The sequence below is a fragment of the Haliotis rubra genome, unplaced genomic scaffold (genome assembly GCF_003918875.1).
Source record: "Haliotis rubra isolate DU_JTF1 unplaced genomic scaffold, ASM391887v1 Scf1514, whole genome shotgun sequence".
Classification (NCBI taxonomy): domain Eukaryota; kingdom Metazoa; phylum Mollusca; class Gastropoda; order Lepetellida; family Haliotidae; genus Haliotis; species Haliotis rubra.
In genome coordinates, this window is record NW_025765464.1 from 86,579 (window position 1) to 158,667 (window position 72,089).

The following is a 72,089-nucleotide window of genomic DNA, read 5'->3' on the forward strand; positions in this document are numbered from 1 at the left end:
CCCTAGTTCCCTGTTGTTACAAGCCACTAAGTAGTACCTCTAGCCCCTCGCCTGGCTGTTCCATTAGCTGTATATTTCTGAAAATATAAGAAGCAGAAAGTATACAAGTGCGTGTGAAACAACAGTGATACCACAGCAAGGGAAGCCAGTATTAATGACGCTGACTGATAAGCAATGAACAAATAGACTGATGATCAACCGTGACCAGGGAATATACCTGCTAAGTGCATGGGACTTAAATTATTTGTGTTGGCTTCTATGTTATAAGTGTTTGGCTTGTGTTTTATTGTCATTACCAATCACTTCCCTTGCTCTATTTGAAATTATACTTTCTCGGTAGAGTACAGATTCAAGTGCTTTTGTTAGGTTGAGTCCCTTTCGGAAATCGAACCCACTCTCACTGAGTCAAGCACCTGATCGCCAGCACACAAGCCATCAAGTCATCATATATATGTGCGTTCAGATCGCTGCAACCGATTTAAACGCACATAAGTCAGTCTAAATAAACTTAGGCTCAGTTTTATTCGTTACACTGATATACTGAATCTAACAAAACCAAGTAGAAGGTCGCGTCAGCTAACCTTTTGGACTGGCCAGTCAGAACCCTGCTTACCAAATAGCGAAAGTGAACATTCGCACATACCGTTTGAACCTTTACCTCAAAAACTCGATCGATTCCGAAGGCTATTTTCCGCACGATCGCTTCCGAGCCATACACGCAATGACTACACAGTCGCTGAAAATAGCGTTTTTGTCAATATTAAAGGATGTCATCTTGCGAAAATATAACCAAATAGTAACCATGTCATTAGAAACACATAAGCGTATCACGTCAAATATCTGTGTTTTATGCGGATTTTCGTTTATTGATAGATCAGTTTCAGAGACCAGGGAAGAGAAAATCCCAAAACCGTTTTGTAAATCCCGCGGAACTCCAACAAGTAGTCGTTGTCTGGTTGATTATATCCGTTCGGCCGTCTCGCGTTTGATTGGGCGGTCATAGGTCGCTCAAAGGTTAGCTGACGCGACCTTCAACAAGGTTTTGTTAGACTCAGTATAGCAGTGTAAAGAATAATACTGAGCCTAAGTTTACTTAGACTTCACATAAGTATGAAAGGTTTATTGTTCTCGAAAGCAGTTTGGCGCCAGTTGCTCTCCACTACGTCGAAAAAACTCTGTTGCTGAACAGACTGAAGCGGCTTTTATCCGTAAAGTGCACTCTCTCCCAGTCACGTCGCTACCACCGACGGCGGACAGTTCGTGGCCATTGCAGACGGCGTTGACGGCGTAGACGGATCAAGGCCATTCCACGGAATGGGCGGTAGGCTCGAATACAACCATACCACGTCGTCGAATGACTGTTCGTCTGCTGATAGCGTGTCCAAGTGCTATCGCCGCCGTTGACGTCGCCGTCGGTGTTTACGCCCCAATCAAGCACGTGCATTTGGACTAATGTCCTACAATTCCACTTTTTTGAAAAATATACGATTCTTATGATGTAATATTCGGGCAGTTGCGTTGTTGTCGGGGCCATGCTGCGTTTTAGCGAGAATGTTTTCTGCTTGGGTTCAAACCTGTACCATTGTTTTGTATTTTTATAGCATAACTTTGAAAGTGATACATTTTGCCCGGTATTTTAGAACATGTGTTACAAGGGAAGTTGGTGTTTAATGGCGCTGAATGATAATGGCGATGTAATAGAAGCCAGGATTTAATCTCGGCCAAACTAGTCCTGCATGTGACACGCACTTGTGAGACAGTGTTATTCTAAATATAACATATGTTACATTTGACAATTCTCTAAATGGCATTGTGTATTTACTGGCTTCCCTTGTTAATCCCCCATCTTTGTTACGGCGCCATTGATGCTGTTTCCCAGGTACTTGCATTGATATCAGCGACTTTGTATATACTCCAAAACGTCGTGTTCCACAACATACAGAAGTTGACATCTATACATTCTTGTGTTTGGCACATTTAGCTAATCAATGTCTGATAATGGTCCGCAAATAGGTTTAACAGTCCAGTGTGTACAATGACAGCCAGCAAAAACATAACTGTGGTTCAGAATGATTCGGTCCGTATATTTCATGCCTCAAAACATCGATCACGTTTACAAAAAAAAATCAAAGCGATTGATCTGTCGTTGTTCGAATATACATTTCATTTCAAAGGCTAAATACTGTATATCAAAGATATCAATAGCAATTATTTATATATCATTACTCACCATGCCTAATCCACATCAACACGGCATTGTATATACAGTGTCATCCATTCCTTGGCATTCAAACACCTTCCTTAATTAGAGTTGTTTATATTCTGACATAGATAGCCTTAATTGAATATTTCCTGGACTCTGTCAATAATCGCGCTCACAAGTCCCAACGTCAAGGGTCAACATCTTTTTATCTGTTCGTTGTTGTGCATTTCAATATGCGTGTTTACAATGATGACGTTGTTAGACAGACCGGTATTCCGACTGCTTGTGCATGCCTCATGTTTGTTCCGGAAAGTGAAAGCGATGCTGTCCTTGTTTTCAAAGAGTTCGTTGTCAACAAATACTTGTTGACAACTATTTTAACTCGAAAGACGAACTTCTAGCTCCGTGTAAGTAATAATTTCAGGTTTTGTATAAACCCAAAGTTGTCTAGAAAATATTGTGTGGATTTCGCAATACATTCCACCGAATCGTGACGAAAAGACCTTCCGATTTGCCGGAACGGACCACGTGATACATCATGAACGCTAGTCATTCAGTTGATCTTTAAAACTATATCATGTCGATTTCATCTCAACGGAAGGACCCTTAAGTTGACTTAAAAGCTTACTGTGTTGTACGGTGTACTTTTCGCCATAATTAATATGTTTTAGCTCATGGTTTCATCTATTTCAAACCGCCACGTTGAAAAAACCCAGTTATGACTCTATCCAAAATTAACGCCCACACGCCAATAAACCTGTCAGTAAAATAGATGGAGATCAGGGAAATGTATGACACGCGCATTAATCACACAACCTGCTTCATGAGCTACGCCACCTGGGAATGTCAGAAGGATGTAGTTTACTCATCTTCGGCAAAATTCTAACCATCAATACATGGCATCCGGTATGGAGACGACCAGACATTACCAGGAATGGCAATTGTTCGGGAGGCACAGTCTGTGTACTTAATCGAATACACCATCAGTCATGGTGGCCAAAACAAATATATACAAAATGAATGAACACTCAAATCAGAATTTAATTCCAATTCTTTTCCAACACACTTTCGGTGTTCGGCGGAAAATGATATTTTTCGTAATCGTTATCGGTGATTGAAATGAGGGATTTGTATCGGTGAGTGAGCGAGTGTATATTTCGTTTAATGCTGTCAAAATTACAGACCCGTTATACATAATTGTTCGTAAAATGAAAGTGTTGTACCATAACCGTATTTAGTTTGAATTTATTGAATTACGAAAACATTTGTCTGCGCATTTTCTATATTTCCATAAATGTATTTATAAAATAATTCGTATATGTTTATGTTTAGGAGAAGCATTTATATAGGCCTTTTTCTTTTGTATTTATTACTCGTTACTATATATTATATACTCATGCCAATAATGGTTGTCACTATCCCTGATATTCCACGATTAAGATCTGCAATACCACACCCTGGCTAAACGGTTTTGCAGTGGGAGGTCCTCTACTTCATTTTGAATACAACTGACTGACTGACTGACTGAGTTTGGTTTTACGCCGCTTTTAACTGATTCGGTATCTCAAATGTGTTTTGCAGTAAACTCTCTAAATGCAAAGTTTGTAGGCATGTTCCTCTCAGTGGATATTTGCCGTCCCGACACACAATCTAGGGGTTTCGTTATATCCCCTACATGTACAGGTGCCGTCTCCCTACATCCACAACCCGTGATGGTCCGGGTTAGAATATTGGTCTTCAGTAACCCATGCTTGTCGTAAGAGGCGACTAACGGGATCGGGTGGTCAGGCTGGCTGACTTGGTTGACACATGTCATCGGTTCCCAATTGCGCAGATCGATGTTCATGCTATTGATCACTGGATTGTCTGGTCCAGACTCGATTATTTACAGACCACCGCCATATAGCTGGAATATTGCTGAGTGCGGCGTAAAACTAAACTCACTCATCCTACATCCACATATGAAGCTTACTGTGATGATCGCTGACCTGTTGACTGTAATTTACCCTATGACTGTTATCCCAATCATTCATCCAGGCTGAAACAGTAAAAGCTATATGAAACGAAATCAGGAATCAAAGAGTCGGTGGCTGGGGCTGATAATTCTCACCTTGACCGACATTTCAACGACATTACGTCATGCTAGTTTAATGTGAGAAGAATGACCTCGGTAGTTAGTTTACCAACCATGAGCAAATAATGATATGCTCGACCTGTCCGGTATAACAACTCATGGGTTCACACGCACACACGCACGTACGCACGGACACACTCTCTCTCTCACACACACAATCGGTCCCATTGTTAATATTTTACAAGTATTAAATCCTGGCAGGGTACGTAAGTCCCAAAACTTCAAGATGAATTAAGCTCTACCACACTTTTAATTGTAGAATATTTGTGTTTTTTAACGACAGATGAAGCTCAACACAATCGCCAGCGAGTGGATGGTGTAAATCCAGCTGGAGTCCTTGCAGGTAGCAAAAGTACTGTAAGTCCCCATGGACCCTAGTTTGGTGATCTATCTTCAGTTATGGTGATCTATACCCCGTTTTTATTTTGTATCGTCTATAGTGATTTAATTTTACGATGGCGTACTATTATTAAATTTATATCTGTGATGCTCTAGGAATTTTACTGCCCTTCGGTGACAGGTTTTTTCGTTCTAAATTTATTGATTTTAATATTGATGTAAATTAAATTATTCTCGTCACGATATGGCTACCATATTGTCGATGTGACGCTAAATATTAACTCACTCACTCAGTACAAGTATTAAAATGAAAGAAAGACGTACGTGAATTCGTTGTGCCCCCAAATTTCTCTAAGATGTTGTCAATGAGAAAGTCCAGCATTTCACATATTGTTTTCTCGGTAACATTTTATGAATTGTTAATGCTCATGCTACGATAGTCCTCATGACTAAGTTTCGCCACACCGATCCTTGGAAGAATATCCCGTGCTCGGTGAGCCTAATAAGAGAAGCATACGTTATACGTAATGTTAACAATAACGCCCTCTAGAATGCGTGCAAGGTTGATGTGTAATGAAAAAGGCACATTCTTTCTACACACGGAGTTATCGTTATTGACTGAGGTCCCTATGTTGTGAGGTACTAACGGTGGTATTTGTACTTGAAGGTATCATTAATTTCAAATCGAAGTCAAATGATAAAATACAATGTTATTGTGACTTCTATGGTTGACATGTAAATTGTTAAACCAATTTCTTCTTCAAACGAGGCTTTAAAGTCTGGTTCTATGTTTTCAAGTCTTCCTCTTTGCGTAGTAGTTAAAAATAATTAAATCTTTTGGCTCACTCACTCACTCACTCACTAAGCCAGTCACTTTTCAGTAAATTACAAATTCTCTTTTCTTATTGGCTGGATCTCAGCATGGCGCTTAACAATATATACCAGCATCTGTACTTTACTGAGACGGGCGATGGAGAAGCCAAGTGGGTGTCGGGTATTACCGAACAAGCGGCTATTACCGAACAAAATTCCATTTTCGCATTGTTTTCTCAAGTTGCCGATCGCGACAGCAACTTTTATATGCATGCTATGAAAGGGAAACTTCCTCTTCCGGAAGAACGATCGTCTGCTCCTTAAATATACTTCAAAAGACACAGAGAAGAAAATTGACGAAAATACAAGCAACAGAAATTACATTCTTAAACGTGGTGCGTATATCTCGGCGATGAGATGGCTAAGCCAACAAGTCTTGGTCAAAACAGGGATACCCCATTCTAAATATAGCACCATGTCTATTTCAGTATATTACGCAGTTCCAAACCATAAAGTACGGCTTTGTTAGCCATGTACGGACTGTACAGTCCGATCAACACCAACCCTTCACTGTGTAGCCCTGTCGTCCTTTACCGAACAAGCGTCATTGGCCTCAGCAATTTTCGCTATGCCTATGGCGTCGCTTATTTGCTGATAATAAAACAAACGGTAATAATTCATCCGTGTGGTTTATGAACCGTCAAAACAAACACAAAACACGATAATTATGCGTGTCTCCATTCACTATTCGTAGGTGTTAGAATTTAACTTGTCCTGTGTATATAAATAAACATTAACTTTGGAAACGTGCCCTGCTGAAAAACACGATGATTGTTTCATCAAGGAATGGGTTTTATTGGCCAATCTATCGCGTTCTCCCAAGCCAAATATTAATAAATGAGACAACTCCAAACATTAGTCCGGGGAACAACTTACTTTTACATCAGGAACGTGTTTGTTGAGTCATGTCGATAAACGTTTGAAATATTCGACCGTGACCTTATAGGAATGTCAAGGGCAGCTAATTTTCACGACTTAGGTAAGAGTGGTTTCCCTTACACTGTGCTCCAATACTGACTGACGGGCACCAAGCACGTCATTTGCTTTCATTTCTATCTGTTCCAGTCATTATGATCGACCGACACTTCAAGTGTCATCTAAATGGTGTGTAAGACTTTCAAGTCAAATGGCTTAAACGTCAGCATTGTTTAATTATTTTCACCCTTGTCCCTGTTGAAATACGTAATTCCATTATTTTTCGTGGCCAATTAATTTTGTCTTCCATGAAATACGTCCACATATCATCAAAAAACATACACATTAATCATGTATTTAGAGTAAGGCTTCCAGTATTTTTTCTGCATCCTCATCTTCCGTATGCCCCATATTTTGTATTCAGACGTGAAATAATAGAAAGTGTCACGGACACTGTGGGAATTAATGCCCTGATGTGATCAAGTCTCTTTGCACACAAACAGTTCAGTTTTCTCCATAATATACATTTACTGAAATAATGTTTCAATGAGAAAGCGACCAGACATATATCAAATCAATAAAATAAAGATTATTACATAAAGATAAGTGATCTATATTTGAAAAAACCTGATATATAGATACACACTGGGATACATTTGTAATGCGAATGTACAGACACTGTTCAGGAATACCTGTTTGATTCCTGGCAGTTATATGATTTACAAGTAAATATAAGAACTGCATTTTGAACAAAACATCAATCAAGTGATACTGTTAATAATTAATACAGCACTCTTTTTCATGGACTCTCCGTTTGAGTGTTTTTTCTAGTGAATATTTTAATAGTGAATGTTTACCTTCAAATTGCTATATTTTGAAAAAAAATGAAGGAATATTTCATCTGTGTTTAGGCCAACTGTCTATCAAATTACTGAATTGACATCGTTAAATTACACGTAAGTGGAATCACATGTGTTTTCATGGTTAACATGTTACCTGGCTAAACGGACCACTATTTCTTTAAGGAGACCCGGTGTGGTGTGATTTATAGTTTGTGGTTCTTTCATATTGCTCTTTCACATATGTTTCACGTTTCAGTAAAGTGTATTGATCAATGCCTATCAAGAATTCTTAATCAGGTTAAAATCAGTACTCAAAGGATTTTTGTATTTGTAAATAACTGGTGATAGTTTACCCCAAAGGTCGTGCATTATTGTCTACTGGTAATTCCCACCAACCTTTAACTTTCATAAAACTCTTGATCTTTCTTTAGATAGGCTGATATTGTCCACAATCACCAGTAGCTAAAGTGACGACTTAAATCCTACTGGGGTATGTGCAGGAAGCTGAGGTACCGTAAGTCCCCATGATCCCCAGTGAGGTGGCCTAGCTTGGGTTGCTGGTGGCTATAACCAGTGTCTTTGAAAGTTGTAGATGGAACTGTCACGTGGTGAATCGTTCATGACAACTTTGTACCACAGAGAATAAGAAAATCCCTCCGCCATACGCACATATGAAAGAGTTGTTACCTGGTATATAACTGCTCAGCACACCTGATAAATAACTTTTAACCACATGAAGTGTTTTTGACATCCTGATATGCGTAAATTGCAAAAGTATTACTTCATATGATGCATGCGTTCATGGCAGTATTTGAATGTGACTTGTTTTACCTGCATGGTTACCGGAGAAAGTTATCATGATTATCTGGATGTTGAGATACCATATCAAACAATAACATATCTGGCCTTGTTAGCAACGTCACGTATTCTCTAATATAATATATGAGTTATGGTTACACTATTACACAATACCGTTATAGGGCGTGGAACTGGTATATCAATATATTGAGTGAGGACACTTTTAAATATTAAGATAAGAACACACCACTATAAACAGTACGCCGTCTTGTTGTTTTTCATTCTTTGTAAAATTTCAGTATAGTGACGTTTATTCCTTATTCGGAACAAACACTTCCTGAAATTGTAATTAATCTACATGAATTCCTTTTATCCATAATGTCGAGTGAAAAAAAACCTCGCGCACGTTTCAAAAATTGGTTGGTTGGTTTGATGTTCAACGCTGCACTCAACAATATTCCAGCTATATTTTGGAACGGACTAAATTATACAAATTTCAGTAATAGGCTGGACATCAGAGTATATAATATGTACGAAATGACCGCACCATAAACACACGTCATAGAGGTCGTCAGCCGGCGCCGTTGTTCGGAATAGCCCGACACGAGTGTTCGGAAATGCCCGACGAGACTGTTCGGAATAGCCCGAATTCATTGTTCGGAATAGCCCGACGTGACTGTTCGGCAGAGCCGACAAGAGTGCAAAATCTGAAAATTAGATGGTGTCAAATATTTGCATGAAACAGGTTTACTGGACGGGATTAACTCGTCTTCAAACGTGAAAATGATACACATTGAGAGGTTCGTTGTGTGTATTAATTACTGTTACGTGTGATGAAACACAGTAGGAATTAGGCGGGATGTGGTGTTAGCTGTTCGGTAATACCCGACACCGCTCTCTTTGGGAACGTATATCTGAACAGCACATAACATCATCAGTTGGATTCCGCTCATATTACCTTCAGTGAGACGTAAATGGTTTTGCAAATATGGAGGCATTTTCGAGCATAATTAGTTATTGCGTGAAAATGATCATATTTCCCCATTGTAAAAACGTTAAGATATTTATAGCTATTGATCACCTGTCATGTCAGACTTCCTTTGTCAAGTTGTGTGATGATCGATATGTGTATCTTACATGGCTTTATTTACTTTTTGGCTCAGGTTGTCAGTAGCATAAGACCATGGAAGCCTTTTTCTACTTCTGTGTGTGGATGAAGGGCTTGACGTCGTTGTTGGCAATATTGGTATGGACAATATTGTTTTGAGACGTTGATAATAGGTTCCGTATTGTGATCGATCACACATCTGGCTGGATGCAAAGCAACGTGACAATTAAATGAGTTTCCTCGTAACAAATTCAAAGGGAAACATAAGAAGTTTTGAGAACTGAAGTAAATATTCTGCTTTGAAGCAATGTCTAGATTACGACTGGATCATTGCCAAGTGTTTTTATAACCGTCAATTAATGATGACACAAGGTGGTCGTAAAAAAGGTCACAAATTCACAAACACATGCAGGCCTTGAATGCTGTAAATCTAATAACAAAACTTTTAGCAAGAATCGTATGCACCTTCTGGGAATGTTCGAACAAACAAATGGTCGAGTGAGCCAAAATAATGAGTGAGTGAGTGTGTGAGTGAATATCTAGTTGCTCTGCCCTAGACGTGTCATCAGAAACACTAGAGGTTGACCATATAAGAAATAGTGATCCACTTTTCATTCTGGCCAGACAATCTTCAAGATTATGATTATGAGTGAGTGAGTGAGTGAGTGAGTTGGGTTAAACGCCGCTTTTAGCAATATTCCAGCAAAATCACGGCAGGGGACACCAGAAATGGGCTTCGCATATTGTACCCATGTGGGGAATCGAACCCGTGTCTTCGGAATGACGAGCGATCGCTTTAACCACTAGGGCTACCCCACCGCCCCTTATGATTATGAATATCATGAAACAACTGTACCATATTCTTTCATTTGTTGCACCCTGGGGATTAAATCTGGAGATCGAACCATTTCACGCTGGTTCCCATTTTTATTGATTATATATGTGTTTTTCTTAATATTTTTATTGTTTGGGTGCAGATTTGCAGCTTCATTGAGTTTATGTTTAACTGATTACTTGATCTGGGTGCAAGTTCCTTGACAGTTATTAAAAGAGACTGAAACTATTTCAACTTGTTTCTGTTTGATATAAACTATACACTCATTATGGAAATGACTTCGAATGAGACAATTCAAGGAGAAAAAAACTATTGCAATAGTATGGCAACAGTTGGTCACAACAGACTACCTCTATCGCAATAGTATGTTGAAATAGACTATCGCTATCGTAATAGTTGTTTACCCCTCAATAGTCACCCCTACTAAGTTCCAACTCCCGTCCTCATCTGCAGCCAGAGTTTGCAGTTTCTCACATATATCTTCAAACTCTTTCTTCAGCATATAGCACACAACGCTAAGAAACACTGAACATAGAAGAGCATGTATGTATGTCAGAATAGTAAAGTATGCATAAACGTATTTCAATACCTCCCACATAGTCGCATGTGGTTCTTCTGGAGAAAGTCTTATCTTGGTCATCAATGATGGTTCATGTCCATTCTCCTGATGGACGGATAATAGGGAATATATGGGGAATATGACTGAAACTGATAAACAGAGGTTCACGAACAGTGCAAACTGTTGTAGCACTAACGGAAACGTTGGCACCATGGTGATTTGCTCAAAACTCCTTGCAATCGCCGGGTAATGTCTTTGGTTAAGTAGCATGAGGAAGGTGAATCCCCAAGAAGAACGGACGTAGGTGAGAATCATTGACAGTATCAACCATATTTCATAATCATGTTTCGACTCCTCCAGAAGCACTGGAATCAGACGTAGTCCGTTACTCCAGGCACACAAAGCGAACACAAATCAGTTGATGTTTTTGGATTCCGTTTTCTTGAATTTGCACGCTTTACAGTAAAGTCCAGAAAAACCCGAAAATGGGTCTCCAGAGTTTTGACAATACAGTCAACTTTGTCCTTTGGAGCAGTGATTGTGACTTCAGCCTCTCTTGATTTCGATGACGGGTCATATTGCCCGACAACATTGCACGCAATTTGGTGGCCATGTTAACTCGTGGATGGAATGTACTGATCCATATTTGTGAGTAAATATGCCAGTGTCAGCATGCAAGGGAATAACCGTCTTATTAATTTGCAGATGGCGTGCAGTACACCGCTCCATGACAGTTCTTCCCTCCGGCAAAATTGATGACTTGCTGATACGAGCAAAGTAGCACTGTTCTATTGTACAACACGGTCAATTGCGCCATTTCACAGTCAAAGCACAACTACACCTGCTTCTCAAGAAATGTACATATTCAATACATGTGATCATTTCCATGGTTGTTTCAATATCCGAGGGATTACTCATACACCTGTGCTGCAAGCACGCAGAAAGCCATTGTTCTGAAACATAGGTTTGTATGAAATAGGCATTGCAGACATCAGCCACAGTACAATGAGCTACAAGGCACAACCACAGTCTTCAATCATATAAAGGAATAGCTTGTAAGTATTGGTAGGCATTGGAATGTAATAGGGGTATTTGGAGTGAGTGAGTGAGTTAATATTTAACGTCACATCGGCAATATTGCAGCCATATCGTGACGAAAACAAGCCATACAATAAAAAGTGGAAACATTTTGAAGATTAAAACCTGTCGACGATGGACAGTAAAAAGACTAGAGAATCACAGTTATAAATATAAAACTAGCGCAAAGTTAAAATATTCCAATTAAAGAAGACAATACAATATAAAATACGGGCTATAGATCGCCAACAACTGAAGGTAGATCACCATACTAAGGCCCATGGGGACTTACATTACTTTTGCTACCTGCATGGACCCTAGCTGGATTCACACCATCCCTTCAGCCATTGGCGTTGATGATGAGACTTAGCCATACATTAAAAACACAAAAATACTATGATTAAAAACCTGGTACACTTAAACTGACTTGAAATGTTTTGGGACTTACGTACCCTCTCAGGAGGACAATAATTTTACGCTACTTCAACCCCCTTTGAGGGTACAGCCACTAACAATCTCAGTTACTAATTTAAACTACCAATAATAAAATATATATCTATTTACAAATCACTTAAAAAATCTAATTCTTTTAAAAATGCAATGATTAAATGAGAACTGACATTATTAAAAAGATCCTTCATAGTGTTTACTTTGAAATAGTTATCCCTTGTGATGGAATATTCAATGCAGTCAAGCAAGACATGCTTGACTCTGATTCTTTCATCACAAGGGATGCAAAACGGAAGATCTTCGCCTTTCGATAAATATTCATGAGTATATCTAGTATGGCCAATGCGACATCTCCGCATAATGACCTCTTCAAATCTGGACTGACAACCCAAGTAGGCGTAACCAATGTAGGGTTTTATTGCATGTAATTTATTAATACCTACTTGGGTGTCCCAGTTCTTCTGCATCAGATCACGGATGTAGGTTCTAATGCTAGCTTTGTGATCAGAATATGGGATAAGAAGTGGTGTCACAGACTTGTTGAGTGCTGCCTTAGCAGCAAGATCAGCCATGGTGTTCCCAGAAATGCCAACGTGGCTGAGTAACCAACAAAAGATGATGTCACATTGGCCAGTAGCAAGCTCATTATACAATTCAATAATTTCTAATAAAAGTGGATGTTTGGAAGAAAGATTTTTAATAGCCTGAAGACACGAAAGAGAATCGGAAAAGATGATATATTGTTTATATTTACGGTGTTTATTTATATATTTAAGAGCTGTTAATGTGGCGTTAGCTTCTGCCGTGAAAATAGAGCTATTATTTGGTAGTCGAGAAGATATTGTTCAGGATCCAATGACAGTGGCACAAGCAACCGCGCCACCATCCTTGAACCCATCTGTAAATAGGGATTTGTATGTATTATATTTATTTCTTAATTGACTAACTTCTTGTTTATACTGTAATTCATTTGTTTCAGATTTTTTATATGTTGTCAGTGTAAGGTCACTGGGTACAATGTGTGAAGCCCATTTCTGGTGTCCCCCGCCGTGATGTTGCTGGAATATTGCTAAAAGCGGCGTAAAACCAAACTCAGTTAGTCAGTCAACGTGTGGCCTCACCAACTGCCAAGGAGGAGAAGAAATAAGACGGGAAGGAGCTATATGTTTTAGCTCAATGCCAGCAGCAGAAAGGAAAGGTTTCACTCTTATACCAAGAGGTGGAACAAGAGAAGGCTTCTTGTTATACAGATCTTCATATAGTGGATTAAAGACAAGGGGTATTTGGAGATACTGAGAGGTGGTCGTGGGATATTTCAATGTATTAGGGAGAGGGAAGGGGAGGATTTGAAGGTATTGGTGGGTCGTAACTGTATTATTAGGTATTTCAAGGTACTGGCATGTTTTTGAAGCAATAAGAAAACCAGTATGTGTTTTTGAATTCGTCGGGCTTTTCAAATATTCATTATTTTGAGGCATCAAATCTTCACTAGTTCTAACATCTTTCTAACTTACGTGACGACTGATATATAACTTTAAGCTTGAATACTGTGACGTAATGAAATATGTGTTGACGTCATTTAGTGATAAGTGAACAGGCCTGGGGAATATAATGTGGCAATGAAATGGAAACAAAACAACACAATGAACAGTGTTTCCACAGCGGTTAGCGTCGCACATTTTGCACAAATAAGATAAACAAATACTTGGTAATGACGATTATTGATCTGCTTTATATTCTCTTTATAAAAGGGAGGAAATGTCTGTTAACTTCCGGACCTATAGAATCTGATACTGATACCCTGAGCAACACAGACGATTCTCAACTTCCAGACTAGTCAACCAACGGCGTCGTTTACTGTATAAAACTTCACCCTGCACATTTTGAGGATATAATAGAGAGGCCCCATATGCAGAATCCGACACGTACGAAGCCATGAATGGATATATGAATGCATGTCCATTAAATCTGTGACACATAAAAAAAACCTTGACCTGTAATCCGTGTGGTCCTTTGTAAATGTTGATGTATTGTAGTCAGCCATGGATAATTATTATCAATGACTGTAAATAAGTTTTGGGCCACTTATTTCTCCTGTCGATTTCGTGTTTACTCCTCCATAAACCGGTCATTGAGCTTGGAAATCCAGCATAACAACACTTGGTACTTTAGGATAGGATTCAGTAATTCCTTTTAAGCCTAACTGTAAGACGGATCAAACGAATTTATGAATTTATATGCGGAACAAACTGATTTCTTCCTGGTCAGGAATGATATCTGGTTAGTTCTTACCTAATCCTTTTCGCCGAGAACCAATCACATACACACAGATACTTAATATGTCTCAAAGGGTTGTCACTCATAGTCGTGGTGCGCTGAAGTTGTCTGACCAGTTGACTTCTAGTCGAGGGAATACAACCAACATCTAAGTACCTTATAGGTTTTTATATGAATGTCGACTAAACAACATTTGACATTGAATCTTGAAATATACATTGTGTAAATCACACACAGAGACATAGAACATTTAGATATACACAAGACAGCATGTTAGTATGTACAGCAACCACGTTCGTGTCAATACTGGATGACTGAGGGCACTTGATGCTGCACACTTAACTGATGCTGGTATTTTTAATTCAGTATCGATCTAGACAATTCCAGAGATTGACAGTGGCGATGAAACTTATGTCAAAGACTATGTCAGAAACATTCCTGACGGCAGGCTTACATAAGGTTTCTTTGCCGACGTAAATTGCTATACATTTTGATGATGGACTTCAAAATCATTTACGAAGAGAACTGTCCGTCGGCAAGAGATCGACGAACACTCCCATAGACACTACGTGCTAGGATAGGTTTTACAAGTGATTCCACTCCCGATGGAATCGTTTCCAGCACGTGCATATTTCTTCAAACCCACACATGGCAGTGTATGTATGTTTGTCTTTTGCATGATTTATATGAAGATGTAATCTTGATCATGTTTTGTTCCTTGTCCGTATGTTTGGGACGTGTGGTAAACATGGTAAACATGGATCAGTTCCAGTGCGTAGAAGCTTCAACACAGGTTATATCTGGAATTTCACTTTCTCAGTAAAGTACAGATTGTAGTACGTTTGTTAGGTTGAGTCCCATCCGGGATTCGAGCCCACACCCTCATAGTCAGGCACCTAATCGCCAGCACACAAAGTCAGCTATCTAACCCACTTAGCCACCTCAACTTCTACAAGAATGGAAGTCGGACAACTGGTGGTCTCTGACAAGTGCCAATTGGCACGTCAGCCACGTCGGAAAGCTATGGATGCACAATGTCATTTAGAAAGTAATCAAATGTTACACAGGTTCTATCATTTTTGTTAGGTTAAATCTCATCCGATACAATATTGATCAAATGCAACATTCTTATCAAAACCTAAATTGAATTCGAACAGCATATCTATTAGAAGAACCTAAATTATGTAACACTTTGGGTATTTAGCGGAGCCCTGTGGCTAAATCGTTTGTTTGTTATGCCACAAATCTGTCTTCTTCAAGCTGAATGGTGGAAATGTTAACACACACACACTCGTATATAAAAGAAAATAAGAGTCCGTTCCTTACTGAGAGGGGGTGGGGGTATATTGTCTGGGAATCAGTCAGGACATGTAAGTTACATTCAGCAAAATCAAAAGAAACACACTTTTGTGACTCTAGGTGTTCGGGAAAGGGATTGTCATTGTCTAGTACTTTATACCGTTACTAAGAAAAGTATATTGCTTTTGCTCATCAACCCACTGACAACGTTTTTTCAATGCATCTAATGTGTGTGCATCTAATATTTAAAACATGACCTGTGAAGATCCAGGTTATATTAGAGGCGACCAAAGGGATCGGGTGGTCAGACACGCTGACTTGGTTGACACATGTCATCGTATCCCAACTGCGTAGATCGATGTTCATGCTGTTGATCACAGGACTGTTTGCACTAAACGTAGTTATCTACTGACCTTTACATAGTTGGACTATTGCGGAGTTAAACAGCAAACAAACTCCAGGGCAACCCTGCTGCCTTCCTTTTGTCAGTTACCAGCCAGTGCATATCTACTCCTGGCTTCCCGCCTCTTGCCTGTACCAGCCAGCACCCACTGACTATTGGCCTCCCTATAAATGGTCTATCTTTGTTATCTGTTTTACTTTTGTCGTTCTCACATGTACCCTGGCTTTCATTAACCCGATGAAGGGGTAAGTACACGCTCCAACACAGGCTGTATAATAAAGACTGACACCAATACATTTTCCATGTATTTTTATCAAATTATGAACTTATTTTTTAAGTTACTTACAAGTACATCCTTGCGAGCTGTGATAACACAAATATGTACACATGATACCCAATTTCCGTCCTCGAATCTTATGTGTGAAGTTAATCAAAGCATTTAAACAATGTTCACAAAATCTACCTGCCAAACGCGTTCATCTAAGTGATTTTACGAACGGCTCAGTCAATTCATTCTTGTGCAGTGAAATGGTGCCTGCCACCGTCAGATTGATTGTCGGTATCATGGAAATAGCAGATGCTTCATTTTGACTATTTCAGTTACCAGTGACATTTGTTCTTTGGGGTCAGTAGAATTTATTATGTCATTGTATATATACTCTCATATAATTTATCCCGCCTGTTTATACCTTCTTCCATGTAAAGGTCTTGTGCTTTTTCAAAGTAAACCGGCCGGCCGCTCGAGCAGGCCACTCAGTCAAGAGCCACCTTTCTGAGAAGTCCGGCCCACTCAGTCAAGAGCCACCTTTTTGAGAAGTCCGGCCCGGCAGTGCGTATTCACTATCTACAGCTCTATGTTTATTGATCATTATCATGAACATTTTTCTAACGTCACGACATCACGACAGCGCCTTGACAATCATCGCTTTTTTCTCCTCCGTCATGCTGATGTCGCTGCCAACTACAAGTTTCATGCTGACTGTGACATCACCTGAGTTATACACCCCGAACATCGGCCACAGTGGTTCACTACAGTCTACATTGTCTAACGTCGACATGACTTTCTTCTCCTTCACGTCAATGAAGACAATCTTCTTCCTGGCGTCATCATAGACAACACCGTAATGTAGTGTGTGTGGTGCTGTGTTGGGGAGAGTGTCAGGCAGACACAGCACACGCTTCCCCTCCTTCCCTATCTTCCTGCATATCCCGCCGTGTATAGGACAGCAGGAGACGATCATACAGTAGGAGTGAGGACGTCCACCTATAGAATGACTCACGTCCCTCTGCTCCACCCTACATACTCCAACCTCCAGGATGAGCAGGTTCTCTGAGAGTAGTTTGTCCAGACTGACCCTGTTCTCCACCTCCCAGTACTGGGGACAGCCATCCTGGGAGAGGGGGGCAGTACTGCATGTGCCCCAGTACTTCTTCAGTCTCCCCTTCCCTGCAACTCTGGTGAACGACTTCCTGTCGACAAGGTCTCCTTCTGTGTTGATGTGGACTTTGTCGAGATTGACTTTGTCTTTGTCATACTTCAGTGGTGTACCTACAACACACGGACATACTTAGTATACCATATTACGAATATCTGCCTGACCCCTCCTTAATTATTATCCTGATTGACCATTTTGAACAACTAGTGATCAATCGTATTACGTACCACACATAATTTGCAAGGGATTAGTAACCCGGATGGGATTCAACTTGACAAAATTATGAGAATATGTACTTTAAATAGAAAGTGTGTTCCCAAATATAACACAATTTACAAGGGAGTAGTTATCGATCACTCTAAAGCAAGTACTTCACCCATCCCTCGACCCCTCCCAAACACCCACTCACCCACTCACTCACTCACTCTGAACCACGTATCGAGCATTTTGATTGTTGTATGTGCTTAAAAGGATACATTATGTCGCTGCATGACAGTTGCTAAACAAATTACCTTCAGGCTGCAAGAGTCTACGAAATACCGAAGTTGGTCCGTCATGCTGTTCGTAATGCATAAGTGACGACGTTATCAAAGAACAGTGACAGAAATACTGATCTATCAGTAAGTGAATATTCACTAAACCCAGATATAGTCGGTCTAATGTGTGAAATCCTGTTCACAGGCTCACGGCGAAGCTAGAAGAAAACAATTTGACAAGAATATGTAAAGAGAAGCTACAAAACCCTTTCCACATTTATAAGAAATATCGACTAATACACTTGTGAGTATATCATGAGCATATGCTTGTTTCAGCAGTATTTCAGCTGAACGATGTTGTTTGCAAACAAATCGAGTCTTGACCAGACCATCCAGTGATTGTCACCATGCCATACGATAACAGTAAAATCATCCGGTATGTATCTACAAATCTGTTATGAATGTTGCGAGTATGATCCAAGCAATCAGTTTTTCAATCATACAATACAGATAACGCCCTTGAATTGGTTACCTTACGCAAGTATGAATACTTATCCTAAAACTTACTTACAAAGAAGTGGCACAGGGAAGGAGACGTCTGGCATGCGAAGGAAGTGGACAGCAACATCGGACACGCGCACTACAAAGGATGTATAGGCATTATATACTTAAACACACTGGGGTGCTCAAATAGATACTGGGGTGGTGTAGAGGTGAGGAATAATGTTCATGTCGACCTTAACCCATTTCTGTTATGTGCTGTGTCAACACAGTGTTCAATGGAAGTTAGTGGGAGTAAAGTGGGAATGATCGCATCCGTTTACCGCATAGCTTAGGCAAACATAATACGAGCAAACTATCAGCTTAGATCATGCCATGTTCTAGGTGTCCAAACTCCACTCATACAGGTTAGGCAATCTGCAGTTTTATGGGTTTCTCATCACAAACCCTCCAGCAACTGAAGCAAGAAAGAATGCAGGAAGCAAATGTGCTGTAAGTCCCCATGGTCCCTAGTATGGTGATCTACCTCCAGTTGTTTTTATATTGTATTGTCATGTATAGTTAAAGTGGTTTAGATTTAATTACTAGTTTTAAATTTCTATCTGTGATAATCTAGTTGCTTTACTGTCTTCGTTGACAGGTTTTTATAATTTGCCTTTAATTAATGTGGCTGAAATATTGCCAAAGTGACTTTAATTTTTTTAACTCACTCACTCACTAAACAAGAAAGACACCGGCCGAGAGAACAGCATTCTACAGAAATACCAACAAAAAACTGGATTGTTTTCTATATTGTTTGATTTATAACACAATAAATAAACACAAAAAACTAATAGTCATGAAAGTGAAAATAGTTCAACATGTGTTTTTTATAAGTTGGTAGGACTGAGAGCATCTCAACAGGACAGAAAGGTTCAAAGCGGCAATGAGACAACATTTTATTTTATCATGTCGGAATATGAATTCATGGTGGGTGGGGCAATCATAGCCAACACACGGACAAACTAACATGTATCATAATCAACTGTATTCTTGAAATCTATGTTTGCAGAGTTGAAGTCAGGCTTACCTAGAGATTCCATTGTTGACGTCAGCTCTTTGATCTGTTGACCGCGACTCTTTAAAGCCTGAATGAGGAATGAGATGTAGTACATTCATACACTACAACGTACACATGAATGTTCTGGAGCCATAGGTAAGGTGAGACAAAAATCAATCCCCTGAATGACATGTACATGTTAGCTAGACGACTGGAGATTATATCATTACTTTCAGTCAGAGGTAATTGAGATTTGAGGTGGACCGATCAGTACTGAATATAAATACCATATGTTTTAAAAGTTTCTTGCTGTTGACAAAAACATTACCTCAAGGAGTGACACGTTATCTGCTTCAAGTCTCTTTATATTCCCTTTCATAGCATTGATAGTAGATCCCTCTGGAATAACAAAATAGTAGCTGGCAGTGACAGGATGGCTCATACCCTCGACACTTACATTCATCTTGCTTAAACGAGTATTGCAAAATGCTTCAGTATGGACATCAATGTATTATTGCAGCATCCAAGAAATATACAATTCCTACCTGGGTGATGCTGGCTTTCTGCCTGAGGATCCATGGGTACGTAGTACTCGCCAAAAGAAGAAATCGATTGCTTCAAATCAGTAAGATCCTTTCTTGACAGAGTTATTGAAGATTCTCTTTCACTCACTTGGGAAACCTTGGCAGCAATGCATCCACTGGTTCTGGAAAGAACTGTCTTTTTGGCATTTAGGATTGCATCAACACTGGACATATCAGCGAATTTCTGACAGTAGCCAAGGGCTGTGTCACATTTGGCTTCCTTCTTTCCCAACTCGTAAAGCCGGGAGTTATTCACATCATATACAGCTTTGAAACTTTGACCCAGTTCAAGCAATAGCTCTTCTTCTCGCTGGTTTAACGTATTTCTCAGATCGGAAAATGTATGTTTCAAGAAATCTTTCCCTTCCTCTTCTTTCGTCTCTGACAATTTGACAACTGTATGTATCTGTTCCCTGATGGCGCTGATGGTCTCAATCTTCTTTGCGAGGCCTTTCTTTTCTTCATCCAATACAGTCTCCTTCAGATGTTGATATGCTTCGGTTATGTCATTCACCTTGCAGACGCCATGGTTCTCCCTACATTTGAAACATATTCGCTGTTCACACGTCTCATCATACAACTGCAGAGGGTGATCAACGTGTTCAGTGCAGTAGGCAGTCTTAGGAATCGGCACTCCATCTGATGACTTCAGGTTTTCCAGTGGGACGACTTTGTGAGATCGAGTTATCTTCATGTCCTCATGACCTGCTTGGCAGTGCTCACACAAGAGGGCTTCACATTCACCACACCAAGACATGGCTTGGTTACCGTCACCCTTGTTGGTACACAGCACAGCTGAACCATCATATTCAGCAGTTTGGAGAAAGATATCTTTGATGGCAACGACATCGGTAGGAAAATCAGTTTGTTCTTTGTCGAATGTTTCCTGACAGATGTCACAGGTCAGAGTATCAGAGGTGCCAAGATTTAGACATTCCTGGCACACTGAATGGAGACAGGGCAGGAGGTGGGGGTCTGGGCCGCCATATGTGAAAGAGATGCCACACACACCACACCGGGGTAGCTTCATTGCGGTCGCCATTTCTCTGTTTTGGTGTTACGCAGTCGTAGCAGCGCAGTTCTGAAAATATACGAACTTTTGCATCCTTACATTCAAAACTCTGCCCTTAGTAGTAAATTGTATGTGTGTTCTAATATCATATACTGTAAGCCATTAAAAACGCAATTTGACATTCATACTTTCTTTTCTCACACCAATTGAAACATATATAAACCTAACTGGCAGATATGTTTTATGTAAACATTTGTGAATAATTTCATCTGAAAATGTCCAGTCAACAACAACATCAGTGATGCAACAACGACATCAAACAAAGGAGGGGTCACTTGCAGTCAATATCGTGTGTGTCCACCGTGCGATGCAAGACATGCTCGCAGTTTTTGGGGCATTGAAAGACACACATTACTCAGGAACAGCTGTTGGATGGTCTGCAGCCTCTGATGGTCTGATCATGACACCACCCCTCCAAAACGATCATGTTCAAGGACACAGTTTGTCGCAAGTCTTTCTCCTATATGTAGATAAATCTGTGGACGACCATCTGCAAAGGATAAGTTAAACCTGGATTCATCTGACAAAATGACATCTGGCCATGTCCTGTTGCCAAGATTGGCCCCATTTGCTGCCCATCACTGTCTGGCAAGTCTGTGGCAATGCAATAAGGTTGGACCACGGTACGGGTGACGACACCGGATGTTGAAGGCAGCAAGGCGTCCTTGCACCTTTTGGGTGCTGAAATGATGTTGACTTGTCCCAATTGTCCTCCTTGCCTCATCATCAGCTGTTTGGAACCGATTTCGCAAGTGTGAAACTCGGATATTGCGGTTTTGTCGAGCTGTTATCACAGGTGGTGTACCAGGTCGCGGACGATCAGCAACCATTCCGGTAGCCCGAAAACGTTGTCTAAGTCGACGTACAGTGGATGGATGCACATTAAAGTGCCTGGCAATCATCACATCTGAAGCACCTTGGCTGACCATACCCATAACCTGATTCCTTCGTCTTGTGTCAAGTGTGGCATTTTCTCAAAGTGATTGAGTTCCGCAATTCCTTGTGCTTTTACAGCGCCTGGGTGCAGGTAATGCATGTGCACAACGTGTTTCATGAATGTGGTTGTGTTTACGAGAAATGTCACAGATTCAGTTTTAAGTATCAAAGTTCATGTGAGAGGAATGCTCCGGGACTCGAACTCGAAATGGGCAAGATTAACAGCCTTTTATCCCTACATCCTCTGTATCGCAGGCAAAAATCTTCAATGGAACTTTTGTTAGTTTCAGGACAACAAATACCAATTGCGTTTTTAATGGCTTACAGTATATTATATGTGTTGATCGATGTCGAACGTGCATCCTGACTGGATATCTTTCAAGTGTTTATACTGCTGATATACTGAATTTGAGAAAAACAAAGTTATACTATTATATCGTTGTGTTTATATTGGCCTTGCAATAGGTCCTTTCAGCCGATCAAGGGCCAATTGCAACGAACCTTGACGTGTAACATGGTTGATATGAAAACACACATTTAATGATACATCAATAATTGAGTGTTAATTGAAACTATATACACTGGACTCTGGCAATACCGGCCTCTGTAAACACCGGCACTCTGTTTACATCGGCACAAAGTTTCAGCCCCGGCAGACATGCACGTAATTATCATTTAGAAACATCTGTAAACATTGGCATCTGTCTATTCAGGATATCGGCATTGTTTTTCAGTCCCAACGAACAAGTTGTTATGAAAACGAATATGTAAATACCGGCACATGAAAGATGGCGTAACCCTTTGATGCAGTTAGGTCCAAATGATGTAACAACACAATTCGCTGTGACTCCCGAGATTATTCAGAAACGGGAAGTGTTAATCAGTATCTTGTTAATCAGTGAGTGGTACGTACCACTTACATAGAGTAATTAATACATGTAGTGGGCAGTTTGACTGTAAAAACAAGCAAGTGTTTACATGTTGTTGATTCGAGGGTATTGACTCCCGAGATTATACAGAAACGGGAAGTGTCAATCAGTGTCTTGTTAATTAGTGAGTGGTACGTGTCACTTACATGGGCAGCTTGACTGTAAAAACCAGCAAGAGTTTAGTTGATTCGAGGGTATTTAAGGTAAAATCGTATAATGTCAATTGTGTAATAGTCAGTCATCGGCACACATAATACAAAATACTTCCCGTGTGCGCCGGCGTCATAAGCGAACTTGCAACCCGCCTAAACCGGCACTCTGTCAAAACCGGCATTTTTATTTGGTCCCGAGTGATGCCGGTATTGACAGAGTACACTGTATTACGTTCCAAAGCATTAATTGACCGACTAAATTATATGTTTCCTTTCCAAGCATTAATTGACCACCTAAAATATATATTTCTGAAGATGGATTGATTTCCAAAATTGTAAATTTCAATCAGAACAGTATCCACGTATCCATGAAGTGCGGTGACAGTACAATCCGTCTGAGTCAGAAACGGACCGAAGAGTTGCAAATTTTATCATTGTACAAAATTGCCACATAAATATAAATAGTACACATGTTTATCATTTACTAATACCCAACAGCTTTCTTATATTTGAACATTTTCCGGACTCCACCAAAAAGGTTGTTTAAGAAACTATCATCATTGAAAACGCAAAAGTTGTTATCTGTCGTGGTGGGGTGAAACCGCGGAAACGGAACAGCCAGTCATGGCGGGGAACATCTCAAAATCTATTCTGGGAGACCTGTCGGTTCCTCGTCTGTCGTAGTGTCATAGTCACGACTTAAAGGGATGACAAGTGGTGCCACAGTTGCCTGTTGTAAGCCATCCCGAGACCAGTATCCTTGTTCAATGACGTTAGCTACCTTTCTGACACAGTTTTGCCAAGTTTCAGTCGTGATTTTGTTAAGGGATTCCTTAACCAAAACCTCTACGTCACGAAATCTTAAAGTTGTGTTAGATCTGGCAACATCTCCTTTGACAATACCCCATATCATTTCAAATGGGTTAAGGTCACAGTGATAGGGTGGAAGTTGCTCAATATTGTGACCCTTACTTTTTATGTAACTGTCAACTTTGTAGAAAGGTTCACCTTTGTTGTTTTTTATGATCTCATATAGCTGAGGCTTCGTTGCCTTTGAAGGCCGTGCGATCTGAAATTCCCATGATATCATATCACCTTTTCGACTGTTCGATGTCGGGGCTTTACTGCCGGGGTCCTGCACGCTGTGGTATGGAGCATTGTTCATTACGATAGTAGTCTCTGTTATCTGTGGACTTTGCCCTGAATACCAAGTCGCACCCTGGGAGAAAGCCTTTGCTGGAGCAACCAGCATGGAGAATGATTAGTCTCTCTCCTTTCCCTAGAGGCAGCTTTCTACGTGACCCCTTATCACCCCCATCGGGTACCCACTGACTGCTGGCAGTGTGCGAGGCATTGACCCAGGTCTCGTCCAAGTACACTGGCACGAACCCTTCCTCGCGCTCCTTCTTTATAACCCTGAAAACATTATTTCTCAAGCGAACGATATCAGGGCATTCACAGAGTACTGACCTATTTTCCCCCCGAAATTTTCTTATAACGATACCTGAAAGAGTGTAAGAGTCGCCAGAGTGTGTACTTTGATACCCTGAGGTTGTGTTCTTGCTTCAAATGCTTTTTAAAAAATTTCAGCGACATGTATTTGTTTTCAGAATAGAGCTTGTTGATAGACTGCCTTACAAGGTTCTTTTGAAAGTTGTCCAAATGTTTTAATTTGTGTGATTTTGACACGGTCCCCACCCGCTTCGCATCACACTCACAATGTTTGTGTTCCAGAACATTTGTCAGTACCCTTGCTGATACTCCTAAAGCTTTTGCTGCCCGCTTACGGAATTTATTAATGGCATAAAATGGTTTGCCCCTTTCGGCTTCAGCACGGAAAAAATCTTACACTTTAATCATCAACTGTTTCACGTCAGCATTCAACTTCATTTTTCATCAGGCATGTGTATCCCGTGCACGACGAGATAGTGGCTGTTCCGTTTCTGCGGTTTCACCCCGCCACGACAGATAACAACTTTTGCTTTTTCAATGATGATAGTTTCTTAAACAACGTTTTTGGTGGAGTCCGTAAAATTTTCAAATATAAGAAAGCTGTTGTGATCACAGTGTAAAGAATGCAGCCACACATAGAGCCCCGCTCTACTTGTCTTCGTCTCCATGCCAGTGTACAATATGGGGACATTGTCTGGAACGTAATCGTCGTAATCTCGAAGCTATAACGTAGGGCGGCATGAGCGAACAGTACTTGCACGTATAACTGAGTTCTGAGTTGTGAGGAAACTTAGACAGGTTAATGCATAACATGTTGGTAATAGGGCTGGGACGGGCAACCCGGATACCCGGGACGGGTGGGTAATGAGTTGGACTCGAGTACCCATCTCAATACCCAGACCTGTTATGATCATGTGACTAAAAGATTAAACAATGTAATTTGTTATTCTTTCATGATAAAAAGGTTGTATTGTCTTTGAGGATTTAGACATTATTTACAGTCACCTGTTTTGAATATTACACTTGATTAAGATATTGGAAATTTCCGACAATTTGCTTTCAAACACACGCCAGATGTTGACCTTTCGATCGCCTCGTTTGGCCATATCCGGACATGCGCACAATTATCGCGCGCGCAAAGGCAGCTGATCGTTGTCACTTTGGCGAAGTTCAACGCAATATCGTTCTATTTTCAACATCAGTGTGGGGTAGTGTTGAGGCCAGAGGTGCTCAGTGTGAGATGGTGTTGTGCTCAGTGTGAGATGGTGTTTAGGTCAGTGTGGGCTGGTGTTGTGCTCAGTGTGAGATGGTGTTGTGGTCAGTGTTGGGTGGTGTTGTGCTCAGAGTGGGATGGTGTTTAGGTCAGTGTGGGCTGGCGTTGTGCTCAGTGTGGGGTGGTGTTGAGGCCAGTGTGGGGGAGTGTTTAAACCAGTGTGAGGTACTGTTGAGGTCAGTGTGGGGTAATATTGAGGTCAGTGTGGGGTAAAGTTGAGGCCAGTGTGGGGTAATGTTGAGGTCAGTGTGAGGCCAGGTGGGGCAATGTGTAAAGTTGGAGGTCAGTGTGCCAGGGGTAATGTTGAGGTCAGTGTGGTAAATGTGGAGGGCCAGTGTGTGAGGGTAATGTTGAGGTCAGTGTGGGGTGGTGTTGAGGTCAGTGTGTGGGGTAATGTTGAGGCCAGTGTGGGGTGGTGTTGAGGTCAGTGTGGGGTTGAGGCCAGTGTGAGGTCAGTGTGGGGTAATGCTGAGGTCAGTGTGGGGTGGGGTAATGTTGAGGTCAGTGTGGGGTAATGTTGAGGCCAGTGTAGGGTAATGCTTGAGGTGTGGTGGGGTGAGGTCAGTGTGGGTTGAGGTGAGGGTGTGAGGGGGTGGGTGTTGAGGCCAGTGGGTAATGTTGAGGTCAGTGTGGGGTGGTGTTGAGGGGTGGTAATGTTGAGGCCAGTGTGGGGTAGTGTTGAGGTCAGTGTGGGTAATGAGGTCAGTGTGGGGTGGTGTTGAGGCCAGTGTGGGGGTGGGTGTTGAGGTCAGTGTGGGGTGGTGTTGAGGTCAGTGTGGGGTAAGTGTTGAGGTCAGTGTTGGGTAATGTTGAGGCCAGTGTGGGGTGTTGAGGGCCAGTGTGTGGGTAAGGTCAGTGGTAGAGGCCAAGTGGGTGGGGTCCAGTGTGGGGTAATGTTGAGGTCAGTGTGGGGTGGTGTTGAGGTCAGTGTGGGGTAATGTTGGTGCTCTGAGGCCAGTGTGGGGCAATGTTGGGAGGTCAGTGTGGGGGTGGTGTTGAGGTCAGTGTGGGGTAAGTGTGGAGGTATGTGAGGGTGGGGTGGTGTTGAGTGTGGGGGTTAAGCCAGTGTGGGAAGTGAGGCCAGTGTAGTGTTGAGGCCAGTGTAAGGAGTCAGTGTGGGGTAGTGTTGAGGGGGCAGGGTGTTGAGGTCAGTGTGAGGGTGGTGTTGAGGTCAGTGTGGGAGGTCAGCGTGTGTTGAGGAGGTTCAGTGCCAGTGTGGGGTAATGTTGAGGCCAGTGTGGGGTGGTGTTGAGGCCCAGTGTGGGGTAATGTTGAGGCCAGTGTTGTTGAGGTCAGCGTGGGGTGTGTTGAGGTCAGTGTGGGGTATTGAGGTCAGTGGGGAGTGGGAAAATGTTGAGGTCAGTGTCGTGTGGGGCAATGTTGAGGTCAGTGTGGGGTAATGGAGGCCAGTGTGGGGTAAGTGTTGAGGTCAGTGTGGGGTGGTGTTGAGGTCAGTGTGGTAATGGTGTTGAGGTCAGTGTGGGAGGTAAGTGTTGAGGACAGTGTGAGGTCAGTGTAGTGGTGTTGCAGAGGTCAGTGGTGGGGAACTGTTGAGGTCAGTGGTAATGGTGAAATGTGTGAGGTCAGTGTGGGGGTGTGGGAGGTCAGTGTGGGGTAATGTTGAGGTCAGTGTGGGGTGGTGTTGAGGTCAGTGTGGGGGTATGTTGAGGTCAGTGTGGGGTAGTGTTGAAGTCAGTGTGGGGGCAGTGTTGGAGGCTCATGTGGGTCAGTGTTGAGGTATGTTGAGGCCAGTATGGGGTAGTGTTGAGGTCAGTGTGGGTAATGTTGAGGTCAGTGTGGGGTAATGTTGAGGTCAGTGTGGTGGTAATGGTAGAAGGCCAGTGTGGGGTAATGTTGAGCAACGCAGTGTGGGAGGGTAATGTTGAGGCCAGTGTGGGGTTGTTTGAGGTCAGCGTGGGGTGACAGTTGAGGCCAGTGTGGGGTAATATTGAGGCCAGTGTGGGGGTAATGTTGAGGTCCAGGTGTGGGGGTGGTAAGCGAGGTCAGTGTAGGGGTAAATGTTGAGGCCAGGGGTGGTGGTGAGGTCAGTGTGAGGTAATGTTGAGGTCAGTGTGGAGGTAATGTTGAGGGCCAGTGTGGGGGTAGGGTAATGTTGAGGTCGTGTGGGTTAGGGTGAGGTGTGTGAGGTCAGTGTGGGGGTGGTGTTGAGGTCAGTGTGGGGTAATGTTGGGAGGCCAGTAGAGGTGGTGTGGGGTGGTGTTAAGAGGCAGTGTAGGGTGGTGTGGGTAATGTTGAGGTCAGTGTGGGTAGTGTTGAGGGTCATGTGCGTGGGTAAATGTTGAGGTCAGTGTGGGTAATGTTGAGGAGTCAGTGTGGGGTGAGTGTTGAGGTCAGTGTGGGGCAGTGTTGGCCAGCGTAATGGCCAGTGTGGGAGTAATGAGGTCAGTGTGGGTAATATGTGAGGCCAGTGTGGGGTAATGTTGAGGCTCAGTGTGGGGTAATGTGGTGGAGGTCAGTGTGTGGGCAATGTTGAGGCCAGTGTGAGGGGTAATGTTGAGGTCAGTGTGGGGGTAATGTGGTGTTGAGGTCAGTGTGGGTAGGTAATATTGGGAGGTCAGTGTCAGTGTGGGGTAATATGGGAGGTCAGTGTGGGTTAATGCTGGAGGTCAGTGTGGGGGTGGTGTTGAGGCCAGTGTGGGGTGTAAGTTGAGGCAGTGTGCGGAGTGGTGTTGAGAGTCAGTGTGGGGTAATGTTGAGGAGTCAGCGTGGAGTAATGTTGAGGTCAGTAAAGAACAAGTAGAGGCCAGTGAGGGGTAGAAATATGAGGTCAGTGTGGGGTAGTGTTGAGGCCAGTGTGTTAAGGAAAGGAAATCTTTCTCAGATCATGCAACGAAAATTCACATCAAAAAGCGTCTTGTGCAAATCTTGAAAGCAGGATGAAGTTGCATATAATTTATTTGAGCTTTTATTTATTTACAAAATGTAACTTCACTAATGATTCTTGATGTAACAATTAATGAAAACTGCACCCACAGACTCTCATTCTTACACTTATTTGGAAGGGATGATGATTCATGTCTCTTTAAAAGTTAAATGTTACATACAAAAGATGTAAAAGACATTTTAAATATTAAATAAGATATAATTTTAATGGAATTTGCAGAAATCTCATCTTCGAAGACTGGGTGGCAGCAATTTTGTGGATCACATAAAGGAGCAATACTAAGGTTACAAGTTTTTACAATTCACTTTGTTTCCAGTATATCACCACAAGTTTAAGAGAAAGATGATAATGCTCTTCATTACCATATGGCGTTTCGAATATTTGTGATAATGTTTGGTCTTTGGGGTGATAATAGTTGGTCTTTATCTTCATTTATATATTAGGAGTTGATCATGTAGAGAATAATTTGACAATGATTTCTTCCCGAGATGTTTAGTTTAATGAGCACTCCCTTGCTTGGCGCCATATTGTTTTCGCCTTTAAAAGCTGGATGCGAGATAGAACGCGAGAGGAGATATGTATATATGTTTATTGCTGGGAGACACACTCCTTGGTATTTGGTCATTGTAGAATTTGTATATGATGTTTTTATCGTCGTCAAAGGTAGGTTTTTATTATTTTACGAATGTGTGTGCAGTGAAACATGGAGATTTGGAAGAGTCCATTATTTAGAGTACAGATATTGTTAGATATCAGCAATGTTATGTACATGTTCCCTTGTCAAGATCATCTATCGAGTATATTGAAAGGTGTATATTTGTAGTGTTTTAAATCAGAGTTATTTTTTAGTGTATGACCTACATTTCAATATGTTTTGCCACCTGTCACCCCTTTGGTCAAATAAGTAGGACTTCCTATTCTTGGAATCTGAGAGTCAGAGATACACTGTTTCCAAATTTGCGTGTGCCAAAGCGATGTTTGTTCACGAGCACATTTAAGTCTCCTTGAGTGTAGATTGGAGTTGTAAGAGACATTATTCAATGTCTTCAGGGTAGATCAGATTATTTCTGGCAGCCGTAGAGTTTAAATCATTCATTATTCACAGGATTCAGAGAAGCATAGTTATGATCGTCGCAGATATTATACGCACACATAATTCATTTTATGAGAGATTTCTGCCGTTCTTATAAGAGATTAAGTGTAAACATTTCTTGGAATCTTATGAAGAAGGAATGATCTGGAGTTTTATAAGTGTAAAAATGACCAAGAGAGAGAGAGTAGATATTAGGAATATGTTGTATACTTCAAGGAGAGCTCATTATTGTTTTCGGAACTCCATGATCCATACTCTTTGTGTTTGGGGAACAAAATGAAGTTGGAAGACCTCCCAAAAGGACTTGTTCTTTGACCTCTGGAACCACCACCCATTTTGTTTTCTAGACATTTAATGGAAATGGCTTTTGTTTCATTAAACTTATGACTCTGTCAGCAAAATTAAGCAGACCAGTGCCAACCTCCTATTTAATTCTGAAAGCAACCGTTTCGAGAATCTCTAAGTAAACCAAACCTGACAGAATAGCAACAATCTTCCATTGGTTTGCAGGACAATGTCAAACAATTTGATGTCAAGAATGAATGTTGATGGGCAAAACGGTAAGTTTTCTTTTAAGAATACAAGGTTGCCATTCAATCACTTTGGTAATTTAATTAGCAAAATGCAGCAATTTCATGCTTTACCCATAGCAAATAATATATGACAGTAAAGCATCGTCTCATCTATCCTAATTCATAGTCTAATTGAATAATCAATACGCAATTGAGGATTTTCTTTGAAAATGCTTTAAGAAAAACTTCCATTCCTTTAGCTGAAAATATAAATTGTTTACACTTTTCGTCATATTTTGTATTTATAATTGTGTTCATATGTTCACATGCCAAGTTACAGCAGTAAAATGAACCTTTCAAGTGATTGATTAAACAAAATACTTGAATCATTTAAGACAATATATCTTCCATATAAATTATTCAGTGTATTTAAATATAAAATTTCAGAATGTGTCCTATCTCATGGAAATGAGAATTGAATGCATCCGAAGCAAGTTTCAAGAAAGAGTTAGGAACGTTTCTTGAAGCATCAACCTGACCGCCAGTGGGCAGGTATAGTAGAAACAAGATGAGCTGGGATAATTGTGTTTTGGAGCTGTAATTGTGTTGAAATATCTGAACTGTGGTATTGAAATTGGTGGCGTAAATCTCAGTTTAATGCTATATGCAGATGATGCTTGTGTTATTAGCACAACAGAGATCACCTACAGATTATATCATGAGTGATGTTTTACATTATGCTTTTAAAACCACGTTTCTCTCAGGTAATGTGTGTGTGTTCATGTAAAGATATTCATGAAAAGTGACTTGTTTCATGTGCTGTCTCTCAGGTATAGTTCCTGGTCATCTTGGATCCCTTTCATGGTGAAAGTAATTGCATTGTGTTTATTCAGGGTCTGTCTAATAGCCCAAATTCAGACAAAATGTCAGGACAATTCTCAGGACAATTTCCACCTTTCAAGATAAATAAATACAACAGTAAATAGTTTTTCTTAATTTGGAATAATTTCTTCTTACTGGAATTCTAATGTCTTACTGACATAAAACTTTAATGAACATTATATTGAATGTGGAATCTTAACTCAAGCACTTTATCAGGTAAACATTTTTGCTGCATTTTACCGTTTCAACAATCATTTATATCAGGCAGCCTTTAAAAGCATTTTAGCTGAATGGACGAGCTCGGTGCTACTTCTTTAGTGCAGTTTAAGATGACGTGCAGTCTATTTACAGAAAAATGTAATAATTTCCAAGACACAACCACGGAACAACCCATTTTCAACGCCAATCATGTCAACTTCAACGTCGATTCAACGTTTGATGACTACGTCTGGAAACATTTTCTATATTTCATACAACCACGGAACAACCCATCTTTCAACGTTAATGGCGAGCCATCAACTTCAAATGTCGATTCCACGTATTATATCACAAGCCCGAAAACTTTCATATACAAACTAATTTCAACCATGATAATAGGTCAAACTTAAACGTTCAAACACGTCCGATACCAACGCCTGACACGTCTGCTAAAACCGTCCCATTTTCTAACTAATTCTTTTAACGCCGGAGAACCCAACTCACCCTCAAACGTTGAAACGAACCGCCGATGTGCCCGCTGGGACATTCTTTCTATTGGTCAGCCTCACTGCGTGCTCTTTGTGCAACCTCCGTGAGGCCGACATGGTCTACGTTCCACAGCCGCTAAGAAAGTTGCATTACACGCAAAACCAACCATATTCAGCAGCGCAGAATCGCCCGCCGCTATAAGGAAAGCCTGGCCCGGATAACTGGCGAAAGACTGCTGCTTTGTGCCTTGACACGAACGCATAGACGGCTGTTTCTAAGGATACAATGTACCCGCTAAGATGCGTGTTGCTAATGCTGACGATTTGACGTATGTTAGCATTCTAACTCGCTGTTAGTTCTTTATACAGAATAGTTTTCCGTACATCAGCATATACTGCTAGGATATAACAGACAATCTACACAGAGCACCTACCTGACATTGCATACTGCCCTAGCAGTAACTAAGCCACTTTGTTAGGCGATATCAGGTGATATAAATATATGTATATGCACTCGGGTGTATGCCAGTCATTTTGTCGATAGCACAGGATAACAGCGCCTCGAAAAGACGGAGGAATGAAAGCGAGAGAGATAGGGAGAGAAGAGAGGTGGCCTGTGTCAGAGAGATGCGATATCGGGAAACTCGGGGTGTTGTGTGTGTTGTAGGGTTGGGTTCCATATATTATCGGGTGCAGGCCAGGGATTATCATTTAGTCTTTATCAATGCTCATCCAATGACAGCTGTCACATGTCTCTATCTAGCCAGAGTGGTTTCCTGGGGACTGCTGCACTTTTTCACTGACACCCGGCAGGTACCGCCCAATGGCGGCTAGTTTCTCACGCCAAACAAACTCTTTGCGGACAAGGCAGCTTGAACAGGAAACGCCTGAACGGGTGTAATTATATCTGAACATTTCGGCTTCATCCATAGACAGACAGATAATTAATTGTCTTCATTGCATTAAGGATATTTTTAAAAAAATAAAGTGAACATTTGAGAAGCTATGATTGTTTCAACCTGGTCTTTTAACTTTGATAAGGTTTTGAATAGATAACAATAAAATTTAATGGGCGCCGCCAAGACCCAACTCTTTCCTTCTAAAAGCCGTAAATACTTTACATATATTTGGCAAATTGTAGAATGGCGGGTATGACCGGTAGGGCAAGACATGCTTACCTTCTTCGGGAACACACTCAGTGTCATCACTGGCTTCTCAGTGTTCCATCAATATGGATTTTCAGTTATATTTAACACCATATGGATTTTCATTCTGAGATGTTCAAGACTGGGTATTCCTTGGCACCGTCCTTTTGTGTTTACAATGAGACACCTGTCGAAACGGCTCTGCAAATTAATATCCTCTTTGTATTTTTACGCAGACGAATTATATCGAAAATGCTCAATAACATACGTTTGTAAATGTATAGATTATACATAATTGGTTTGTGAATGACGAAATGTTTGTCTTGTAAAGGTATCGCTTCAGTATTTTTTCCTGGAAAATTGTTATATGTTCACCGTGCCTATTAATTTATAAGAAACGCTTATTTGTTTATTTGTAATTAATTTCATGCATGATCAAATGCTTAGAGTGACGCGTTACCACACATGTTTTATCGACATTTACGCATTCATATACATCAGAATTCGTAAGAAATATCCAAGAGCAAAATTTGATCACTTTAACTTGTACACTCTTTTATTTTAGCATAATGTTTTCAAAGCAGCCATTATCTTAAACATGAAAATTAATTGGGGTGCTATGAGACGCACCAGATGTCATGTTTACTTTCATATTATTTGCCGGTTCACACAATTTGCCCATCGTGTTTTGTGTGTTAATACCTCAAAGAAATTATAATATAGAACACATCATTAAGAACAACTCTCAAATACATCAGCAACGTAATCGCGCTCTAAATTTAAGTAATCATTTGCCAATAAGCAAATACTATTTTGACAACAATGAGATGACAGGCAAAAAGGAAAACAGTCTCACTTGCTACAACGTTTTGGAAAGAATATTCCAAAACATCAGTATCGTTATTACCAGCTGATACTCACTTTCAAATTATAATCCTAACACTTACTTCGTAAAACACATGATGATTCCAGACTTCTGCATGCCTGAGCACTTCAACCTTTGCGGTGTCTCCAACATGTTATGAAATGCTTCTGTATGACAGTCTTATACCCTGGTATTACCATAGTTGTGCAATGTTATAAAGTGCTTCTGTAAGGCAGCTTTAGACCTTGGCGTTACTGGAGATCTGCAATGTTATAACATGGTTCTGTATGGCAGCCTTATACCCTGGCGTTACTGGAGTTCTACAATGTTATAAAATGCATCTGCTTCTGTAAGGCAGCTGGCATTACTGGAGTTCTGCAATGTTATAAAATGCATCTGTTGGCAGCCTCATACCCTGGCGTTACTGTAGCTCTGCAATGTTATAACATGCATCTGTATGGCAGCCTTATACCCTGCGTTACTTACAATACAAAGTTGGTTGCAATGTTTATTTATTTAAATTTTAATATGCTTCCTGTAGGGCAGTCTTAACCTTGGCATGTTATAAGTAAAATGTTCATGTTTGGCAGCCTTATACCATGGTGTTACTGGAGTTCTGCAATGTTATAAAATGCATCTGTACCCTGGCGTTACTGGAGTTCTGCAATGTTATAAAATGCATCTGTATGGCAGCCTTATACCCTGGCGTTACTGGAGCTCTGCAATGTTATAAAATGCATCTGTATGGCAGTCTTATAGCCCAATGGCGTTACTGGCGTTAGCTCTGCAATGTTATAAAATGCATCTGTATGGCAGTCTTATACCCTGGCGTTACTGGAGCTCTGCAATGTTATAAAATGCATCTGTATGGCAGTCTTATACCCTGGCGTTACTGGAGCTCTGCAATGTTATAAAATGCATGTATGGCAGTCTTATACCTGGCGTTACTGGAGCTCTTGCAATGTTATAAAATGCCCTGGCAGTCTTATACTGGCGCTCTGCAATGTTATAAAATGCATCTGTATGGCAGTCTTATACCCTGGCGTTACTGGAGCTCTGCAATGTTATAAAGTGCATCTGTATTGATTTCCACCATTATGTTTAAAAGTGTGTCAGCACAATACCGTTTCACCATAGCTATAAACGTCTGAAACCTACAAACCAAACTGACATAAGACGGTGATTGTTTTTTAAAGAGGCATTTTACATTCATTTTGCACACTTCATTTGACCTCATTGCTTTCAATCTCAACATTGAGCAAACAGGAAAATAGAAACAAACACCTACAAACATCTACCATGTTGTGTTCAGGTCTCACGTGACGTTCTATATCAACCACTATCATGTTCAACGTGGCGGTAAACGACAACCCTCTCAACCCAGCACTCAACGATTCAATACCTTACTTCCTGGATTCTTTCTCGAGTCCACTGTCAGCATGTGATACGCATGCCTCATAAAGCGTTGCTGCACGTCATGTGATCATTATTTATTCAGACCTTGGTTTTACCCAAATATAGGTCAACTGTTTGTTTCATCGCAAGATGTATTGTCACTATTACAGTGTACAATCTGATAGTTTGGTTTGACTGTAGACACGGACGTTTGGTTGGACTGTTCAGGTTGTAAGTTGTATGGGGAGATTATGTGAGTGACTCGGAGTTAGCGCATGCAAGTTTTGTTGTATGAGCTCAGTGATTGAGAAGCTTTTCAAAGAGACTTTGAATATATTTATATGACTATAGTAATATTGTATTCTCATGTACCGCCGTTGGTGGTGTTTTGAGTCATAAATTGAATTGAATTGAGAATTCTAGCATGATTCAGACCTTTCAAGTTGTTTTCCCAATTTGTTGATGTAAATATGTTAATCTTCTAGTTCTACTGAACATTCACAATTGAGAACACATTATTCATGTAGTACCTGAATCTAGTGGTGATAGGATGTTGAACATTTACTAATACGTATACAGTGACATATGTATAAGTATAGCCTAGTCTGTCTCACAGTCCCTGTACCCTATTATTTTCCCTACTGACAAGCCCTCTCTGCAATGCTAAAGCCTTAAATGAAGCAAGTCTAGATTTCCTTTCTGGTCTCCCTGAGGCTCCTTTTCAATTCATATTTGTTTCTTACTATCACAATTATATATATTCAGAGACTAAACGATAGTCTACCAGGAGTCCTCACAGATTTGGACTATGTGACCTAGTTTACTGCTCAAAAGACGTTGGCAGTGTTCCTGTGTGATTCATCACCGACAGAGTTATGCCTACCTACATACCTGCCTACCTGCCTATCTATCTATCTATCTATCTATCTATCTATCTATCTATACCTATCTATCTATCTATCTATCTATCTATCTATCTATCTATCTATCTATCTATCTATCTATCCACCCTCCTACCTACCGGCCTACATTTCCTACCTACCGTCCTGCCAACATTCCTTCTACCTACCTGCCTACCTACCTACCTGCCTACCTTCCTACCTATATATACATGCTTAGATGCTTCCCCACCTACATTCCTACCTACCTACATGTACATGCATGTACATACTAGTGAGTTGCATGTTGAATAATTCATATAAGTATTATTACTGTGTCTGTGTTGTTGCTGGTACGTTCAATGGCGATGTCTGTGCACTGGGGTGAAGACAGTGTGTTTGAAACCCATAGAGCGTTTAGGGCAGCTTGACTATGTGGGCGAAGTTGAATGATAATATGTACAGGGGTTTACGCAATAGATCAGTACAGTGCAAAGTATGGGTCAGCATGACTGTGTGGTAGAAAGTTGGGAGGTTTACCTTAGAACTGGTGACGACCACATGTGCACGTCTCGTTTATAACTATGATAAGAAAAAAAGATATGGAAAATGTGCCACGTGTTCGTTAGGCGCAGTTTTATCCGTTAAAGCAGTGGCATTGATGTGTACACTTTTTCAAACTTGCAGGTGACTGTGGCGTGTTGTGGTTTACTTTTTGTTTGTATAGGATATGATCAAATCTTATGAATGTTGTTTTCATATAAAGACTTAACGCGTAGCGTGAGGTTTTAAATAAAAAGATTAGAGCTATAATAATTTCGTTATGTATCTCTGATTTTCCAACACAGTGTGTTTACCTTCATTCTTCCATAACCGTGTTATTAAGAATTAAGAAAAAATGCATACTGTGTTGGAAAATCAGAGGTATATAACGTGATTATATACTCTGAATGACTTTAATTAACCAGTCACAATCCAGTTTTTCTGAAGGAATGGCAGAATATGTATTCTGAATTCATATCTTGCTATCTGCTACTCCCTGTTATGATGTAGAGTTTTGAGAATGCATAAATGAAGAAGTCACACAACCCTTTCCAAATTCATAGGGGTCTGCTTTATTATACTAAGCATCATATATGAATAGCAAAAATATAAAATATCCGTGCACATAACATTACACTAACACCGTAGCCGCTATATGTAAGTCATTTAAGTTACACCTTGGACACATAGATAAACTGTTGATTAATTTTATCTGTTTCAGCCCCAGATATAAATCCATGACTGTTGAAGAGGATAGAGATATTGCATAGCAGATTTGGAGAATGTACACGTCATATTTTAAGCTAAAAGGACCACTCCTGAGGAAATGTTCACTTATAATTAACTAGTAGATCCTCGCAGTTTGCAAATCTAATGGCCAATGACGAAACATTTGTAATAAAATACACAAGCACAGGTCGTGGTTTCAAACACATCTCATCCAAATACCTGGCGAATCTGCTGACAACGTAGCTGCCTTGCCCAATGTCTAGAACAACCACATTGGTATCAAGAAAGCTGAAATACATTCATTTGGGCAGATACAAAATACTTTCCAAATATATGTGTATACAGTAGGTTAGTGATGTGATCAGTCACCCCAAAAAGAGGAAATAATTGTATGTTTTTGCAAACACGCATGTTCAGCCAGAATAGCTTTTGCTATTTACTTAAAGAACAGAATTCAATACTCCTTTCAGCATTTTTGTCTTTGAATTGAACATCTCTATTTCGCTTCCTGATACCAGCTTCATTTGAACAGCAGCAAGGGACGAATTGTATGCCCCAAACACTGGCCATTGATCATCGTCCAGTTCACCTTCGCCCAGAGCTACAAGCTGAACCACGTTGTTGAGGTCAAATACAGTAAGGATGTTCCTTGTACCGTCATACAGAAGCCCATGTCGTAGTGTCTCAGATGTTCCTGAACCGGTGGACAAAACGTTTTCATAGCATCTCAACTTCTGGCCATTGCTCCAGACCTTCGCACAGACTCCATCGTGTGCAGAGCAGTGCGCGATAGCGAGGCACCTGGATCCCACCTGACCACTCATGCAATAGTTGTTGTCCAATGATGCTCCTGTAGCCACGCCTATTTCCATAAGTAAGCCACGTTGGTGCATTTTAGAAGCCATGTCAAAGTCTGATTGTACCTCCCAATAGCTGAATTTGTTTTTGGGGAGAGGTGTCCCAGCTGTCGTCCCTACGTACTTTCTTAGTTTCCTTTCTGGAGAAACTGTAGTATTGACCAAGAAGCCTTTGTTATTGACGTGGACCTTGTTGATGTTGATTCTTTCCATGTCGAACTTCAAAGCAGGGTCTGTAATGTACAAGGATATTGTGTCTGTATAGCAATGGGTTGTAAACTGTCTCTTTTCTTGAAATTCTATTTCATATGAATCGTTATCAATCAGTCTCTATTGGCATAACGTGTGATAACCATCTGCACATCTACTTACATGATAAAGGGCCAGTGTCATCGATAAGCTCTGCTCCAGTGCCCTGTTCGTTTTCTTCGTTGCCTACTTCTTTGTTTCCGTTGTCGTTGTCCGGGTCCACGTCAATGGGCTCCCTTTCTGCATCATGAAATGTTATATCTTGTTTCGTGTGTTTACGTTTTCTTGTCAGGTTATTACACAACAAGTATTTGCTTTTCTGTTATGACCAATTTATAACGATGTAGGAAACATTGTACATATTGCCAAAGAACAACTGTGGTATGCAATGATGTCAATAATCAGTACTGATTCTGTCAGTATGTTATTACCTTATATAAGATGTGAAAGGTTACTGTCAGTAACAGTTGAAAACACTGGAAGGTAGTTTGGCTGTTTTAAGGATCTGAAATCGTTTGTGCCAAAGATGCGAAAACACATAAACAAGAGTGATCAAATATATTTTTCCTTTCCAGTACGTTATTGTTGTCAGTAGTTCTAAAAACAACTAGACGATGTCATCGTGAGATGTTGATCCATCAAATATTACCAGCTTTCACATGTCTGGCATCGCCTTTTTGATCATCATCTGCAATGCCTGGAACATCTGTAATCATAAATGATTGTATGTCTATTTACATGATCGTGGCAAGAACATATTCTCAATCCATGTGAATAACAAATGGCCAATTGATAACAACAAGTGTTATCCCTGAAAAAAAGACAGAATGATCACGTATTAAACATTAAAGGTTTCTACATGTACATAAAAGGAAGAATGCATAGTGTTTTGTAAGCTATCGCCGGTGTAGTTTAGTTCTACAAGACACAACACATATTTCGGTATTGTAATGCCTCATGGATGATTCTTTGGTGCCGTACCTCGTTTCAAAGATATTGTGATAGGTCACGACAAGAGCACAATAAAAAGTTATCCGACGCTCTTTTAGAAGAAACGCATATCTCTGTTGAGCTTCTATCAAATGAATTCATTAAAGGTTATAAGCTTACCTTTCTCAGGAGATCCCTCAAAATTGGCATATAGATTGAGGAAACTTCCATCATCCCCCTCTGTTGTCTCAATGTCGCACACGGTTTGTAGAATATTTTTAAGAGCGTGTATGTTTTCCTTTGAAAATGTTACATGCACAGGGACAAAGTCAAACACTTCTGCCCCCTCAGATAAAGCCATTTCAGTCCTGAACTTAACAGGCTCCTTCAACATCAGCATATCGCTCTTGTTACCAAGCTCAAGTAGTTTCCCTGTGTAACTATGGGTATTGTCGCATATACTGAACATCTGCTTCAGTTTGCTGCTGACCCTCCCAGCCTCATCCATCTCAGACAAATGTCTAAACTCCAGGGCTTTCGTCACTTCCGCTTCTCGTCTTGTTATCAAGTCACGTAAGCTGTTGAATCTGCTTGTCAACAAATCCTTCAATGTGCTGTGCCTTTTCCTCATCATCTCCTGTTTTTCGTTTGATTCGTCGATCAAACTTTTGACGTTTTGCAATTTGGTTGCTAATTTCATCTTATCTTCTTCTGTTTCTTTCTTCACAGCAGCAACAACATCATCCAACTCCTCACTCTGACAGTGCTTGTGATTGGACCGAGCACATTTTGAACAAATGAGGATCTCACACGTTTCATCGTAAAGATCCAAAGCGTAGGATTCGTGGTCTGGACAAAACGACTTCAGTGACTGCAAATCCGCTGCCACCATATCCTTCAGGGACACCATCCTATGTGTGCTGGAACTCTTTACCTGGCTGTGTGCAGCTTGACATGAAAGACAGAAGAAGGACTCGCATTCTTTGCACCACGATACTGCATCCAAATTATGGTCCTTGTTGGTGCATTTGATCTCCGAAGGCTTATATTGAAGAGTAGAAGCAAGGGTTTCTGCTTGAGTGATAGCATCATTTAGGAAAATGAATTTCCCTTTGTCAAATGACTCTCGGCAGAACAAGCATGTTATTGCCTTACCTTTAGCGCCAATACACTCAGCACAGGCTGAATGCAAACACGGAAGGAGGTATGGATCTGCACCTTTGTATTTGTATGGCTTCTTACAAACACAACAATGGAGAACTCTAGCCTTAGACGCCATGACATATGATCCTTCACCAACCACTGAATAGATACAAACGAGACAACACATTCACACAAGCGAATACCTATATATGATATGATGCCTATACATTCAAAATACAACACAAGTTTCATTCCACTCTAGTCAGGTGATTTCATTACAGCGTTTTCGACAAAACGTGTTTTAATTTTTAGAAGATTTTGACACAGAGTGACCCAGTAGTTTGACACAAATGTGGATGGGACACACTACATATGTGGATATAATAACTTACCCTAAATATTGTCAGTAGTCATTCTTCAAGCACGTACGTCTGTAGATTATTATATGATATTAATATACTTCCTGTGCGGAGAGGTCCCTCTCTAAAGCGTGTCTCCGCTAAAGCACACCCTTGCGCAAGTAACAACTGACTCCAGTCGGGTAGTTGTAATGTTGATCTAGACTTTGCTCTGCCCTGGTGCAGTGAAGTCGTATGACCCGTTCTGTTGATAGATAATGCGATAATACTGCACTGGTGTACTTTATTTAGCCTGGAGTGTCTGCCTCGTTATATTCTCTAGGGGCTAGGATATGGTTGATGTATTTTGAATAACTCCACGGGTACCCATTACATAAAGTGCAAATATTTCGGAGCCTTTCAACCAGCTGTGACTGGGTGAGTTTGTGTGAGGTTTTTTGTGCATCTATTCAGCAGCTAAACTAACAATATTTTTGTAATATACTATCTCCAAAAGAAACGCACATGCTGATGTTTTGTATTTTTAAAAATCTATTAATTACCTATTGTTTTCAAACAATCGTCAAAATATGTAATAAAAGTGTTGATAACATGATTATACACTATTGCACAAGTCAAACATCGACTTTGCCTAAAGAATGTTGATTTTGATGAGATTTATTGCAAGAATTAAAAAGGCATCGCCACAACGCAACCGAAATCTCCTTCCAAGTAAAATTGTGCAGCAAAGAGCATGCACTGTCTGGCATTAAAAACAGGTTATTTTTCGGAAATCGGCATTCGTTTTGAAGGGGTTTCAAGGTCAATCACTTCGCCACGTCTTGACGCTGCGACACGGAACATCGCTATTGAACGTATGCACGCTGGAGATTGAATTTTCTGTTGCCAGGCTTCTGAATGTTGGTGAGCACGATATCACTGCTTGCAGCTCGTTACAACCAAGCAGTCATAACAAATGACCGTCACCGTACAGGCGGACCTCCGAGTCAACACTGCAGGCCAAGATCGGTACATCCGGGTACTACATTTGCGTGATCGTACTGCCACGGGTGAGAGCACAGCAGCCAGGGTGCCAGGACTTCGAAGGATATCCGGTCAAACTGTACGCAACAGTTGAGAGAGGTTGGACTGAGAACCAGGAGACCCGACTTCGGGACCATGCTACGTGGTCACCATCGCGCTCAACTCCTCCGTTATCTAAAAGTATCCACTTGGTTGTATAGACATCCCCTTCTTCTAAACCGATGTAAAAGTCCATGTACTGAAGTCTATTTGTGGACGAGTTATACATGCTTGAAAATACAACATTTTCGCAATAGATTTCTGGGTTATGCGTTTCTGTTTTTAACAGTATATTTAGTGTTTATGACTTATCCTGAATGTGAGCACATATACTTTCAACTATGGGGCTGGAACTGGGGCTGGTTCTTCTGTTCCGTCCCTAGCATGGTGATCTGCCTTCAGTTGTTGGCGATCTATAGCCTGTTTTTATATTGCATTGTCTTTCAAGGTCAAACTATTTTAGATTTTCAGACTAGTTTTACAATAATATTTGTGAACGTTTTGTATGTGTTTCGACCCTTGAAGGTGCGGGTTAGAATATTGATCTTCAGTAGCCCATGCTTGTCGTAAGAGGCGACTAACGGGATCGGGTGGTCAGGCTCGCTGACTTGGTTGACACATGTCATCGATTCCCAATTGCGCAGATCGATGCTCATGCTCGATTATTTGCAGACGGCCGCCATATAGCTGGAATATTGCTGAGTGCGGTGTAAAACTGAACTCACTCACTCACTCATGTGTGTGTGTTCCACAGGTAGGTTGGGCAGTAAGTATACATCGGTCACAGATTGGTCATGTAACCTGCCAAATTGTATGTTGATATCTCTGACGATTCTCGGCCCTAGCAAGGTGATCCACCTTCAGTTGTTGGTAATCTATAGCCTGTTTATATATTGTATTGTCATATATAGTTACAATGTTGTAGAGTTCATTATCAGTTTAACGTATATCTGAACAGCACATAACATCATCAGTTGGATTCTGCTCATATTACCTTCAGTGAGACGTAAATGGTCTTGCAAATATGGAAGCATTTTCGAGCATAATTAGTTATTACGTGCCACTTGCGTGAAAATGTTCATACTTCCCCATTGTAAAAAGGTTAAGATATTTATAGCTATTGATCAACTGTCATGTCAGACTTCCTTTGTCAAGTTGTGTGATGATCGATATGTTTATCTTACATGGCTTTATTTACTTTTTGGCTCAGGTTGTCAGTAGCATAAGAGCATGGAAGCCTTTTTCTACTTCTGTGTGTGGATGAGGGGCTTGACGTCGCTGTTGGCAATATTGGTATGGACAATATTGTTTTGAGACGTTGATAATAGGTTCCGTATTGTGATCGATGAGAGAAGTGTCTGGCTACAAAGCAACGTGACAATTAAATGCGTTTCCTCGTATCAAATGCAAAAGAAAACTTAAGAAGTTTTGAGAACTGAAGTAAAGATTCTGCTTTGAAGCAATGTCTAGATTACGACTGGGTCATTGCCATTTGTTTTTATTACCGTCAATTAATGATGACACAAGGTGGTCGTAAAAAAGGTCACAACTTCACAAACACATGCAGGCCTTGAATGCTGTAAATCTAATAAGAAAACCTTTAGCAAGAATCGTATGCACCTTCTGGGAATGTTCGAACAAACAAATGGTCGAGTGAGCCAAAATAATGAGTGAGTGAGTGAGTGAGTGAGTGAATATCTAGTTGCTCGGCTCTAGACGTATCATCAGAAACACTAGAGGTTGACCATATAAGAAATAGTGATCCACTTTTCATTCTGGCCAGACATTCTTCAAGATTATGATTATGAGTGAGTGAGTGAGTTGGGTTTTACGCCGCTTTTAGCAATATTCCAGCAATATCACGGCAGGGGACACCAGAAATGGGCTTCGCATATTGTACCCATGTGGGGAATCGAACCCGTGTCTTCGGCATGACGAGCGATCGCTTTAACCACTAGGCTACCCCACCGCCCCTTATGATTATGAATATCATGAAACAACTGTACCATATTCTTTCATTTGTTGCACCCTGGGGATTAAATCTGAACCCACAAGGGGAATCAAACCATTTCACGCTGGTTCCCAGTAATTAATGTCCTAACCACTGGTTCCTAGCTTACAATGTGCTACCCATGACATGGATGCCTGATGTACGGCGACAAGGACTGGCCGATGGGCATATTTACTCCTTTGTCGTAGCCAGGAGTATGAGCTTGCATTGTACCAAAACCCCACCGCCACAGGCATCTGATCCTGAGGTAAAATGTAAGTCTGTGACGGAAAAAAGTCTGTTTATATAAGTCATTTCTGCAATCCTAGTGAATGACAAAGCGCATCATGCCTGTGCGAAACTGTATACAGCGGTTGCTCGGTCAATGATTATCAGTTGAAACCTCGGCCCTTTGAGTTATGCCAGAGGTTATGGCTATTATTTTGAATCTCTCCTGATGAACACCGAGCACGGACGTGATCACAGCCTGTCCGAATGGTGAGGCTGAGAAAGCCATGAGAGTAGGAATCCCTTCACTTGGGAAAAAACCCATGAATTAAACAGGATATACAGAAACAAACCAGAAGCGTGGACGCCAAGCATATTCCAAACACAAGATATGAGATGACACGATCTGCCGCTCAGTAGCCTGGCACATCTTGTCATGCTGTCGACGTAGTCTCTCCACCTCACCATCCTTCCAGCTAGGGCTGAAACGATGCATCGAACTATCGATGGATTGCAGTTGTTGTTTCTGTTGATAGCAGAAACGAAACAATATCGATGCATCGATAGTATGTGTGACAATCGATAGCTTAGTAATTGACTTTCGTTGATAAATGTGCAGCGCACAACTTTTATTAAATATATATGTTGTTTTGTATTTCTTTATTGTTTGGGTGCAGACTTGCAGCTTCATTGAGTTTATGTTTTAACTCTATACTTGATCTGGGTGCAAGTTCCTTGTCAGTTATTAAAAGAGACTGAAACTAGTTCAACTTGTTTCTGTTTGATATAAACTATACACTCATTATGGAAATGACTTCAAATGAGACAATTCAAGGAGAGAAAAAACTATTGCAATAGCATGGCAATAGTTGGTCGCAAGAGACTATCGCAATAGTTGTTGTTTTTTTCCACTCAATAGTCACCCCTACTAAGTCCCAATATCCGTCCTCATCTGCAGCCAGAGTTTGCAGTTTCTCACATATATCCTCAAACTCAAACTCACAATGCTTAGAAACACTGAACATAGAAGAGCATGTATGAAAGCCAGACTAGTAAAGTAGGCATACACGTATTTTTTAGTACCTCCCACATTGTCGCATGTGGTTCTGCTGGAGAAAGTCTTATCTTAGTCATCAATGATGGTTCATGTCCATTCTCCTGATGGAGGGATAATAGGGAATATATGGGGAATATAACTGAAACTGATAAACAGAGGTTCACGAACTACGGAAGCGTAGTAGGGCCACGGTGAAAATTATTTTTGGTTTTAATATCTCCTACGTAGGACTTACTATCTCCTACGTAGGACTTAGTATCTCCTACGTAGGACTTACTATCTCCTACGTAGGAGTTAGTATCTCCTAAGTGGGCATGGGTATCTCCTAATGGGTATCTCCTACATTGGACTTAGTATCTCCTACGTAGGACTAAGTATCTCCTACGTAGACTTACTATCTCCCTTCGTAGGACTTAAAATTTCCTACTCAGGATCTATCTCCCTACGTAGGACTTAGTATCTCCTACGTAGGACTTAGTATCTCCTACGTAGGACTTAGTATCTCCTACGTAGTGCTTAATATTTCCTGTAGGAGATGATCGATATACGTTTATATGGATTATTCTGAAACGGTCGACTAAAAGCCACAAACACGCACACAATCTCCTGTTTCACTGTTTCAGTCACTGTAAGAGTCTACAGTCATTCGTTTCTTTCATATGTGTTTCATTTAGTTAGAATCTACTATCATGTGTTTCAATTTACTATTAGAGTCTACTGTTTCCTTCACTATTAGAGTCATGTCTTCAACTAATTGTTGCACATTAGTACTGTGTTGGACCGACTGTTATACTTTACTGCCTTGCGTTCAGTCTGCTCTACTATTACGCGTTGCAGTTAGTTCACTGTTATATGTTGCACTTTCTTACACTTTACTATTATGCATTGGATATTTCAGAGGTCGTTGCACATGAATCATAATCTGCGTGTACAGGCGTGTCTTAGACTATCGGTGGCAATCTATGTGTACGTATCCCCTTATATTTATACAAATAACTATAATGACAATTCTTTGCCTTTTTGAATTTCGTATTGTTTTACGCCGCACTCAACACTTGTCCACCCCAGTCAAGTCAACCTGTAAACAATTACGAATAAAATGTGTGTGTGTGTGTGTGTGTGTGTGTGTGTGTGAATAGATGTATGTATGATAGATTAAACATAACCATACCCAAACCTCCATAACTGCAATTAGAACAGGGTCCACGTCACCCTAACGTAATACACACACAATAACACTGTATAGTAACACTGCGTTAGTGTCATGAATATTCACTGACTCACATTTCGACTATCTAACGTCCTGCATAGCCAAACATTTCTCAACTTAATAACCATCCTTAAAAGGATATATTAAGTACTACGTAGGAGATAGTATGCCCTACGTAGGAGATAGTAAGTCCTACGTAGGAGATATACTAAGTCCTACGTAGGAGATAATTAAGTCCTACGTAGGAATACTATGCCCTACGTAGGTGATAGTAAGTCCTACGTAGGAGATACTAAGTCCTACGTAGGAGATACTAAGTCCTATGTAGGATATATTAAGTCCTACGTAGGAGATAGTATGCCCCCCTTCACCTGTGTTGCAAGCACGAAGAAAGCCATTGTTCTGAAACATAGTTTTGTGTGAAATAGGCATTGCAGACATAAGCCACAGTACAATGAGCTACAAGGCACAACCACAGTCTTCAATCATATAAAGGAATAGTTTGTAAGTATTGGTAGGCATTGGAAAGTAATAGGGGTATTTGAAGATATTGAGAGGTGGTCGTGGGATATTTCAATGTATTAGGGAGAGGGAAGGGGAGGACTTGAAGGTATTGGTGGGTCGTAACTGTATTATGAGGTATTTCAAGGTACTGGCATGTTTTTGAAACTATAAGAAAACCAGTATGTGTTTTTGGATCCGTTGGGCTTTTCAAATATTCATTATTTTGAGGCATCAAATCTTCACTAGTTCCAACATCTTTCCAACTTACGTGACGACTGTTATATAACTTTAAGCTTGAATACTGTGACGTAATGAAATATGTGTTGACGTCATTTAGTGATAAGTGAACAGGCCTGGGGAATGTAATGTGGCAATGAAATGGAAACAAAACAACACAATGAACAGTGTTTCCACAGCGGTTAGCGTAGCACATTTTGCACAAATAAGATAAACAAATACTTGGTAATGACGATTATTGATCTGCTTTATATTCTCTTTTAAAGGGAGGAAATGTCTGTAAACTTCCGGACCTATAGAATCTGATGATACCCTGACCAATACAGACGATTCTCAACTTCAGACTAGTCAACCAACGGCGTCGTTTACTGTATAAAACTTCACCCTGCACATTTTGAGGATATAATAGAGAGGCCCCATATGCAGAATCCGACACGTACGAAGCCATGAATGGATATATGAATGCATGTCCATTAAATCTGTGACACATATAATACCCTTGACCTGTAATCCGTGTGGTCCTTTGTAAATGTTGATGTATTGTAGTCAGCCATGGATAATTATCATCATCAATGACTGAAAATAAGTTTTGGGCCACTTATTTCTCCTGTCGATTTCGTGTTTACTCCTCCATAAACCGGTCATTGAGCTTGGAAATCCAGCATAATAACACTTGGTACTTTAGGATAGGATTCAGTAATTCCTTTTAAGCCTAACTGTAAGACGGATCAAACGATATGAATTTATATGCGGAACAAACTGATTTCTTCCTGGTCAGGAAGGATATATGGTTAGTTCTTACCTAATCCTTTTCGCCGAGAACCAACCACATACACACAGATACTTAATATGTCTCAAAGGGTTGTCACTCGTAGTCGTGGTGCGCTGAAGTTGTCTGACCAGTTGACTTCTAGTCGAGGGAATACAACCAACATCTAAGTACCTTATAGGTTTTTATATGAATGTCGACTAAACAACATTTGACATTGAATCTTGAAATATACATTGTGTAAATCACACACAGAGACATAGAGCATTTAGATATACACAAGACAGCATGTTAGTATGTACAGCAACCACGTTCGTGTCAATACTGGATGACTGAGGGCACTTGATGCTGCACACTTAACTGACGCTGGTATTTGTTAATTCAGTATCGATCTAGACAATTCCAGAGATTGACAGTGGCGGTGAAACTTATGTCAAAGACTATGTCAGAAACATTCCTGACGGCAGGCTTACATAAGGTTTCTTTGCCGACGTAACTTGCTATACATTTGGATGATGGACTTATTAATCATTTACGAAGAGAACTCACCGTCGGCAAGAGATCGACGAACACTCCCATAGACAGTACGTGCTAGGATAGGTTTTACAAGTGATTCCACTCCCGATGGAATCGTGTCCAGCACGTGCTTATTTCTTCAAACCCACACATGGCAGTGTATGTATGTTTGTCTTTTGCATGATTTATATGAAGATGTTTTGTTTGTTCCTTGTCCGTATGTTGGGGACGTGTGGTAAACATGGTTCAGTTCCAGTGTGTAGAAGATTCAACACAGGTTATATCTGGGATTTCACTTTCTCAGTAAAGTACAGATTGTAGTACGTTTGTTAGGTTGAGTCCAATCTGGGATTCGAACCAACACCCTCATAGTCAGGCACCTAATCGTCAGCACAACAAAGTCAGCTATCTAACCCACTTAGCCACCTCAACTTCCACAAGAATGGAAGTCGGACAACTGGTGGTCTAGACCAAGGATTTTGTGTACCACTCTGACAAGTGCCAATTGGCACGGCAGCCACGTCGGAAAGCTATGGATGCACAATGTCATTTAGAAAGTAGTCAAATGTAACACAGGTTCTATCATGTTTGTTAGGTTAATTCTCATCCGATACAATATTCATCAAATGCAACATTCTTATCAAAGCCTAAATTGAATTCGAGCAGCATAACTTTTAGAAGAACCTAAATTATGTAAAAATTTTGGTATTTAGCGGAGCCCTGTAGCTAAATCGTTTGTTTGTTAGGTGTCGTCTCAGGACGTCGACCTTTCGATTTTCCACTAGTCTCAGGACGCTGACCTGCGGTTTCCTTTGAAGGTTAGGTTCTGATTAGGCTTAATTAGCGTTGCGGAGAATCTACTCTAGATGTTTGGATAAGGTGAACTCGTCGCACATGTCACTTCCAATTGATTGAAAAGTTTACAATAACACTTAGCAGCTCGCGGCAGTCGTTACTTGGTTGTTGGCGGGTTCATGTACAGAGTCAGCAAGAGAAAACGAGACTGGATATCTTGGATATGTACAGCAAAAGACTGCAAATCCACAGCATCAACAACGAATGACATCGTCATCATGGAGAAAGATGAACACAATCATCAAACTGTCACGAGTGATATTAAGGTAAGAGTTAAAATTCTTATAGATGTATAAATATTACTCAGTGATTGCCACAGTTCTGTCGAATTTAATAACAGTGTTTCAGTAAGATGCTTAATAAATGGAAAAGTTTAGAACCAAATGGGTAATGATTCTTTGTTTCTTTGTTGGACCCAAATGGTTAATAATGATGTGCCGTCTTGCCTTTGGTGCCAGCACAGGAGGTTAGTTATTTTAAAACAAATAGTTAGCTCCACCCCAATAGGTTGTGTAATAAAGGTGTTATTTTGCCCTGTATATTCAGTAACATTAATTAATGTATCTTTTCTTTTTCAGGTAGAGGACCTGTGGCTGGATACCTTGGCAACGATGCCAGATGATGACCGCTGCCGACAACTCGGAGACTACATGACCAACTTTTGGGTGGAGGGAGATCTGCATGACGCAATGGAACCACCACAACTCAGATGGGCCAAGAACAAACAACCACCTAGAAGGGTGGCATTCACGCCTGAAGAAATACGTCGGCAAGGCTCATCCAAACATTTTCGAGATTGTGTCGTTCCTGTCACGAGAACAGACCAACACCGAAAACAAGCTGGTCCAGTAAGAGGAAATACAGGGATTTGGAGCGACGACTGGATGACATCTGTCACCAGCTTGAACAAGGAACACTGTCCGTGAGGCAGTTTGCTGATTCAGCATCCCACCTATTGCATTTAGGTTAAAATCTGTGAAAAAATGTATGCTATATGAATTTACGATGTATTTATTAAAAATGCTAAAATCTGTCATCTGTTGTCATCTTCTCATTAGGTGCGCTCTCATCCGCATAATCCGGATTATCCTCCTCTAACAATTCTTTGATCCTGCATTGTCCTCGTAATCCATTATTAATTGGCAAAATGAAACTAGTCTCAGGACGTCGACCTTTATATTTCACTCAACCGTAAAGTTTGGTCGAAAGGTCGGCGTTATGAGCCTGAACTGTTTGTTATGCCACAAATCTGTCTTCTTCAAGCTGAATGGTGGAAATGTTAACACACACACACTCGTATTAAAATAAAAAGAAGACTCCGTTCCTCACTGAGAGGGGGTGAGGGTATATTGTCTGGGAATCAGTCAGGACATGTAAAGTTTCATTCAGAACTTTAAAATAAAAAACTTTTGTGACTCTAGGTGTTCGGGAAAGGGATTGTGCATCATATGTCTAGTGAAGATCTTTATAAGGTTACAAAGAAAAGTATTGCTTTTGCTTATCAACCCACTGACAACGTTTTCAATGCATCTAATGTGCATCGAATATTTAAAACATGACCCGTGAAGATCTAGGTTATATTAGAGGCGACCAAAGGGATCGATATTGGTCAAACACGCTGACTGCCGATTTGACACATGTCATCGTATCCCAACTGCGTAGATCGATGTTCATGCTGTTGATCACTGGACTGTTTGCACCAAACGTAGTTATTTACTTACCTTTACATAGTTGGACTATTGCGGAGTTAAACAGTAAACAAACACCAGGGCAACCCTGCTGCCTTCCTTTTGTCAGTTACCAGCCAGTGCATATCTACTCCTGGCTTCCCGCCTCTTGCCTGTACCAGCCAGCACCCATTGACTATTGGCCTCCCTATAAATGGTTTATCTTTATTATTTGTTTTACTTTTGTCGTTCTCACATGTACCCTGGCTTTCATTAACCCGATGAAGGACGCGCTCCAAGCAAGAGGGGTAAGTAAACACTGACATCTCCAACACAGGCTGTATATAAAGACAGGTTGACGACACCAATACATTTTCCATGTATTTTTTTTATCAAATTATGAACTTATTTTTTAAGTTACTTACAAGTACATACTTGCGAGCTGTGATAACACAAATATGTACACATGATACCCAATTTCCGTCCTTGAATCTTATGTGTGAAGTTAATCAAAGCTTTTAAACAATGTTCACAAAATCTACCGGCCAAACGCGTTCATCTAAGTGATTTTACGAACGGCTCAGTCAATTCATTCTTGTGCAGTGAAATGGTGCCTGCCACCGTCAGATTGATTGTCGGTATCATGGAAATAGCAGATGCTTCATTTTGACTATTTCAGTTACCAGTGACATTTGTTCTTTGGGGTCAGTAGAATTTATTATGTCATTGTATATATACTCTCATATAATTTATCCCGCCTGTTTATACCTTCTTCCATGTAAAGGTCTTGTGCTTTTTCAAAGTAAACCGGACGGCCGCTCGAGCAGGCCACTCAGTCAAGAGCCACCTTTCTGAGAAGTCCGGCCCGGCAGTGCGTATTCACTATCTACAGCTCTATGTTTATTGATCATTATCATGAACATCTTTCTAACGTCACGACATCACGACAGCACCTTGACAATCATCGCTTTCTTCTCCTCCGCATGCTGATGTCGCTGCCCACTACAAGTTTCATGCTGACTGTGACATCACCTGGGTTATACACCCCGAACATCGGCCACAGTGGTTCACTACAGTCTACATTGTCTAACGTCGACATGACTTTCTTCTCCTTCACATCAATGAAGACAATCTTCTTCCTGGCGTCATCATAGACAACACCGTAATGTAGTGTGTGATATGTCCCTGCTGTGTTGGGGAGAGTGTCAGGCAGATGCAGCACACGCTTCCCCTCCTTGCTTATCTTCCTGCATATCCCGCCGTGTGTAGTACAGTGGGCGACGGTCATACTGTAGGAGTGAGGACGTCTATCTATACAATGATGCACGTCCCTCTGCTCCACCCTACATACTCCAACCTGAAGGATGAGCAGGTTCTCTGAGAGTGGTTTGTCCAGACTGACCCTGTTCTCTACCTCCCAGTACTGGGGACAGCCATCCTGGGGGAGGGGGGCAGTACTGCATGTGCCTTCGTACTTTTTCAGTCTCCCCTTCCCTGCAAGTCTGGTGAACGACTTCCTGTTGACCAGGTCTCCTTCTGTGTTGATGTGGACTTTGTCGAGACTGACTTTGTCTTTGTCATACTTCAGTGGTATACCTACAACACACGGACATACTAAGTATACTACCCCTATATTACCAATATGTGCGTGACCACTCCTTAATTATTATCCTGATTGACCATTTGGAACAACTAGTGATCAATCGTATTACTACCACATATAATTTTCAAGGGAGTAGTAACCCGGATGGGATTCAACTTGACAAAAGTATGAGAATATGTACTTTAAATAGAAAGTGTGTTCCCAAATATAACACAATTTACAAGGGAGTAGTTATCGATCACTATAAAACAAATACTTAACCCATCCCTCGACCCCTCCCAAACACCCACTCACCCACTCACTCACTCACGCTGAACCACGTATCGAGCATTTTGATTGCTGTATGTGCTTAAAAGGATACATTATGTGGCTGCATGGCAGTTGCTAAACAAATTACCTTCAGGCTGCACGAGTCTACGAAATACCCAAGTTGCTCTGTCATGCTGTTCGTAATGCATAAGTGACTACTTTATCGAAGAACAGTGACAGAAATACTGAGCTTTAAGTAAGTGAATATTCACTAAACCCAGATATAGTCGGTCTAATGTGTGAAATCCTGTTCACAGGCTCACGGCGAAGCTAGAAGAATACAATGTGACAAGAATATGTAAAGAGAAGCTACAAAACTCTTTCCACATTTATAAGAAATATCGACTTATACACTTGTATGTATATCATGAGCATATGCTTGTTTCAGCAGTATTATAGCTGAACGATGTTGTTTGCAAACAAATCGAGTCTGGACCAGACCATCCAGTGACTGTCACCATGCCATACGATAACAGTAAACGCATCCGGTATGTATCTACAAATCTATTATGAATGTTGCGAGTATGATCCAAGCAATCAGGTTTTCATTCATATCATACAGATAACGCCCTTGAATTGGTTACCTTACGCAAGTATAAATACTTATCCTAAAACATACTTACAAAGAAGTGTCACAGGGGAGACATCTGGCATGCGAAGGAAGTGGACAGCAACATCGGACACGCGCGCTACAAAGGATGTATAGGCATTATATACTTGAACACACTAGGTTGCTCAAATAGAGACTGAGGTGGTGTAGAGGTGAGGAATAATGTTCATGTCGACCTTAACCCATTTCTGTTACGTGCTGTGTCAACACAGTGTTCAATGGAAGTTATTGGGAGTAAAGTGGGAATGATCGCAACCGTTTACCGCATAGCTGAGGCAAACATAATACGAGCAAACTATCAGCTTAGATCATGCCATGTTCTAGGTGTCCAAACTCCACTCATACAGGTTAGGCAATCTGCAGTTTTATGGGTTGGCAGTAGTGAGAGCATCTCAACAGAACAGAAAGTTCCACAGTGGCGATGACTTTTTATTTTATCATGTCGGAATATGAATTCATGGCGGGTGGGGCAATCATACCCAACATACGGACAGCTTAACATATATCATAATCAATTGTATTCTTGAAATCTATGTTTGCAGAGTTGAAGTCAAGCTTACCTAGAGATTCCATCGTTGACGTCAGCTCTTTGATCTGTTGATCGCGACTCTTTAAAGCCTGAATGAGGAATGAGATGTAGGAATCGGCACTCCATCTGATGACTTCAGGTTTTCAAGTGGGACGACTTTGTGAGATCGAGTTATCTTCATGTCCTCATGACCTGCTTGGCAGTGCTCACACAAGAGGGCTTCACATTCATCACACCAGGACATGGCTTGGTTACCGTCATTCTTGTTGGTACACAGCACGGCGGAACCATCAGTTTGGAGGAAGATATCTTTGTTTGCAACGACATCGGTAGGAAAATCAGTTTGTTCTTTGTCGAATGTTTCCTGACAGATGTCACAGGTCGGAGTATCAGAGGTGCCAAGATTTAGACATTCCTGACACACTGAATGGAGACAGGGCATGAGGCGGGGGTTGGAGCCGCCATATGTGAAAGAGGTGCCACACAAACTACACTGGGGTAGCTTCATTGCGGTCGCCATTTCTCTGTTTTGGTGTCATGCAGTCGTAGCAGCGCAGTCCTGAAAATATACAAACTTTTGCATCCTTACATTCAAAACTCTGCCCTTAGTAGTAAATTGTATGTGTATTCTAATATCATATCATATTGTGTTGATCGATGTCAAACGAGCATCCTGACTGGATATTTTTCACGTGTTTATACTGCTCATATACTGAATCTAAAAAAGAAGAAGTTATACTATTATATTGTTGTGTTTATATTGGCCTTGCAATAGGTCCTTTCAGCCGATCAAGGGCCAATAGCAACGCACCTTGACGTGTAACATGGTTCATATGAAAACACACATTTAATGATACATCAATAATTGAGTGTTGATTGAAACTATATATTACGTTCCAAAGCATTAATTGACCAGCTAAACTATGTTTCCTTTCCAAGCATTAACTGACCACCTAAAATAAAGATTTCCGAAGATGGATTGATTTCCAAAATTGTAAATTTCAAACAGAACAGTATCCACGTATCCATGAAGTGCGGTGACAGTAGTTGCGGTGACAGTGTAAAGAATGCAGCCACACATAAAGCCCCGCTATACTTGTCTTGGTCTCCATGCCCGTGTACAATATGGGGCCATTGTATGGAACGTAATCGTCGTAATCTCGAAGCTGAAACGTAGGGCGGCATGAGCGAACAATACTTGCACGTATAACTGAGTTCTGAGTTGTGAGGAAACTTAAACAGGTTAATGCATAACATGTTTGAAGTAGGGCTGGGACGGGCAACCCGGATACGCGGGACGGGTGGGTAATGAGTTGGACTCGAGTACCCATCTCAATACCCAGACCCGTTATGATCATGTGACTAATAGATTAAACAATGTAATATGTTATTCTTTCATGATAAAAAAGGTTGTATTGTCATTGAAGATTTAGACATTATTTACAGTCACCTGTTTGGAATATTACACATGATTAAGATATTGGAAAACCTCAAAATTTTAGCCTCCGAGCTGAAGAATATATTGCTATTTCTTGCACATTTGATGTCAGGAATTAACATAACGGGTATCGGGGTAGGGTAATAGGGGTGATATACCCGGGTAGAACATTTGGACCCGTCCCAGCCCTAGTTTGTAGGTACTATATATGCTGTAACCCAAAGGCCAAACAGTATTTTAAAAAGCACCATGCGAAACGTAATATACGTGAGTGCAACACAAACAACTAACATCTGTACAATATGTGTGTCTCAAGATAACATGCAACTCACTTGCAATGAGCATCGGTTCTTTTTCTGTCTTCATTTTACGACTGATCATTATGTCATTTAATATCTACACTAAGACGGCCGTCACTATTCCAATTAAATAAAAGGGGCCAATAAACAGCCATTCAAGAACTGAGTTGCACAATTTTTGCATTAGGTTGATCCTAAACTGGCGTTCAAAAGAAAGTACACAGGCAAAGATTTGGTCAAATAGCACAAAATTAACAATTGTTTAAAAGATAATTTCATGTGTTTATTGAGGCACATAGTCAAACAGAACTCCTCACAATAAAATGAAACTTTAAACGTGAACAGTATTGCCTTATGGTACTGTCAAACATGCACGGGGTCCAAATGACACATTTCATTATTGCAGATGAAAAGTTCAATGTTGATTACCAGACACCCAAATGTCACAAAACAGGTATCACATTCAGTATCTTGTATGGCCTCCACGGGCATCAATGCAAGCCTGTACTCGTCTCCTCATGGAAAACGTAAGTCGCCTGATGACGTCATTTGGCATTCTTGCCCATTCCTCATGGAGAGCATTTTCAAGCTGTCGTACATTAACGGGCTGCTGTTGCCGAAGTCGGAGTTGTCTTCCGAGATGGTCCCATAGATGTTCAATCGGGTTGAGGTCAGGTGAACGCGCGGGCCATGGCAATACATTAATATTATGGTGTTGGAGAAAGTCTGTGGTGATCCTGGATGTGGGGTCTGGCGTTATCATGCTGGAAAAGAATTCAGTAGGCAGTACAACAGGTCGCAACACCTCATCACAGTATCGCTGGGCATTCAGATTGCCATGAATTGTCACTAAACGTGTCTTCTGATCACCACAAATTGCTCCCCAGACCATAACACCACCACCACCAAAGGGGTAAACATCTTGTATACAGTTTGGTGCCAACCGTTCTCCCCGACGCCGATACACCCTAATTCTACCGTCAGCATGAAACAGATTGAATCTGCTCTCATCACTGAAGAGGACACGTACCCAGTTACGACGTTGCCCCCGATGCACAGTCCTTGTCCACTGTAAACGGTTCCTACGATGTAGAGGTGTCAAGGACATGCCACGGAAAGGTCGATAGACCCAGATACCAGCAGCACGGAGTCGCCTCATCACTGTGTACCTGCTGATGCGGTGACCTAATGCTGTCGCTGCTGATGACGTTGCCATCAACATTCGATTGCGTAAATGGATTATCCGCAGGTGCTGGTCATCTTGTGGTGTCGTGACTCTCGGACGTCCAGTTCGGGGTCGGTCAGCTGTCTGGCCTGTCTGTTGAACACGTCTGAACAGTCTGATTATGGTTTGTCTTGTGCACTGGAAGGTCCTTGCAATATGACTGTTGGACGCCCCCATCTGTGACATACCAATGGCTCTCTCTCTTTGCGCTGGTGTAAGTCTTGGCATTTTCTTCATGTGTTTATTGTCGTCTGCCATATCAGCATTGGGATGAGTGTCTTTTATACCCGTTGACAAGTTGATTGCATGTGCAAGAGGGAATAGTCACAATTTCCACAAATCTCGTGTTGCACGTGCAGCCACACATATGGCTGCATTTTGAACATTTTACCCCTATAGTTGCGTTTGTGAGATCTATTTTCAGTGCAAATCTTGATGAATTGAAACGAGCTTCATGTATGGTGAACAAAAGTTTAGGTGTGTACTTTCTTTTGAACGTCACTTTATATATCAAAAGGTTTGCATTCCTTTCATTTATCATTTCTGTGTGCTTTTGTGCAACACCCGTGAGGCCGACATGGTTGAATGTACAGTTGCTAAGAAAGGTATTTACATGTAAACCAACCATATTGGGCAGGGTAGAATGTCGTGTCGTTATGTGTGGCGTGGCTTGATAACGAAAGTAGCACTGCATATTTGTGCCTTGACACGAATGCATAGACGTATGTTTTATGTCACAATGTACCAGTTAAGATGCGCGTTGCTAATGCTGACGATTTGACGTATAAAAGCATTGTAAACGCAGTTATTTTTTTATACAGAACAGTTTTCCTATATCAGCATATACTGTTAGGATATAACAGACAATTCACATAGAGCACCTACCTGACATGGGACACTTTTAGCGGTAGCTGCGTTACCTCCGGATCCAGGTTGTTAGGTGGGATCAGGTTATATAAATATATGCATATGCACTGACGCATGCCAGTCACTTTGTCGATAGCACAGGTAACAAAGGGTCGAAAGAGAAAGAGGCACAACGAATCGGGTATTTGGGAGAGAGGGAATGGAGAGACGAGAGAACGGGAAGATAGGGAAATGGACGGAAAAGTTGATAGAGGGGAAGACAGGGGAAGGGAAAGACGGAGGAATGAAAGCGAGAGAGATAGGGAGAGGAAGAGAGGGCCTGTGTCAGAGATGCGATTTGGGAAACTCGGGGTGTTGTGTGTGTTGTAGGGTTGGGTTCCACATATTATCCGTGAAGGCCAGGGATTACTAGTCTTAGCAATGTCATCCAATGACAGCTGTCACATGTCTCTATCTAGCCAGAGTGGTTCCCGGGGACTGCTGCACTTTGGCACTGACACCCGGCAGGTACTGCCCAATGGCGGCTGTTTCTCACGCCAAACAAACTTTGCCGACAAGGCAGTTGAACATGGGGAAACGCCTGAACGGGTGTAATTATATCTAAACATTTTCATTTCATTCATAGACAGACAGATAATTAATTGTCTTATTGCATTATGATATTTTTTATAAATAAATGTAAACATTTAGAAGCTATGATTATTGTTTCAACCTGGTTTTTTTTAACTTTGATAGTGTTTGAATAGATAACAATAAAATTTAATGGCAAAGCCAAGCCCCACTCCTTGCATCTAAAAGGCTACGTGATTATATTGTTAACTCTGTACGTCTCACCTTGCCTTGTGTATTAATATTTTTTGTATATGTTATATTTATACCTATTCACTCTGTGCATAGACTCAGCATTCACCTGATGAAGGAGCAAGGACCAGCTCTGAAACGTCATGTAAAAGAAGTAAAAAAGAAGTTGTTATCCGTAAAACGAGCCACGTTTGTCCAACTTCGAAAAGACTTCCAAGGACTTCATTTCAGAGTGTTTGTAAATATACTGGGGGTGAATTTAATCATAACAAACAGGTCTGAAATCCTGACCCTAGTCCAAGATACAATGAGCCTCGTCTATAACAAACTTAAGAATGATTAGTTGATAAATTTTTGTACCCTGATTACTTATTTATTCCATAAGGGCAAAAGCGATTGCATCATCACGTGAAAAGGAAGACATACACGCATATTTAAACAGTGTATGTCTTTGTACAAAGTATTTTGTGTATTTGAATGCATAATTTTTGACTGTGCAAGGGTGAGCCACAGTCTAATGACTGACCGATCGAATTAGTTAGTTTATGCGGTATCTGATAGAGCTTATACATGCCCAAAGAAAATGATATTGCATAACAACATTTTTAATTGATATGATGGTCGTAGAATGTTCTCTCCGATACCGCTTGCTGACGTATTTTGGATGTCCTTTCATATATTATGTGTAGTGTCAGTAATGAAATGCTTTGTGTTCTCTTTCAATGACGTTATCATGTGCAGTGGTGTCTGTGTCGACCAGAGGATGGTTGATGATCATCCGTCACTGTGAATTTGTCGTCTTGGCGTGGTTTCACATAACCTGTTGTGAGATGGATGAGATTTTATGGATTACTGGAAAGTATATTCCAAAACATCAGCATTACCAGCTGATACTCACTTTCAAATTATAATCCTAACACTTGCTTCGTAAAAGTCTGATGATTCCAGACTTCTGCATGCCTGAGCACTTCAACCTTTGCGGTGTCTCCAACATGTTATAAACTGCTTCTGTATGACAGGCTTATACCCTGGCGTTACCATAGTTGTGCAATGTTATAAAGTGCTTTTGTAAGGCATCTTTAGACCTTGGCGTTACCGGAGATCAGCAATGTTATAACATGTTTCTGTAGGGCAGCCTTATACCCTGGCGTTACCATAGTTGTGCAATGTTATAAATTGCTTCTGTAAGGCATCTTTAGACCTTGGCGTTACTGGAGATCCGCAATGGTATAACATGTTTCTGTAGGGCAGCCTTATACCCTGGCGTTACCATAGTTGTGCAATGTTTTAGTGCTTCTGTAAGGCAGCTTTAGACCTTGGCGTTACCGGAGATCAGCAATGGTATAAAATGCTCCTGTATGACAGTCTTATACCCTGGCGTTACTGGAGTTTTGCAATGTTATAAAATGCATCTGCAAGGCAGCCTTATACCCTGGCGTTACCGGAGATCAGCAATGTTATAAAATGCTCACGTATGACAGCCTTATACCCTGGCGTTACGGGAGTTCTTCAATGTTATAAAATGCTCCTGTATGACAGTCTTATACTCTGGCGTTACGTGAGTCCTGCAATGTTATAAAATGCATCTGTAAGGCAGCCTTATACCCTGGCGTTACCGGAGTTCTGCAATGTTGTAACATGGATAAATTCAGGGATTGTATATTGTGTACATACATTTATAACTAATTAATTTCGTTTTATTCTTATTTCAGGTGATCCGATAGACTACTTCTCTATTACATCATATATATAAGTTGCAATTAGTTGTCAGTCCAGCTGCATCCCTTGGCCTTAACTGTTCAGTTCTGTGTCACAGGGCTGGTTCATTGTGTATTAAAGGGTATGTGGATCGATCTATGTTTATGTCATTGTCTTCAGTTGTTTTAACAAAAGCCCAGACTCAGATTCTCAGTTAGTTTAAGTTCAAATATACTTCTCACCGCCATGTTACTACTAATCAGATGCACCACACTGTCTGTCAAGAGGCCTGTTTAGACGTTTGCGTTTTAGTCTAAGGTTAGGAATTATAATTTATAATATGTATATAGCTAACTAAATTCTAATATAAATAATTGTATAACATAGGCATAAATATGTTGGGGCGCCACCTAGCGGTCGTAGAGGCAAGTCGCATGGTTTGAGGGCTCCGCAAACATATACCCGAAACACGGCAACCTCCCAAAACCCCTATATCCGATAACCCCTACAGCTTATAACAACAAAGCTCATGGTTCGCTGCACTGCTTATCTCCTGCCTGTTACCTATTTTGTACAATGGACCAGCCCAAACACTTAGCAATTGAGAGAATGAGCAATAACCAAGCTTAGAGTTTGAGAGAATGGTTTTAATGGATGATAACAAAAATATTTTAACAAAAGTCCAATAATATTGAGGTCTAATTAACTTCATTAAATATCATAATGTCATAACATATTAAATGTTTTTTTATGTTTCATTTTTCTACATATTATCTGTCAACCTTAAGCAAATTGGTTTTGCTATGTTCCAGCCTCACAAACCCATTTTGTTTGACTTTTGACCCCACCCCCCAAAAAAACAAAACAAATAACAACAACAACAAAAACCGCTAATTCTGCAATAACTGCATCACAAACTCCAGGAAACGAAATATGCAAGAAACATTTTGTGTGTTTGAGATCAAACTTAGATATTAAAGTGCATAAAAAAAGCAATTTGAAACTACAGCCGCTTGTTAAAGTGATTACTCCCTTCATGTATACTGAAAGAGATTGTTTTGGAGACACTACCAACCCCAGTTCAGATGATGCAATCATGAGGACATAAATTATTCTCATGTTTCACTTATTCATACAAGGACACCCCCATTGTACCTGATGCCAAGGGTTCAAACTAAATACTGAATGGTCACACAAATGTCAGCTCGCAGTATATTATAAACAGTGCCAGCTTGAATATCTGAAATGGGGGTGTCCTTGAAAAACAGCCCGTCTAAATTTAAATCAAACAATCCAAACCTTTGAATGGTGATTTTGACGGGTAGTCATCCAATACTATGCTTAACATATCTTATATGATACCATTATCCAAGAGGTACCAAGTGACAGATCGTTTAAAGATATGCTATACCCCAGTGTGGTGTGATATGTGAAATTTTGAATATGATTTTGCTAATAATTTCTTCAAAATATAATGGAAGCTTTTCAAACAAGGGGCATTGCGAATATAGTTAGGCTGACTGCTTTTTGAACTCAGTCTTTATCTCAGTTTACTATCTACAACACTGTTACAACTGATATTATTACGATTTGTAGAATGTGTCTACTCACTATGTATATAAGGAAGCTAAAAAAACAAGTTCAACATTTAATTCATCTCAATTATTTACAATGTATTATTGAAACCCTACCAATAACAGTGCAATCTTATTCCCTTCTCATCTGTATACTCTGTGCAGCTTAGTCTCACGCTGTGTACTGCACCCTGTAATCTCTCCTTTGGGTCAGTTCATTATGCCAGACAGGTAAACGCCGTGTGTTGTTTTAACTAATTGTAGGGGTACTGGGCTGTTGGGGTTGTGGGATGTAGGGGTTTTGGGAGACAACCCGAAACACCGTTTATCTAACGAAGGGGAACGTCAATAAACACCTAAAGTGACTTGAAAAGACGGCAACATGAGATCTGATAATAATCTCCACAGATTACAAATTGGACGGTTTCATGGGATTTTTATAGGAAAGATTTCCGTCCGTATCCCCCTTAAATTCTAGTCAAATCATATCACCTGAATATATACTAGGCACATTAAGAAACTGTGCATACAAAAATTTAAAATCTAAATTTATCAAACCTGTGTAGACACATAAGAATTAAACTCAGAGATTAGTGACATGTATCCAACATGCATGCACATGCCATGTTCCATGACACCAGTGGATTCGTCCTCGAGACGTGCAATACGTTGTTGCACGTGCATTCCAGGAAAGAGAAACAGAGCAAATGAATGCCACACAATGCTGTCATTTTGGAAAGCTCAACCCCTGCCCTTGCGATCGTTCAAAAATTAGACGGCTATTGAAACGCATAGCATGCCAAGGCTCACGTCTGCGCAACGTCATGAGGTCATTGGGATGGTCCGTGGGGGAATGTCTCAACGACAAGTGGCTGCACATTTCCACTGCCACCGGAACACCATTTCTGCACTGGTGAGACGCTACCAGAACACAAATGACGTCATCGTTTTGCCACGTTCTGGACGTCCACGTGTAAGAACGCCAAGACAGGACATATGGATGAGGCTGACCCATCTTCGCCACAGGTTTCAGACTGCAGTGATGACTGCCCGAACCATCCCAGGACTTCGCCGTATCCACCCCAACACAGTTCGACAACGTTTACGTAATCACGGGATCAGACCACGACGTCCCGCCATACGGCCGATCCTGACACGTCATCGACAAGCTCGCCGAATGTGGTGCCGAAATCATGTCCGCAGAGCGTGGTTTTGGTGGATAAATGTTGTTTTTACAGATGAGACCACGTTTAACTTTTCCCATAGTGATGGACGTCAACGTGCCTATAAACGCGTGGGAGAACGTTATGCACAGGCCTGTGTCTTTGAGAGGAATCGCTTTGGTGGTGGTTCAATGATGATTTGGGGTGGAATAACACCACGCCAAAGAACTCCTTTGGTGATTGTTCAGGGCAACTTAACTGGTGTGGGCTACAGGGATCAGATTCTTCGACCTGTGGCAATTCCTTTTCTGCAACGTCATGGCCCTGGGTTAAGATTCCAACAGGACAATGCCCGCCCTCATTCGGCAAGGGTTGCTATGGATTTCTTGCAACACCACAACGTAGACTTACTGTCTTGGCGTGCAAATTCCGGATCTCTCCCGGATAGAGCATGTTTGGGACGAGATGGATCGACGTCTACGCCGTCTTCCTTATCCGCCAGATAACGTCCTTGACTATTGCAACAGAACGTGAGAGAATCTGGCGTGACATCCCACAAGCCTTCCTTGCACGTTTGATAGGCTCTATGCATCGTCGATGCACTGTTGTTCTCAATGCCGATGGTGGACATACCCGTTATTGAGCTTGTGACATGGTTGTTTGACCCCTGTCCCGCTTGTGGACTCGTGATGTCATTGTGATTGACTTTTCAACTGAAATTCTCCCGACTTGTTATGGTCTCATGATCCCTCCATTAAAGTTTATATATACCTTTGACATTGTTATCGTACTTATCAACTGGGATAACATTTTGACAATGCACAGTTTCTTTATGTGGCTAGTATATAATCCTCATCTGATAAGGATGAGTTTTAACATGTTTCTTTAATTGTGTCTGAATATACTTAGGAGATAAACGTACTGTGTTGGGAAATTGGATGAATGTAAGGCAGAAGTGATAGTCTCTAAATATCATTTGGAACCGAACGCGTAGCGTGAGGTTTCAAAATGATTAATTTTGAGACTATCATAAGGGAGACAATGGATATGTCTAATGCTGATATTGATATTGTTAAACGCATCGCATCCTAATCCAAAGGACCAAGACCAATTCTTGGGACATTCTCGATCACTTATCAAAACGTGCTGTTCTAAAGCCTCATCAAAACTGAGTGAGTCACGTGTAAGTGTCGGCCAGGACTACACACAACAGACTAGAGAAACTCGTCGGATATTGAAAACATTCATGGATAAGGTGAGGTGAGGTGAGGTGAGGTGAAAGTGGGTTTTACGTCGTGCTTGAAAATATTTCGCTCATATGACGACGTGCATGCGTGTGTCTGTGTATGTGCGGCTGCTTGTACTAGCCAAGACTTAAGCTGGTTTTATAGTGCTAGCCCACTGAGATACCATGCCGCAGTGAAGCATGAATAACCCACTCAGACACATTATACTGACTCCGAGCCGACCAGTCTTTGGTGTACCCATTAATGCCGAGCGCCAGGCAGGGACCAACAAGTACCATATTTTAACATTCTTTTGGTATGACGCGGTCGGGGATCGAACCCGCGACCTTCCGTTCTCCGGGCGGACGCTCTAACCACGACACCACGGAGGCGGTCTTCATGGATAAGGAAAGACAAGATGGTCATTACTCAGTGCTTAGACATGACAAACTGATAATAGAGAACAGACTGTTTAAACTCGATGAACCAAATGGTACTCTGAAGCTAATCAAAACTCTCCCGCAAAGACAAGACACGTCAGGTATTGGAGATGTCCGGGAAAGTGGGCGTGGCCCTGGGACTGAGAATGCACCTGACAGTGACAGTTACGGATATGGCCAAGGCCCACGTGATCATCAATCTACGTTCCTTGTATGGAATTTAGAAGGTCTCAAGAAACACTTACGCATCAACTCATATCTATATTTTTAATATGCTTCTGTAGGGCAGTCTTTACCTTGGCATGTTATAAAATGATCCTGTATAACATCCTTATACCCTGGCGTTACTGGAGCTCTGCAATGTTATAAAATGAATCTGTATAACATCGTTATACCCTGGCGTTACTGGAGCTCTGCTATGTTATAAAATGCATCTGTATGGCAGTCGTGTACCCTGGCGTTACTGGAGCTCTGCAATGTTATAAAGTGCATATGTATGGCAGTCTTATACCCTGGCGTTACTGGAGCCCTGCAATGTTATAAAGTGCATCTGTATGGCAGTCTTATACCCTGGCGTTACTGGAGCTCTGCAATGTTATAAAATGCATCTGTATGGCAGTCTTATACCCTGGCGTTACCGGAGCTCTGCAATGTTATAAAATGCATCTGTATGGCAGCCTTATACCCTGGCGTTACTGGAGCTCTGCAATGTTATAAAATGCATCTGTATGGCAGTCTTATACCCTGGTGTCACTGGAGTTCTGCAATGTTATAAAATGCATCTGTATCACAGCCTTATACCCTGGCGTTCCTTGAGTTCTGCAATGTTATAAAATGCATCTGTATCACAGCCTTATACCCTGGCGTTACTGGAGCTCTGCAATGTTATAAAATGCATCTGTATCACAGCCTTATACCCTGGTGTTACTGGAGCTCTGCAATGTTATAAAATGCATCTGTATGGCAGTCGTATACCCTGGCGTTACTGGAGCTCTGCAATGTTATAAAATGCATCTGTATGGCAGTCTTATACCCTGGCGTTACTGGAGCTCTGCAATGTTATAAAATGCATCTGTATGGCAGTCTTATACCCTGGCGTTACTGGAGCTCTGCAATGTTATAAAATGCATCTATATGGCAGTCTTATACCCTGGCGTTACTGGAGCTCTGCAATGTTATAAAATGCATCTGTATGGCAGCCTTATACCCTGGCGTTACTGGAGCTCTGCAATGTTATAAAATGCATCTGTATGGCAGTCTTATACCCTGGCGTTACTGGAGTTCTGCAATGTTATAAAATGCATCTGTATGGCAGCCTTATACCCTGGCGTTACTGGAGCTCTGCAATGTTATAAAATGCATCTGTATGGCAGTCTTATACCCTGGCGTTACTGGAGCTCTGCAATGTTATAAAATGCATCTGTATGGCAGTCTTATACCCTGGCGTTACTGGAGCTCTGCAATGTTATAAAATGCATCTGTATGGCAGTCTTATACCCTGGCGTTACTGGAGCTCTGCAATGTTATAAAATGCATCTGTATGGCAGTCTTATACCCTGGCGTTACTGGAGCTCTGCAATGTTATAAAATGCATCTGTATGGCAGTCTTATACCCTGGTGTTCCTGGAGCTCTGCAATGTTATAAAATGCATCTGTATTGATTTCCACCATTATGTTTAAACGTGTGTCAGCACAATACCGTTTCACCATAGCTATAAACGTCTGAAACCTACAAACCAAACTGACATAAGACGGTGATTGTTTTTTCAAGAGGCATTTTACATTCATTTTGCACACTTCATTTCACCTCATTGCTTTCAGTCTCAACATTGAGCAAACAAGCAAAAAGAAACAAACACCTACAAACATCTGCCATGTTGTGCTTAGGTTTCACGTGACGTTCTATATCAACCACTATCATGTTTAGCGTGGCGGTAAACGACAACCCTCTCAACCCAACACTCAACGATTCAGTACCTTACTTCCTGGATTCTTTCTCGAGTCCACTGTCAGCATGTGATACGCATGCCTCATAAAGCGTTGATGCACGTCATGTGATCATTATTTATTCAGACCTTGGTTTATCCAAATATAGGTCAACTGCTTGTTTCATCGCAAGATGTATTGTCACTATTACAGTGTACAATCTGATAGTTTGGTTTGACTGTAGACACGGACGTTTGGTTGGACTGTTCAGGTTGTAAGTTGTATGGGGAGATTATGTGAGTGACTCGGAGTTAGCGCATGCAAGTTTTGTTGTATGAGCTCAGTGATTGAGAAGCTTTTCAAAGAGACTTTGAATATATTTATATGACTATAGTAATATTGTATTCTCATGTACCACCGTTGGTGGTGTTTTGAGTCATAAATTGAATTGAATTAAGAATTCTAGCATGATTCAGACCTTTCAATTTGTTTTCGCAATATGTTGATGTAAATATTTTAATCTTCTAGTTCTACTGAACATTCAAAATTGAGAACACATTATTCATGTAGTACCTGAAACTAGTGGTGATAGGATGTTGAACATTTACTAATACGTATACAGTGACATATGTATAAGTATAGCCTAGTCTGTCTCACAGTCCCTGTACCCTATTATTTTCTCTACTGACAAGCCCTCTCTGCAATACTAAAGCCTTAAATGAAGCAAGTCTAGATTTCCTTTCTGGTCTCCCTGAGGCTCCTTTTCAATTCACATTTGTTTCTTACTATCACAATTATATATATTCAGAGACTAAGCGTTAGTCTACCAGGAGTACTCACAGATTTGGACTATGTGACCTAGTTTACTACTCAAAAGACGTTGGCAGTGTTCCTGTGTGATTCATCACCGACAGAGTTATGCCTACCTACATACCTGCCTACCTGCCTATCTATCTATCTATCTATCTGTCTGTCTATCCATCTATCTATCTATCCATCCTCCTACCTACCTACCTGCCTATCTATCTATCTATCCACCCTCCTACCTACCTGCCTATCTATCTATCTATCCTCCTCCTACCTACCGGCCTACATTCCTACCTACCGTCCTGCCAACATTCCTTTCTACCTACCTGCCTACCTACCTGCCTACCTTCCTACCTATATATATACATTCTTAGATGCTTACCCACCTACATTCCTACCTACCTACATGTACATGCATGTACATACTAGTGAGTAACATGTTGAATAATTCATATAAGTGTCATTACTGTGTCTGTGTTGTTGCTGGTACGTTCAATGGCGATGTCTGTGCACCGGGGTGAAGACAGTGTGTTTGAAACCCATAGAGCGTTTAGGGCAGTTGACTATGTGGGCGAAGTTGAATGATAATATGTACAGGGGTTTATGCAATAGATCAGTACAGTGCAAAGTATGGGTCAGCATGACTGTGTGGTAGAAAGTTGGGAGGTTTACCTTCGAACTGGTGACGACCACGTGTGCACGTCCCGTATATAACTATGATCAGAAAAAAAAGATATGGACGATGTGACACGTGTTCGTTAGGCGCAGTTTTATCCGTTAAAGCAGTGGCATTGATGTGTACACTATTTCAACCTTGCAGGTGACTTTGACGTGTTGTGGTTTACTTTTTGTTGGTATAGGATATGATCAAATCTTATGAATGCTGTTTTCATATAAAGATAAGGTTTTAAATAAAAAGATTAGAGCTATAATAATTTCGTTATATATCTCTGATTTTCCAACACAGTGTGTTTACCTTCATTCTTCCATAACCGTGTTATTAAGAATTTAAAAAAAAAATGCATACTGTGTTGGAAAATCAGAGGTATATAACGTCATTATATACCTCTGAATGACTTTAATTACCCAATCACAATCCAGTATTTTCTGAAGGAATGGCAGAATATGTATTCTGAATTCATATCTTGCTATCTGCTACTCCCTGTTATGACGTAGAGTTTTGAGAATGCATAAATGAAGAAGTCACACAACCCTTTCCAAATTCATAGGGGGTCTGCTTTATTATACTAAGCATCATATATGAATAGCAAAATCACATAAAATATCCGTGCACATAACATTACACTAACACGGTAGCCGCTATATGTAGGTCATGTAAGTTACACCTTGGACACATAGATAAGCTGTTGATTAATTCTGTTTCAGCCCCAGATATAATCCATGACTGTTGAAGAGGATAGAGAAATTGCATAGCAGATTTGGAGAATGTACACGTCATATTTAAAGCTAAAAGGAACACTCCTGAGGAAATTTTCACTTATAATCAACTAGTAGATCCTCGCAGTTTTGCAAATCTAATGGCCAATGACGAAACATTTGTAACAAAATACACAAGCACAGGTCGTGGTTTGAAACACACCTCATCCAAATACCTGGCGAATCTGCTGACAACGTAGCTGCCCTGCCCAATGTCTAGAACAACCACATTGGTATCAAGAAAGCTGAAATACATTCATTTGGGCAGATACAAAATACTTTCCAAATATATGTGTATACTGTAGGTTAGTGATGTGATCAGTCACCCAAAAAGAGGAAACAATTGTATGTTGAAACATACAACTTTTTGCAAACACACATGTTCAGCCGGAAATCTTTTGCTATTCACTTAAAGAACAGAATTCAATGCTCCTTTCAGCATTTTTGTCTTTGAATTGAACATCTCTATTTCGCTTCCTGATACCAGCTTCATTTGAACAGCAGCAAGGGACGAATTGTATGCCCCAAACACTGGCCATTGATCATCGTCCAGTTCACCTTTGCCCAGAGCTACAAGCTGAACCACGTTGTTGAGGTCAAATACAGTAAGGATGTTCCTTGTACCGTCATACAGAAGCCCATGTCGTAGCGTCTCAGATGTTCCTGAACCGGTGGACAAAACGTTTTCATAGCATCTCAACTTCTGGCCATTGCTCCAGACCTTCGCACAGACTCCATCGTGTGCAGAGCAGTGCGCGATAGCGAGGCACCTGGATCCCACCTGACCACTCATGCAATAGTTGTTGTCCAATGATGCTCCTGTAGCCATGCCTATTTCCATAAGTAAGCCACGTTGGTGCATTTTAGAAGCCATGTCAAAGTCTGATTGTACCTCCCAATAGCTGAATTTGTTTTTGGGGAGAGGTGTAACAGCTGTCGTCCCTACGTACTGTCTTAGTTCCCTTTCTGGAGAAACTGTGGTATTGACCAAGAAGCCTTTGTTATTGACGTGGACCTTGTTGGTGTTAATTCTTTCCATGTCGAACTTCAAAGCAGGGTCTGTAATGTACAAGGATATTGTTTCTGTGTAGCAATGGGTTGTAAACTGTCTCTTGTCTTGAAATTCTATTTCATATGAATCGTTATCAATCAGTCTCTATTGGCATGACGTGTGATAACCATCTGCACATCTACTTACATGATAAAGGGCCAGTGTCATCGATAAGCTCTGCTCCAGTGCCCTGTTCGTTTTCTTCATTGTGTTCTTCTTTGTTTCCGTTGTCGTTGTCCGGGTCCAAGTCAATGGGCTCCCTTTCTGCATCATGAAATGTTATATCTTATAAAGTATTCTAAGGATTTTTTGTTTCGTGTGTTTACGTTTTCTTGTCAGGTTATTACACAACAGGTATTTGCTTTTCTGTTATGACCAATTTATAACGATGTAGGAAACATTGTACATATTGCCAAAGAACAACTGTGGTATGCAATGATGTCAATAATCAGTACTGATTCTGTCAGTATGTTATTACCTTATATAAGATGTGAAAGGTTACTGTCAGTAACAGTTGAAAACACTGGAAGGTAGTTTGGCTGTTTTAAGGATCTGAAATCGTTTGTGCCAAAGATGCGAAAACACATAAACAAGAGTGATCAAATATATTTTTCCTTTCCAGTACGTTATTGTTGTCAGTAGTTCTAAAAACAACTAGACGATGTCATCGTGAGATGTTGATCCATCAAATATTACCAGCTTTCACATGTCTGGCATCGCCTTTTTGATCATCATCTGCAATGCCTGGAACATCTGTAATCATAAATGATTGTATGTCTATTTACATGATCGTGGCAAGAACATATTCTCAATCCATGTGAATAACAAATGGCCAATTGATAACAACAAGTGTTATCCCTGAAAAACAGACAGAATGATCACGTATTAAACATTAAAGGTCTCTACATGTACATAAAAGGAAGAATGCATAGTGTTTTGTAAGCTATCGCTGGTGTATTTTAGTTCTATAAGACACAACACATATTTCGGTATTGTAATGCCTCATGGATGATTCTTTGGTGCCGTACCTCGTTTCAAAGATATTGTGATAGGTCACGACAAGAGCACAATAAAAAGTTATCCGACGCTCTTTTAGAAGAAACGCATATCTCTGTTGAGCTTCTATCAAAGGAATTAATTAAAGGTTATAAGCTTACCTTTCTCAGGAGATCCCTCATAATTAGCATATAGATTGAGGAAACTTCCATCATCCCCCTCTGTTGTCTCAATGTCGCACACGGTTTGTAGAATATTTTTAAGAGCGTGTATGTTTTCCTTTGAAAATGTTACATGCACAGGGACAAAGTCAAACACTTCTGCCCCCTCAGATAAAGCCATTTCAGTCCTGAACTTAACAGGCTCCTTCAACATCAGCATATCGCTCTTGTTACCAAGCTCAAGTAGTTTCCCTGTGTAACTATGGGTATTGTCGCATATACTGAACATCTGCTTCCAGTTTGCTGCTGACCCTCCCAGCCTCATCCATCTCAGACAAATGTCTAAACTCCAGGGCTTTCGTCAATTCCGCTTCTCGTCTTGTTATCAAGTCACGTAAGCTGTTGAATCTGCTTGTCAACAAATCCTTCAATGTGCTGTGCCTTTTCCTCATCATCTCCTGTTTTTCGTTTGATTCGTCGATCAAACTTTGACGTTTTGCAATTTGGTTGCTAATTTCATCTTATCTTCTTCTGTTTCTTTCTTCACAGCAGCAACAACATCATCCAACTCCTCACTCTGACAGTGCTTGTGATTGGACCGAGCACATTTTGAACAAATGAGGATCTCACACGTTTCATCGTAAAGATCCAAAGCGTAGGATTCGTGGTCTGGACAAAACGACTTCAGTGACTGCAAATCC

At 40.8% G+C, this 72,089-nt stretch overlaps 3 protein-coding genes across 5 annotated transcripts; all 3 read right to left on the reverse strand.

Moving 5' to 3' along the window:
* Window positions 1–16,406: 16,406 nt before the first annotated feature.
* On the reverse strand, window positions 16,407–58,186 carry LOC124270415 (E3 ubiquitin-protein ligase TRIM9-like). Of its 2 annotated transcripts, none has more exons than XR_006896760.1 (6): window positions 58,127–58,186; window positions 20,110–21,229; window positions 19,893–19,963; window positions 18,592–18,664; window positions 16,918–17,661; window positions 16,407–16,880 (listed from the first exon to the last, which is right to left on the reverse strand). XR_006896760.1 is itself a non-coding variant. In XM_046705455.1 (6 exons), exons 2-6 carry the CDS (start codon window positions 21,188–21,190, stop codon window positions 17,012–17,014), a joined length of 1,929 nt encoding a protein of 642 aa, XP_046561411.1. In that variant the 5' UTR covers window positions 21,191–21,229; window positions 58,127–58,186; the 3' UTR covers window positions 16,407–17,011. The 2 variants fall into 2 exon arrangements, 1 of the variants encoding a protein (XP_046561411.1); XM_046705455.1 differs by adding an exon at window positions 19,595–19,652 and having other exon boundaries at window positions 16,407–17,661; window positions 18,596–18,664.
* On the reverse strand, window positions 37,439–41,423 carry LOC124270414 (E3 ubiquitin-protein ligase TRIM33-like). Of its 2 annotated transcripts, XM_046705454.1 has the most exons (5): window positions 41,167–41,423; window positions 39,812–40,933; window positions 39,351–39,407; window positions 38,825–38,941; window positions 37,439–38,685 (listed from the first exon to the last, which is right to left on the reverse strand). In XM_046705454.1, exons 2-5 carry the CDS (start codon window positions 40,908–40,910, stop codon window positions 38,036–38,038), a joined length of 1,923 nt encoding a protein of 640 aa, XP_046561410.1. In that variant the 5' UTR covers window positions 40,911–40,933; window positions 41,167–41,423; the 3' UTR covers window positions 37,439–38,035. The 2 variants fall into 2 exon arrangements, with proteins under 2 accessions (XP_046561410.1, XP_046561409.1); XM_046705453.1 differs by lacking the exon at window positions 41,167–41,423 and having other exon boundaries at window positions 39,812–41,146.
* A 10,771-nt stretch (window positions 58,187–68,957) lies between the features above and the next one.
* Window positions 68,958–71,678, reverse strand: LOC124270416. The gene is made up of 4 exons (XM_046705457.1): window positions 71,389–71,678; window positions 70,928–70,984; window positions 70,379–70,495; window positions 68,958–70,239 (listed from the first exon to the last, which is right to left on the reverse strand). The coding sequence occupies exons 1-4, from the start codon at window positions 71,675–71,677 to the stop codon at window positions 69,590–69,592; spliced, it is 1,113 nt and encodes a 370-aa protein (XP_046561413.1). The 5' UTR covers window position 71,678; the 3' UTR covers window positions 68,958–69,589.
* Window positions 71,679–72,089: the final 411 nt, after the last annotated feature.

Excerpts from the sequence above, each read along its gene's own strand:
- LOC124270416 (XM_046705457.1), bottom strand. The coding sequence starts at position 71,677 with ATGTTCAGTATATGCGACAATACCCATAGTTACACAGGGAAACTACTT. Across the intron at positions 70,985-71,388 it reads TGAGGGATCTCCTGAGAAAG|ATGTTCCAGGCATTGCAGAT; the intron begins GTAAGCTTATAA and ends TTATGATTACAG. Across the intron at positions 70,496-70,927 it reads TGCCAGACATGTGAAAGCTG|AAAGGGAGCCCATTGACTTG; the intron begins GTAATATTTGAT and ends TTCATGATGCAG.
- LOC124270414 (XM_046705453.1), bottom strand. The coding sequence starts at position 40,961 with ATGTGTTGTCTCGTTTGTATCTATTCAGTGGTTGGTGAAGGATCATAT. Across the intron at positions 38,942-39,350 it reads TGCCAGACATGTGAAAGCTG|AAAGGGAGCCCATTGACGTG; the intron begins GTAATATTTGAT and ends TTCATGATGCAG. Across the intron at positions 38,686-38,824 it reads TGACACTGGCCCTTTATCAT|ACCCTGCTTTGAAGTTCGAC; the intron begins GTAAGTAGATGT and ends TGTACATTACAG.
- LOC124270415 (XM_046705455.1), bottom strand. The coding sequence starts at position 21,190 with ATGGCGACCGCAATGAAGCTACCCCGGTGTGGTGTGTGTGGCATCTCT. Across the intron at positions 19,653-19,892 it reads ATAACGTGTCACTCCTTGAG|GCTTTAAAGAGTCGCGGTCA; the intron begins GTAATGTTTTTG and ends TTCCTCATTCAG. Across the intron at positions 17,662-18,595 it reads CTTCCCTGTGCCACTTCTTT|GTACACCACTGAAGTATGAC; the intron begins GTAAGTAAGTTT and ends CGTGTGTTGTAG.